The 67,654-nt window shown below is 50.7% G+C and overlaps 14 protein-coding genes across 14 annotated transcripts in view; 6 read left to right on the top strand and 8 right to left on the bottom strand.

Annotated features, from left to right (window-relative positions):
- ENH_00004040 (protein kinase (incomplete catalytic triad), putative) overlaps positions 1-8,229 on the top strand; it is a gene marked incomplete at both ends in the record, with an annotated part of 11,887 nt that extends 3,658 nt beyond the window's left edge. The window contains 14 exons of the mRNA XM_013578345.1: positions 111-518; positions 730-931; positions 1,064-1,296; positions 1,533-1,658; positions 1,996-2,120; positions 2,364-2,480; positions 2,754-3,261; positions 4,016-4,157; positions 4,586-4,932; positions 5,107-5,543; positions 5,997-6,141; positions 6,293-6,646; positions 6,754-7,542; positions 7,744-8,229. Of these exons, the coding sequence (XP_013433799.1) occupies positions 111-518; positions 730-931; positions 1,064-1,296; positions 1,533-1,658; positions 1,996-2,120; positions 2,364-2,480; positions 2,754-3,261; positions 4,016-4,157; positions 4,586-4,932; positions 5,107-5,543; positions 5,997-6,141; positions 6,293-6,646; positions 6,754-7,542; positions 7,744-8,229 (4,419 nt within the window). The remainder of the gene's footprint in view (positions 1-110; positions 519-729; positions 932-1,063; positions 1,297-1,532; positions 1,659-1,995; positions 2,121-2,363; positions 2,481-2,753; positions 3,262-4,015; positions 4,158-4,585; positions 4,933-5,106; positions 5,544-5,996; positions 6,142-6,292; positions 6,647-6,753; positions 7,543-7,743) is intronic.
- Positions 8,230-9,263: 1,034 nt separating this feature from the next.
- Positions 9,264-12,763, bottom strand: ENH_00004030 (hypothetical protein, conserved; the record flags this gene model as incomplete). The annotated part of the gene is made up of 8 exons (XM_013578344.1): positions 9,264-10,499; positions 10,801-10,854; positions 11,113-11,211; positions 11,530-11,597; positions 11,769-11,847; positions 12,012-12,083; positions 12,382-12,449; positions 12,670-12,763. The coding sequence occupies 8 exons, from the start codon at positions 12,761-12,763 to the stop codon at positions 9,264-9,266; spliced, it is 1,770 nt and encodes a 589-aa protein (XP_013433798.1).
- A 1,125-nt stretch (positions 12,764-13,888) lies between these two features.
- Positions 13,889-15,379, top strand: ENH_00004020 (hypothetical protein, conserved; the record flags this gene model as incomplete). Its single annotated transcript, XM_013578343.1, has 1 exon — positions 13,889-15,379. The coding sequence occupies one exon, from the start codon at positions 13,889-13,891 to the stop codon at positions 15,377-15,379; it is 1,491 nt and encodes a 496-aa protein (XP_013433797.1).
- A 1,482-nt stretch (positions 15,380-16,861) lies between these two features.
- Positions 16,862-17,893, bottom strand: ENH_00004010 (WD-repeat protein, putative; the record flags this gene model as incomplete). Its single annotated transcript, XM_013578342.1, has 1 exon — positions 16,862-17,893. One exon carries the CDS (start codon positions 17,891-17,893, stop codon positions 16,862-16,864), a length of 1,032 nt encoding a protein of 343 aa, XP_013433796.1.
- A 4,769-nt stretch (positions 17,894-22,662) lies between these two features.
- Positions 22,663-23,958, bottom strand: ENH_00004000 (hypothetical protein, conserved; the record flags this gene model as incomplete). Its single annotated transcript, XM_013578341.1, has 1 exon — positions 22,663-23,958. The coding sequence occupies one exon, from the start codon at positions 23,956-23,958 to the stop codon at positions 22,663-22,665; it is 1,296 nt and encodes a 431-aa protein (XP_013433795.1).
- Positions 23,959-32,230: 8,272 nt separating this feature from the next.
- On the top strand, positions 32,231-38,524 carry ENH_00003990 (RRM domain-containing protein, putative; the record flags this gene model as incomplete). The annotated part of the gene is made up of 9 exons (XM_013578340.1): positions 32,231-32,782; positions 32,971-33,083; positions 33,313-33,724; positions 34,085-34,155; positions 34,295-34,426; positions 34,651-34,734; positions 34,958-35,105; positions 35,370-35,389; positions 35,659-38,524. The coding sequence occupies 9 exons, from the start codon at positions 32,231-32,233 to the stop codon at positions 38,522-38,524; spliced, it is 4,398 nt and encodes a 1,465-aa protein (XP_013433794.1).
- Positions 38,525-41,070: 2,546 nt separating this feature from the next.
- Positions 41,071-41,568, top strand: ENH_00003980 (hypothetical protein, conserved; the record flags this gene model as incomplete). The annotated part of the gene is made up of 1 exon (XM_013578339.1): positions 41,071-41,568. The coding sequence occupies one exon, from the start codon at positions 41,071-41,073 to the stop codon at positions 41,566-41,568; it is 498 nt and encodes a 165-aa protein (XP_013433793.1).
- Positions 41,569-43,327: 1,759 nt separating this feature from the next.
- On the bottom strand, positions 43,328-43,901 carry ENH_00003970 (hypothetical protein, conserved; the record flags this gene model as incomplete). The annotated part of the gene is made up of 3 exons (XM_013578338.1): positions 43,328-43,459; positions 43,626-43,720; positions 43,880-43,901. 3 exons carry the CDS (start codon positions 43,899-43,901, stop codon positions 43,328-43,330), a joined length of 249 nt encoding a protein of 82 aa, XP_013433792.1.
- Positions 43,902-44,147: 246 nt separating this feature from the next.
- Positions 44,148-46,280, bottom strand: ENH_00003960 (hypothetical protein, conserved; the record flags this gene model as incomplete). Its single annotated transcript, XM_013578337.1, has 4 exons — positions 44,148-44,308; positions 45,001-45,063; positions 45,397-45,538; positions 45,708-46,280. 4 exons carry the CDS (start codon positions 46,278-46,280, stop codon positions 44,148-44,150), a joined length of 939 nt encoding a protein of 312 aa, XP_013433791.1.
- A 2,015-nt stretch (positions 46,281-48,295) lies between these two features.
- On the bottom strand, positions 48,296-50,557 carry ENH_00003950 (hypothetical protein, conserved; the record flags this gene model as incomplete). The annotated part of the gene is made up of 3 exons (XM_013578336.1): positions 48,296-48,829; positions 49,135-49,235; positions 49,510-50,557. 3 exons carry the CDS (start codon positions 50,555-50,557, stop codon positions 48,296-48,298), a joined length of 1,683 nt encoding a protein of 560 aa, XP_013433790.1.
- Positions 50,558-51,554: 997 nt separating this feature from the next.
- On the top strand, positions 51,555-53,379 carry ENH_00003940 (zinc finger (C3HC4 RING finger) protein, putative; the record flags this gene model as incomplete). The annotated part of the gene is made up of 2 exons (XM_013578335.1): positions 51,555-51,990; positions 52,112-53,379. The coding sequence occupies 2 exons, from the start codon at positions 51,555-51,557 to the stop codon at positions 53,377-53,379; spliced, it is 1,704 nt and encodes a 567-aa protein (XP_013433789.1).
- A 551-nt stretch (positions 53,380-53,930) lies between these two features.
- Positions 53,931-57,237, bottom strand: ENH_00003930 (GE19232, related; the record flags this gene model as incomplete). The annotated part of the gene is made up of 8 exons (XM_013578334.1): positions 53,931-54,100; positions 54,228-54,519; positions 54,707-55,020; positions 55,105-55,285; positions 55,662-56,006; positions 56,376-56,521; positions 56,706-56,786; positions 57,087-57,237. 8 exons carry the CDS (start codon positions 57,235-57,237, stop codon positions 53,931-53,933), a joined length of 1,680 nt encoding a protein of 559 aa, XP_013433788.1.
- Positions 57,238-59,888: 2,651 nt separating this feature from the next.
- Positions 59,889-62,727, bottom strand: ENH_00003920 (actin-like family protein ARP4a, putative; the record flags this gene model as incomplete). The annotated part of the gene is made up of 4 exons (XM_013578333.1): positions 59,889-60,109; positions 60,295-60,466; positions 60,733-60,964; positions 61,841-62,727. 4 exons carry the CDS (start codon positions 62,725-62,727, stop codon positions 59,889-59,891), a joined length of 1,512 nt encoding a protein of 503 aa, XP_013433787.1.
- Positions 62,728-63,835: 1,108 nt separating this feature from the next.
- On the top strand, positions 63,836-66,415 carry ENH_00003910 (hypothetical protein, conserved; the record flags this gene model as incomplete). Its single annotated transcript, XM_013578332.1, has 10 exons — positions 63,836-63,982; positions 64,156-64,230; positions 64,334-64,450; positions 64,688-65,014; positions 65,189-65,267; positions 65,407-65,520; positions 65,675-65,784; positions 65,928-65,993; positions 66,180-66,218; positions 66,356-66,415. The coding sequence occupies 10 exons, from the start codon at positions 63,836-63,838 to the stop codon at positions 66,413-66,415; spliced, it is 1,134 nt and encodes a 377-aa protein (XP_013433786.1).
- Positions 66,416-67,654: the final 1,239 nt, after the last annotated feature.

Raw genomic sequence — 67,654 nt, 5'->3', positions numbered from 1 at the left:
GGTATGTGCAGGTGCTGTCCTCACAAGCACACAAGCGCAGCTGTTTGGTTCGTCATATGATTGACAGCAGGCTTTACGTAATCAAAGAATTTTTCTTTTGCATCCCGCAGTCACTGCTGCAGCGCGCCAGTCAGGGAGTCGATGAGCTGCAACAGCAGTTGCAGCAGCGCGACCCTTCCCTGCAACTGCAGCAACAGGAGCAGCAGCCACAACACGAGAAGCAGCAGCAGCTGCAACAACATCCAAAGAAAAAAAAAGGCAAGAAAAAGCACAAAATGCAGTACACGAGAGTTTACGACGATGTGCCGCAGCAGCAGCAGCAGCTTCAGCAGGAGCAAAGGCAGCAGCAGCAGGTGTTACAGAAACAGCAGCAGCTGATGCATCAGCAGGACCAGAAACAACAAGAAGAGCAGCAGCAACAGGAGCATCAGGAGTGGCGCATGACAGGGTTGAACATCGTGGCGGACGCTGAGAGAGTACTTCATGAGGTTGCGATGCTCTGCACATTAGAGCACCCCGTTAGTTTTCGGCTCAATTTCAATCATTGCTGCTCGCACAGCACTTGCTGATAGTGTTCGTCGTAGTGATATTGCAGCTCTTGCTGTCAAAAAGCATGAAAACTTCACGCAGCAGCTGACTGCACGAGCAGGGGTGATGTGGTTGCGTTGGCAGGAACATTTGAACATGGCGCCCCCTGTTTTTTGCGCTATTTTCGTTTCGCCTGTGCAGTTCTTGATGCGCTACCACCAGTGCTGGTCGCAGCTGGTGCAGAAAACGTCAAGACTTACAACAAGTCAGTCATCACCAGCTCCCTCTCAGGGGTTTCCCCATCATACAGTCGCTGCCTCTCCTGCTGGCCTTTCTGCTGCCTACGCGGCTTCTACTGCTGTTGCGGCTGCCGGCGCGGAAGAGAAGCCGGCGAGTGATAAAGGTGAGGCTCTCACCTTTATCTAGCTGTGACGTAGTGCAACTGGGTCACAGCTAGACGACACTTGCAGGAGCAGAGAGTGTGCTAGCCTGGCTCAAGCTGAACCTGCATTTGCTCCTGTGGTTTTTGCTGTAGCTACCACTGCCGCAGGGCAGACCAGTTGTAGAAGGTCGTCAAGCGTTGTGGAAAGGGCAAAAGACGGGATACCGAGAGGAGAAGGAGCACCAGCAGCTGTAGCATTACCTAGTGAAGAGCAGGCGCAGCTATCGGTGTTCGTTCAGATGGAATATTTCGAATTGACTCTTCAAAGATTCATACGGGAGGGAAGGACCCTTCGTATCTCAGATGTTTGGAGACTTTTCATGCAGGTATCCGCCAATACTGCTTCTGTTGCGAATACCGTTGCTGCTGCGGTTCCTGCTTATAGGGCTGTCGCCACTTCTTTCGCTTGCTGTCCGCTAAGCATTCACCTACGCACAGCTGTTACTATTGCGGCTTTCGGCGGTGTAGCTGCTGTTGCTGTTCCTGATGCAAACGTGCCTGACGCTGTATTGCTGCACTTCATGATGTGAACTTGTAAGAGATTTGTGTCTTGCTGCTGCAGCTGCTGGAGGCAATGGTTTGTGTACATCGCGCTGGGGCTTGCCACAGGGCGCTACATCCTTCAAACGTTTTTCTGGTTGATGGTCCAGAGGGCCTTATTTTGAAGGCAAGTGAGGTGTTAATACGCGTAGGGGTCTCCTGGTTCACTGATCCAGTATTACCGCCCCATTCTGCTTTGTTCGGATCTCCGTTGTGAATTTTCGTGCTTCTTTGTTTTCTCTCTCCCGCGGGTGATTCCCTGGCTAACCGCAGAAGCGGGCTGAGCGACCTTCGCCCACTCGCTGAGGCGCCATGCTGAGTGTGTGAGATCTAACCGGAGGCAAACTGGTAGAGGCGTACTTCGGCACTAGTTTTTTCGCAGACAGCTTTCTGTTGCCGTGGATGTTTCGGTTTTTGCGAGTCATGGGATTGGAGGGTCATGGCACTTCAGCATTCCATGGCCTTAAGTGATTCGTCTGTTGCAGGTAGGGGATTTTGGGCTGAGGGAACTGCTCCTGCCAACTGCTGACAATCCGTTTTTGGCGTTTGTAGCCCCTGAAGTGCGCAGAGGAGAGACTTTCAGTGACAAGGCAGATATGTATTCTATTGGGTCAGTTCTGTTGTTGCCTCTGCTGCAGCGGCATCTTGTGTTGTGTGCTGGTGCTTCAACATGGTGATGGCGGAGCCTGTTGCTGCTGCTGTTGACTATGGCATCAAAAGTTGTTGGGGTTATTAGGAAGCCTCCGTGGTGCAGCCGTGCACGTCCAATGCCACCGCGTAAAGGCTGCTGTTGATTCTAGTGCTGTGACATATCGGCGAATGGACTGAGCGGGTCTGAGTGTATTTGACGCAGGATGCTCTTTTTGGAGCTGTGGTTGCTTTGTCCGGTTATGGCGCGGCTTAGCAATCGAGAAGCCATACGCACGAACTTCAACGGCTGCATGCCGCCGCGGGCCGTCAAAATCGCCAAGTTAGCTGTTGTAGCTTTTCCTGCTACTGCTGTAAATGCAACCATTTTTTCTTCTTGCTGGTGTTTCGGTTACTACTCCTAATGCTTTTCTTGCAGTGCTTCTGGCGTTGTAATTTCCGATGTCTTGCTGTTGGTGTGATATTGCTGCTGCCGTTGCGCTCGAGTGCAGCTACACTTGAGTTGACGGCAGCTGCGCTTCCAGCTTCGACAATGCATTGGCCTCTCCGAGCACGCAACTCCGCCGTGCTGTTGCTGCTGCTGTTACTTGTGCAGCTTGCTGTTGCAGGAAGAACCGAATAAGAGGCCATCGTCTTTGCAGCTGCTGCAGTCTGGCACGCTGCCACCTGCGGTGGATGCGGGACTCTTCGAGGCGTTCTTGCTGCGTGTGGGCGGCTGCTCCACGGCGGAGGATGAAGACGCGGCTGCTGCTTCAGCTCTCACAACTACAGTAGCGAGTTCAACATTGGCTGCAACATCTTCTGGATCCGCTCCCTTGCCGACAGGGCAACAGCAGCAGCAGCAGAACACGCATCAGGGACGAGGGCACCCAACTGCTCCCGCAGATTGTCTCGCAGCAATCGGAGCTGCAGGTGGGACGGCAGCGGGAACAGGCTCAGCCGCACCGGCGTTTTCTGGTCGGGTGCTCCAGCAACATCGAGAGCAGCGACAAAGCAGCAGTAGCACTATGAACGCACGTGTTCAGCTGACACGTGAGGTGCTAAACGTCCTTTTCGCGCGTCCTCTTGATCCCCGCAGCCGGAGGGCCTTCGTTGACGCCTTAGTGCGTGTGCTTTGGTTGCTGTGCAGTAGCAGCAGTTACAGACGTTGCTATTATCGCCTTTGCCTCTTTGCTGCTGCTCCATTGAAGCCCGCATTGTAGTACTTTCACTTATCCAATGCCTTTGCAGTTGTCTTAGTGTGGCTGTATGATGTTTTGGTAGAGCTATGCCCCCAACTGTATGCCTTCCCCACTGAAATTGATTAGTGTATCTAAGCGAACGCCTGTCTAGGCTGATCATGCCGTTCGTATGCGCTGAGTGTAGATTGCATGCATTTATTTGCGTGCCTATATATGCATTGAACTCAAACAGTGATTGCGGTACATGGGCAAAGACTCATCACGCAACCATTCGCACTCTCACATGCACGCACGTGCCATTACTGGAATCACATCTACGAACACCGTGAGGCAACCACAAACGCGCAGAAATACGTGCAGTGGTAACGTTTGCTCTGCAAGTTCACTACTGCAGGCGTGCTTGCGTGAATTTCCAAGACCGCGACCTCTCTAGAAATATCGAGAGGCAATGGGTTCTAACGAGTGCATGTTGCCTTCGTTTCGCTCCGTACACCATTCGTTGCATGCATAAATGCATTGGCCCGAAGTGGTCTCAGCCTTAATGTCATGCTGAGCTGCACTTCACTCTGAGGCCTTCTAGAGTTGTTCTCATCTGAAGTTGCCGTCACCGTTGAGCCGAAGCAGCAAGCGAAGAGAGCTGGTTTTGGAGTGTCCTTCTTTTCTCCTTCTGCCGCAGCAACAGGAGGAACTTGCGCAGAACGATGGCAATGACGGCCTTAGGGGTCTGCTCTGCAGTGCAGCACTTCAGCACTTTGGCGCCCACGGAGCCGCGCACCAATCGCTGCCTCTTTTCTGCCCTGCAGTGGATCTTACAGCAGGTCAGCTCCATCAGTGCACGAATGAACACTTGGCTGTTTACGTGCGTGGGCATGCTGCTGTCTGCGTGCCTTTGCACGCATGCAAAACGTATTGTAGTATCCTCCTAGTTATATCTGGATAGTAAAGCGTTGCTCTATGTTTTCGTGAGCTCTAGTCTTCTATCAGGCTACGGCTTTCTGTATGTTCGTGTTATCAGCTCTTTGGTTCCTCTAGTCTGCGTCTGTCTATGTGCTGCCCGTGTTTTTTTGTGGACATTTTTGCTGTCTCTCTTTGCCCTGCCTGTGGTTTCCTTCCTCATTGCATCTCACTTCCAGTTTGACTCGTACTGTTATTTTACTGTTCAGCAGAATTCCTTTCTTATGCGTGCATTCAAAGTCTGCTCTCACACCTCTTTTGCGGCTTACTGCTGATTTCAATATGCTTTCAGCCACAACAGGAGTCGTTGCTCTAACCGCTTCGAATCTGCTACTGTCACCAACAGTCCATTTATCCTCGGCGTTTGCTGCGCTAGATGCTGCCGCAGCTTCTGTGTTTCCTCCGTGCTGCAGCAGCCTGCAGCTGCAGCAACCCCCTGCTGCAGCAGCCGCTGTCGCGGCCGCCGCTGCAGCAACGCGGGCGTTGCCCGGCACTGCTGAATGGCATCAATTTGTGATGTCAGCTGCAATAGCAGCTACGGCGAATGCAGCGGCAGCCAGTGTTCAGCCCCAACAACGAATGCTTCTAGATGGAGAAGTTTTCAAAAGGTTTTGTGTTGGGCCTGCGTATGCACTGGAGGTGAGCTGCACACCAAGCCAACAGACAAGCCTTAACAAGAAGGCGCAACCGTAGAGATCATGCAGGCAGTCGTATTCTTCTATGTGTGCTTCCACTTCTATTTGTACTGCTGCTGCTACAATTTTCGTGAGGTTGCTCCGCTGCTCGTTGTTCCTTGCGTGTTTGCGGCGTTAGCAGCAACAAGGGGAGAGTGGACGGGGCCCATTCGGCCAAGTGCTACCGCAGCTAGCTTGCTGCTTCCAAATTCTTTATCCCCTGAAACAGCAGCAACAGCAACAGCAACAACAACAGAAGCATGTACTGCAGCATCTCCTGCTTCCAGCCAGCTGCCAGACGGGCTGTTACATGAGCACCAGCGGCCCCAGAAGCCCTTCAACTAGTTTCTCGGGCGATAATATGCAGCAAGATCAACAAAGAGGGATGAGCCAGCAGGTGCTGCAGCAAATGCTGAACGTCTTGTCTTACGAGGACCAGCAGCTTGTTTTTGCTGAGGGAGAGCTGCTTCTTGTTGCAGTGACTTCGCTGCACAACCTACTGGTCACTGCTGGAATTCCGCCTTCTTGTGGAACTTTGGAGTTTGCACTGCCGCAGCTCGTGCGCCCGCTGCTCCAGTGAGCACGTTTCTAGTGTTGCTACTTTTGATTCAGCAGCAGCTGCTGTTGGTGGCTCGGCCAGGAGCTGCGGCTTCTGATACTGCTTCTTAGCTAAGATAGGAATGCTTGCCAATAGATCGCAGCTGTTGCCCCTGCGATTGCTGGTCCCGCCACTTTCGTGTAGTGTATCTAAACTTGTGATGGCAGCAGTTGTCGTTGTCACTGCAGCAGCAGTAGCCCCGTAGTTTGATGATATTCCTCTACGCCTGCTTGAGGGAAGCACATCAGGAGCTCGTGCTAGTGTGGGAGCTGCGGTTGGTGCTGAAACTTAGTGTGGAGGGGCTTACCGGATAAAACTGCCTCATCGGCGGTGCTACTGATGCACTGCTCATTCGGCTATCCTTGTGGTGCCATTTCTTCAGGTTTTGTTGTACAGAAGGCTCATTGCTGCTATTGGTGCGTGCTATGCAGGCTTTTCTTCCGTATACCTCGTTCCGACGTGGAAGAGGCAGTTGTAGAGCTACTACAACTGTGTCAGAAAGACCCTCAGAGACACGTGACCCAGAGACCGCAGCAGGCTTGTGTTTCACATTCAGACTGTAGCAAAGTTCTTTATGTAGGTCTCCATTTCGCGCCATGAAACACATGTGGCAGCATGTCGCCGCACTATGTTGTTGAGGCTACTGCTTTTTGCCGTACTGCTGCTGCTGCTGTTGCGCCTGCATCTGCCAGTCTTGTGTTCGCCCTTGCGTACCTTTTGCTCACAGCAATTTTCTAATTTGGAAGTTGAGGAGCTTGATGTTGCTGCAGAGCAGCTGCAGCAGTTACTGGAGTTCTCGGGAGACGCTTTCGAGCTGCTGCTGTTGCTGCAAAACATTCGCAACCGCCTTACAGCGGCAAACACGCAGGTGCAGCAACAGCAACAGGGAGAGCTGCGACAGTGCCGACCGCTCATTTGCGAAACGGAACCCGAAGTTGCGGCAGTTGCAGAGGCAGAAAGGGAGCTCAGCCACGCACTGCATCTTTCGCTCTTGCTACAAGCAGCAGTAGACACCTCAGCAGGCCGCTGCCTCTTTATGCGATTTCTCCTGCCCCCAGAAAGCCCAAATTACGATGTTGGGGTAAGATTTGCTGCTGCGGGTCGTGCAATTGCGTTCTGCGCATTCCACTGGCCCACACGGCTGCTGCTACTACTGCCTTTGTTGCCGCTGCTGTTTGTGCGCCGCAGCGGCTCGTTTTTGGGGTGTTTTTAAATGCCTCGTTCTTGAGAGCATCTTTACCTGCTGTTGGTTTGTTGAATCCCGACGAATGCCCGAGTCCCTCACAGAAACAGCAGCACGAGCATCAGGCATTGCAGACGCAAATGCTATCACCACTCCAGTTTGTGAGGGTAGGTGGCGGTGGATATATCAAGCTTTTCCCACAGATAAACCAAGACCCTGCAGTTGCCGCTGCCAACTGCAGCACAGCCGCAGCGGTGTGCGGATCCGGTGCTGCCGATCCCAGCGATGGGCTCACTGCAGCATCTGCAACCTGCGTAGCTGCCCCAGCAAAATCAACAACTGCAAAAGAACCGATTAGAGGAACCATACTGCGCAATTGTGAGCCTCATGAGAATTTTTTAACGTTGTCTTTTGACCTTGACTTGGAAACCGTCATTTCCTTAGTGGCGAATGCGGATGCGGCAGCTGTTGTAGCCGCAGCCGTTGCTGCATTGCAACAGGAGCAAGGACAAACTGACGCGGCGAGCATATCAGGGTATCTTACACGTTCAGTCACATCCGTCGGTGACGCGACTCATGTGGAGGATGAAACTGTCGAGCAAGCTGGAAGTGAGCTTGGATGTGTTGCTTCGCTCCAGCAGCAGCCGGCCCAGCAGACCATGTCATTGCAGTATTCACCGATACGGCATATTCGCCACAGCAGACAACCCTGGGTCATACTCACGACTGCCAGCAGCCGCCTCATCCCTTTGGGTGTTGCAATGGCTAACCGCCTCATACGACGAGGCGTTGTAGTAAGATTGACACTCTCGAATACTCTCCAAGCGCTGTCTTTGCAGCTGACTTCCGTTACGTCGATTTCCTGCCTTCACTGCAATGCTGTTGTCGCCACGGTTGTTAATAGCAGCCCTCCCGCGTGTCTGTAGCTACAGTTCCTAGCACCGTTTGAGGGTTTGCTACTCGCCTCACAGTTGCGGCTGCCGTTGCGAGCTCAGGCAGTGATGCGGATACAGCCTGTCATCGAGGTGTCGCGTTTCCAGGAAGCGCTGAGGCGCCACCCCAGCGTGAAATACCATGTGGTAATACAGCAGCAGCAAAAGACAGGCGGCGGCAGAAAGTATCAGCAGCTGCTGAGACAGCAGCTACTGCTGCAGCAAGCGCACCACCAACAGCATGAACTGCTCCAGCAGTCGTGGCAGTCTACAGAAGATAACCCTTTTTGGCATAGCTTAAACAGCAGTCAGTACATTCCACTGGCTGCCTGCAGTAACGAAAGAAGCTCCTGTGGAGCTTCCCTGCTCGACACTGCTGTTGCTGCGGCGTCGATGGCGCCCGTAATCTTTAGTCTTACACACCTGCAGAAGTCACCTACCGTTTCAGCGGGGGACAGCAGCAGCAGCAGGCGCAAGGCCAAACCGGTCCGCCACTTGACAGCCCAGACGCTCATTTCCGTGCTCGTCAATGCAGCGCCAAGGCGCTGAGGACAGATGCAGCAACAACAGCTGCTGTGTGTCCCTTTTCCAATGTGTAGCTCCCATCCTTTCAATAGCTGTGGAGCACGTCTGCTGCAAACGACGCAGCTGTTGTGACTTTTAGTAGATATTTTTCATGTCGGCTAGTTACTTGGAAAGCAAGACTGGCCTGCTACTGAATTGGGTGTCTGCTAGCGAAATAGGTACCTATAAAAGAATGAGACTAGCCACAGGATCCTTGATGCCCTCCTGCAACGAGCGGCAAAAGCCTCTCAGGCTGCCCTTCCGGCTGCCCACTTATTTTCAAAATCCCAGAAATTAGAGCTGTCCCAAACACACAGTCTCTCTAGCTCGCAAAACTGGCGCGAGAAACAGCAATGGCAGCAGCTACAGCTCATCAGCGACACTGAAGAGCAGGCGCGGCCTCCACGAGAAAGGTTATACCTGTGGCAATGTTAAACAATTGCTGTCTCACCAAGCGCTTTGGCCCACAATGAGTTTGTCCCTGTTGCCGGCCATAGGTGGTACCGAGATGGGTCCTTTCCAGCTACCTGAGAATAAGTATCCTAAAGGTATTCTTTGCGGAACCCTACGGGGTCCGCAGGCCGCAGTGACACAATCTGCAGGGTTTTGCAGCGAGACATATGAGACGACACCGGGAAAGAGTAAAAAACTGAGAGGCAACAGCTGCCCAAACAGCGACAAAGCAGCAGAAACACCACTGGCGTCGCAGCGTATCACCAAACAAAATGCACTAAGGGATACGCTTGCTTCTAGAGTTTCGTATGTGCAGATCGGCTTCCAAAGGTGACTTTATCTGCACACAAAACCGCAGCTACTGCTCTACTGGACCCTGCATTCGGTGCGGCAAAGGCTTTTCGTGGAGAAAATTTGTGCATGGCTACTGTGAGGTCACATTCGTTCCGTGCTACTGTGTGGCTATGCATTATGCAGCTACGGTGAGGGCAGCAGTTTCTGCTACTCCAGGCTGGAGCAGCTGCCGTTGCGTGGGTCGCGGCATCCCGCCAATTTCTAACGCATTGTCATTCGCCAAGCGAGTCCCGGTGCTCCATCTGCGTTTGAACTGCTTGAAACTTTTCCTGCTGCGGTTGCTGCTGTACAGGCACCTGGAGATGCTGCCCTTCTTTCATGGTCGTTTGCTGCTGCTTCAGCGGATGAGGCGGAGATTGCTGCTGCTGCAGAGTATTAAACTCTTGCTGATATCCAAGAAGAAGTTGTTGTTGAGCTGGAAGCTGTTGCTCCACAGGAAGCTGCAGTTGCTCCGTTGGAGGCTGCCGCAGCTGCACCGGATATTGTTGCTCTTCCGCAGGAGCCGGCGGCTGTTGCGAACCAATTTGCGGCTGATGCGAAGAAAGTTGCAGCTGCTCCGAAAGAAGCTGCTGTTGAACAGAAGGCTCCAGTTGATGCGGACTATGCTGCGACTGCTGTGCGCTTTGTTGCTGCTGCTCCGTAGGAGGATGCTGCGGCAGCACGTCAGGGGGCTGCTGCTCCCCTCCTGTTCCACGCTGCTGCGTAGGAGGCTCCGGCTGATGCAACGCAGACTGTTGCTCTTTCTCAGTACGTTGCTGCTCCGTAGGCGGCTTGTCACGCTCTGTAGGTAGCGATTGCCGCAACAGAGCATGCTGTTGCTGCATATCTGGCGCATGCTGCTGCGTAGGTAGTTGCTGCTGCAGCGCAAGTGATTGCTGCTCCACTGTAAGAGGCCGATACGTAGAAAGTTGTTGTTCCCCAGGAACATGCTCCTGCTGCTGCACTGGTGGCTCTACGCCTTGCTCCTGCAAAGGAAATTGCGGCAGCTGTTGTTTCTGCTGCTGAAATACTTCGGGTCCCATTTCCGATGGCCTTTGCGGTATCTGCGGCTGTTGTTGCTGAGCGTGCTGCATTTGCTGCAGCTGTTGCTCTTGCTCGCGCCTCTCGCGAGCGAGCCTCTGCAGAATGTTGAATTTGTCTCTGCCTGTTAGGGGGGGCGGATGTGATTGATGCGGCTGCTCTTGCTGCTGCTGTTCTTGTCGCCCTGTTGTAGCAGCATCATCTGGTACGGAAAGCACTCCCGGTACAGTCTGCCTCTCACTAAGTTCCCCAGTAAGCGCAGCAGGATTTTCCGCCGCTGCTATTGAAACACTCTCAGTCTTGTTGCTACTGCTGCCGCAAAGGCCCAGACGCAACAGTGCCCGCGACAGCATCAAGTACAGCATGCAGCAGCAAATGCACACGGCGAGACACAGCAGCACCCAGTGACGCTGGCGAGCTGCCCTCAGCTGAGCAGGGGCACAAGTACCACAGAGCCGCAGTAGTGCTGCTCATCAGCTATTTGCTCGCAACTAAAACAGGTGTGCGGCTCTAGAGCCACTACTGTATTTCATAAACAGTGCTGAAACATCAGGAGCACAGGACAATTCAGCACGTGGTGCGTATGGAAGAGGAAAAACCACAGCTCGATACCGCAAAAAAGTACTGGCATGCATAAATAATAGACGCTACCACGAACAGACGCTCGATAGCGAAGACAGAGACCAACACAGGCAAACAGCAGCAGACAAAAGCACTGTTCCTGCGTACCATGCGAGAAATAGATGCCCTTCCTTCGGCCAAAGACAGACCCCAATGAGACGCCTAAAGCAGGAGTCACAACAGCACCACGCCCAGGATATGTGAAAGCTCACCCGGGGTGGCAGCGCTAGAAGTACTGAAGGAAGAAACAAAGAATGACAAGAAGTGGAAAGAAACGGGTGAGAAGAGGGAGAAACATAGCACAAATCTATGCGGCAAGGCAATCAGAAAAAGAAAGAGCCTGAGTAAGACAGGAACGGCAAAAAAGCAAGACCCACAGATCCTCCGAGACACACATTACGAGCACACTTGGCCCCTCACATGACTGCGTGTCCTCATAATGCTCTGCCTTTGGGCGGCCAACGTGGCTGAAACATAGCTTCCGACTTGCTCAGTTTCCAACGCCAGCATGTGGGCACGCTGAAGCATCAGCAGAAGCAGAAGAACCCCAGCAGAAGAAGTAGGAAAAGCTACGTCCTGGCAACGGCAAATAGTGATGTCCGTTCATCTGTCTGTGCCCGTCTCTGTTTGTCTCCTGCTCTCGGAGCTTCCATTTGTCCGTATTTCTGTCCGCAGCTCATTACTATTTATCAGCTCTCGCCTTCACCAGCTTGCTCCCCAGCTGAACCTCCAAAGGACTCCAAAGGAGTAATGGTTGTTAGCGTTTCTGCGATTGTCTTCATCTCTGTGGTTCTCTATCACTCGATTCATGCAGACCTCTCTCATGTTTGTTTTTACCTCTAGTTGTTTGCAGCCTTCATTCATCTTCGCCTCCGCCCCCGAGAGGCGCTCGTTTCGGGCTCCCCCTAAAGGCACAAACCTTCGAACCGCACAAGTAAGCGCTGAAGGCAAAGCAGATACTTTAAACTGTACAGCTTGAGACAAAGCATGACGCAGGTCCGGCACTAGTGCCGGCGTCATCTGCATTCGCGTCACGAGCAACGCTACCAACGCCAGAAATGGAAGTGCTAACATACTGCTGGACGAAAGAGTGCGCCTTTCTGCGGCGTCGACCTCAGCTGTCAAAGTACGCAGCTGCTGGCGCAGCTCGGCAAGCTGCAAAGGTACCCAGTGTACAAGTGTGAATCCTCACAGCTAGGCTGGTTCCTCTCGCGGTTAGGAAGGGAAGACAAGGCAAATTTGTCAGCACTGCAGCATAAGCAACTGCTGCTAGTAGCGGTGCTTGTGCAGAACAGGGTCACAGTTGATGCTGTACTCACAATTCGAGAGGCATGAGGATCCTGGGCACTCAATGGCGTTTCAAAACGCGCCTCCAGCTCCAAGTGACGCAGCTGAGACGCAAGAATACTGTAAAGGCCAGCGAACCATTTTCGTGCGCTCACTTAAGGCCCAGAGCTCTCCTTTTTTGTAAATACACGACTGATCAAACTGCCATCCTTCTTAAGGGAGTGCTTAATTCGCACAAGTTCCAGACAACTCTCTTAGAAAAAGAAAACACGCACCGGGACATGAACAAAACACACAGGAAAAGCAGGTGGAGACAAAAGCGAAAACGACAAGCAAGCGAGCGAAGACGCAGCTGATGACGAATCACACACAGAGAGTGACGCCAGGCTACGCCGATCTTACAGATTCCGTGAAAAGGTTCGCGTCCCGCCGGCAATCAGCCAAGAGACCCTCTAAAACGGAAGCCTCGTCTGAAGTACAGCAGCGGCAGCAACAACATTGAACGGCTTCTCTTCAACATGTTGAGCATCGCAAGCTGCCGAAAACGAAACGGAACAACACGAGCGCGCAGCAGCAGTGTCCCAAACAGCGGCAGAATCTGGACAGAAAATAGCTAATACAAGCAAGCCAACCGCAGAGCCAGTTTCAAGGCGAAGCAACTACAGGCGCAGAAGGGGCTATCAGCCCTACCCCCTTTGTATCCTTTGATTGCATCTACAGATTTGCTTAGACGGCGACAAGCTTCCCTACATTCCAACTCCAATTCGCCAATATGACTTTCCATGGCCTCCCGATATTTATTCTACTGCTTGATGCTATAGAAGCTGCTGCTGGCAGTGGTAGTGCGTTTCTTGAAGGCTGTGGGTGCTATGGGTTCGCCAGGGCTCGCGTTGCCCTTGCTGTTCCTGTCCCTAGTTGTTTTCTCTTTCACACATCCACTGCAGTTGGCGCCCTTAATGCATTGCAGCGCCAATTGCTGCTGTGCTCCTTGCCGCTTGCTTCGCCTTCCTTTATGTTATGTCTTCTATTTATCTTTCCTGTCAATGTATGATCCGTCACCAGGAGGAATTGCCAGTGGAACTGGTGCTGCTCTGTCTAAAAGTTCCTGTAATCCCAAACACTTCCCCTCGGAACACTGCTGTTCTTCAAGGAAACGAAGGCAGAAGCACCAAAAGTAGCTGCTGGTACACGTGGACTACAACTAGTTGTTCGGCTGCAACGGTAATGGCAATAGTAGAGACAAACAGCTGTTTTAGCGTGAGCCCAAATGTGAATACGCGCTACTGATTAGAATTTTGTTTCATATTACGGCAAACTCGATGCTGCAGTAAGTTCGAGACCCCCAGCAGCAGCAGGAGCTGGGCGCTGCGCAAAGTTGCAGGCTCGGCTGTTACAATGTTGGGGCAGCGGTGCATTCATGTACACCTCAGACATTATCCGCGTGTGCACAAAAACGTGAAATTACAACGATACGCGGAGCACCGAGGTGAAATTATAGCGATGAACTCTCTGTGTGTACATAGCCGTGCTGCTATTTTTATACTCCCTGCTGCCGACAGGTCACGTGCAGTACCTGAGGCTGCAGCAGATTAACCATTCTCGTGGTGGAGCTACCTTTTAGTTTTTGTGCTGAAGAATTTCTTCGTCTCGGAACCAGAATCAGCAGCTGGAGCGAGACCACAGCAGCTGAAGCAGTAGTATGGTCGGTGGAGACACGAACGTCACCTCCGACCGGATGTACTGCTCTTGCGGTGCCTGCTGCGAAGCCCTCTCCCCCCTTATAAGCAGCAGTAGTATCAGAAAAACCGCGACAGCAGGACATGCTGGGGCTACTGGCCGTCTAGGGACAAACAGCTGCTGCCACCGGTACTGCTACTCCCTTCACCTCTGCTGACTAGAGAAGGCCCTCATGGGCAGAATTATGGGCTACAGAGGCAGTGCTGGAGTTGCGGCTGCCGTTGCAACAATACGCATGCCAGGAACTGCCCCTATTGCGGCAGAAACAACACTGGGTTCGAGTCAGCTGCAACGTGAGGTGCTAAAGGAGCTGCAGCGTCAGCGGCTGCTGCAGAAGGCACGCACGTACGAGCCTCTGTTCCTTTCGAAACAGTGTGAGGGCAGCAAAAGCTGGTGGCCCGTAGCTGCTGCTGCGAGGCCGCACGCCAAACGCCGGGTATGGGAGTGGTTTAAAGTTTATCTGAGGGGGTGCCAACAGCAGCAGCGGCTCCCACTGAATTTTGGGGGACTTCCTAAAAGTATACAATCCTGCGTCGCCAGTAGCTGGTGTAAAGGAAGCAGTGTGTGGCGGCTCCTGTGGACCGGTTTTGTTGCAGCAGCTACAGCAGCAGCAGCAGCAATGACAGCCGTATCTGTAGGTGAAAGCCTTGTGCAGGGTCGAACCGTTGCCGCAGCAGCCACGGAGAGGAGCCTGAAAAGTTGGCTTGCTTCGAGTTTGCTGCAGTGCAGCAGCAGCACCCTATCATTTTGGGGGGTCTGCACAGCTGGGTCTCGAATTCAACAGGCACTGGGCGTCTCCTGCTCCTCCCTCCTATCTAAGCCTTTGGGTCTTCTCACGCTTGCTGTGGCTTCGAATGCAGCAGCAGCAGCTGCTGCTGCTACATCTTTTACATGCGGCAGGCTGCAGCAGCTGCATGCACGGGCGAATAGCAGTCATCAAGGGTGGCTTGAGACGGCAAAGGAACTGCAGCAGGAATGTCGCGGAAAGTGGGGTGCTTTGCTTCTGCAGCATCACCCCCGATCCACGTCTACTGCTGTCGCTACCTGCAGCGGCAACCGCAAGAGCCTGTTGAGGCTTGTAGTGGCAGAGACACTAGAAGGTTTATTGTTGTACTACTTATTGGGTGGCCGCCTCTTTCGCCTCTCTCCATCCAGCTTAGTTGCTCCTGGGGCCTTCTCACAGCATGCCCTGTCTCTGGCAGCGTCTACGATGTATGCATCCGAGACAGAAAGGCGCCTGATTAAGAGGTTGGGCCTGCGCTTTGGCTGCCACACCTGTGGAACACGGTCCAGCAGAACTCGCTGGGTAGCGGATCACCAGCCCCCTACCGCTCAAGTTCTTCGCTATGAAGAGACGCTTTCGGGAAGGATTATCGGTACGCTACGTCGGCTACTAGGGGGGCCGAAGTATTGGCCGCAGCGCCTCTATCCGCAGTGCGAGAGCTGCAGCCTGAAGCAGGCTGTAGCTGTTAGGAAGCAGACTACTGCTGCCGTTGCTTCAGGGGCAGCAGGGGCGCCACTGACAGTAATGGCTGCTTCAGCAAAGCTCAGAGACAGAAATATGCTGGCACAGCAGCAACTTGTCTACAGGTGGAAGAGCATCAGGCTGTGGCACCTCACAGGGGGCATTCTGACTCTCATTCGCTGTGTTGATGCGTTGTAACATAATACACTCCAAATGCACTACTAACTCCTTTGTGCAGCTGCCGTGAGCGTTCCAGGTGAAGTGAAATTCGTGTGAAGACAGCACAGCACACTAGCTACTTGGGAGGAGAAAGGAGCAGCTGCATCACCCAGGCTCTGGTTTAACGCCTGTGCGCCGCTGTTGTGATGCAACGGTCATCTCACGCTTTTGTGAGAGCCCGTGTAGCAGACACTCTAGGTACTCAACAACCCACTGGTCTGGGGGAAAAGCAGTTCTCTACAATTTGCTGCCCCAAGTTGGACCCTCAATCCGGAAGAGTATCTACGTTGAAGTTTTGTTATTCTATAAAGAGAAAATTGGCCCCCTTGCAATGTGTTAACATCAGCCCGAAATTACCGTATCACTGAGGCGGTTACAAGCAAGCAGTTCACCTTTCTTGGCTCGACGAATCCCTTCTCGGTTCTTGGCTCCATTAACGCGTCAGGGTAGTTCCGTACTAGTTGTGGACTGCAGTTACACTTGTAGTACTTCACCGCGCCTCGCCTACAGTGTACGTGGCGCGCCCCTTTGTTATTCAATGTGTTACATCAAATCTTCACTTTCCACGAAGACCCGTGGCCGCACTAATCTTTGGAAGCCGTGGACCAACTACCCTTTTCATATTGCGGAAGTCTCCATTCACCTTACATAGAGAAATTCTATGATCTCGTGCAGAATTGTAGGCTGCGCAGCTATCAAACGTTGCAAGATCAGCTTGGTGGACACTTCGAAACTACTTTTGGTGCACACTCGTGCTGTTACTTCATGTATCCCCTGTTGAATATTATCTGCTGATGGAGCCTCAACAGCGCAAAATGCCGCCTTCTCCAATCAAGAGCCCCGATTCCCTGACTGGAAGAATACAGAAACAATAAGGGTTTCGGCATTTCATCCATTCGGTGGTTGTGCAGATAATACTCTCCCCATACTATAGGCCCGCCCTTTATCTCCCCTGCAGCCTTGTCTCGAGGAAAAAGTCATGAAGACACTTCGAAACTACTAAATTTCGCATGAAGTGCACGAGCGCTGCTTCGAGGGCAAATGGCCATGGTTGTCAAGCTCTTTGATGCTGACTCTACTTTCGGGCCACAAGAAAGACCCGTAGGCGAAATGCTTGTTAAACTGGAATGGCTCATCGTGTGCCTCATGCGCCGCTGCACCAGCACATATTTTCAGCAGCATCCTGGTTCCACTGCCAGTGCATTCATGAGCTGCCTTCACTCTCAAAACTCTCACCAAAACTTTGTGCGCAAAGTTCCTGCGATTTGTTATGCTTCTTGCACTTCCCAGTGGCTTCAGCGCGGTAATTTGAACTGCCATCAGCAGTACCCTTGCACCGCTTTCCTTAGGAGCACTCATCTAAAATTTATGAGACTAGAAAGTTCCCATCAGCCAGAAAGACCAGTGTTGCGTGATAATCCATCTATCTAAAGACACCTAGCGACCTTGTGATAATCCCGCTTAGTCACTGCCGTTGTTGCTCCTGCTGCAGGGCGCTGCAGCACAAGCCTCTGCTTCCAAAGTGCCTGCAACGGCCTCTATATCTGTAGATGAAGCGGAGGCAGCATGAGAAGGGGCTGCAGCTCGCGATGCTTCCGCATCAAGAAGTTGCTGCTGCCTGGTGTACGCAGTAGCAGTTCCAGGGTTGCCCAATGAGTCTGCAACAGTAGGTGCGAAAGCAGCTACACTGTCAGTATCTACTGGTGGCACTGCATGGATTTTCTGTTGTAAGAGCTCGAGTGAAGCTGCTTCGGCTTGCTTGTATCGCAGCAGCTCGCGCAGGTATCCCTCAATCTCCAAGGCCTTTGATGCAGCTTCCTGTTGCGCTTGTTGCACAGCCTGCTGCTGTTGCTGCTGCTGCTGAACTAGAAGCAAACAAGTCCTGCGCGCTGCCGCTGTTTGGGCCTCCTTCTCTGCCACCTCCTCCTCCTTTTCCCTCAGTAACTGCTGCTGCTGCAGTAAATCTCGGTCTTTCTCCGCGAGAAGCTGCTGCTGCTGCTGCACCTTCTGCTGCAATAGTAAAAGCTCGGCCTCCATGTGCCGTTGGTGCTTTTCATACTGCCGCTGTGTTGCTGCTGCTGCCGCCTGTATAGCTCTGACCTGCTGCCTCAATGCTGCTGTGTCTTGGGTTGTCTGCAGTAGCAGCCGTTGATCTGTCGGCAGAGAGCCAGTTCTTGCAGTGGATATTGCTCCCCCATGTGCTGCAGCAGCAGCTCGGACAGCCAAGACAGAAGCATGGCTCGCCAGTAACCGGCGATTCTCCTCAAGCGCTGCAGCATGAGCTGTGCATACAGCAGCGAACCACTCATGCTGCAGCAAATGTTTAATCCGTGCCCGCCGAAGGAAAACTTGGCGCCAGAGGGGATACTTTTTCCTCAAGGTTGCAGTCTCCTTCACTTTCATGTCCTTGCCCAAATCAGTCTCTGTTGATGCTGCTGCTGCATCTGCTGCTGAGGCAACCGCCGCATCAGAAGTAGTTTCAAACGTATCCATTGCTGATTCCGGGACTTGCTAACGATGACGGTGCTGCTGCCAAATCAGGCCAGTATCTCGGCGGCTGTAGGTGGTAAAGGAGCTTCTTCTGCTGAGCTGCCAGTCTTGAAGCAAAGCACAGTTGAACGTAGCTGGAGCTCTTATAGCGGCTTCGAAGTGAAATGTTTTTCTTCATAGAGTTGCCCCTGTTGTCACCGATACTGTTGACATGCCTCTTTTGCTATTTCCACTGGTGTAACTGATCTTCACACTGCCGATGCTGATCTTCGTTTTGCTCCTCCTACACTCGTTGCGTCCTCCTACACTCGTTGCGGTTTCAGTTTGTTTTCGTTATTGCCTCTGTAGTTCTTGCTTTTCTTGTGCCAGTGGCTGCCCCTGATAGCGTTGTTGCACTCGTGCTGACGATATGTTCGGCAGGGTTGCTGTTGAGAGTTAACTTGCAAAACTACGGTTGAGAAGAGTTGCTGCGCAAAGAAGTTGCCTACTGCCGTAGCGTTACCATTGCGACGGCTTCAGCTAGTGCTCCGTCATATGAGAGTGCTGTTCATACTGGTGCCACTCTGCTGTCAGATTGATCCCTGCCATATCCACAGCATTGTACACGCTTCCCACGATAATCATCAAACAGTTTGGAAGTGCCATTGATGTCTTTGCCATGCAGCAATAAAAGCGTTTCCGCGAATCCGGACACTGATTGGAGACTGAAAATAGCGATCCACTACGCGTATAGCTGACGAGAATCCATGGAGCCCTGCTGTTCGGTTTTTTTACTTGCTGGAGCTGTCGATGTCTCCAGGTCTGCGATTACTCTCAATTTACCTCTTACATATCTTCCATGCATTTTTTTCTCCCTAGTTCATTTGCAGGACTTAGAAAGCCGCTGGACGGTCGCCCTGGCCCCACATGTCCAGCGGCCCATGGGCGTGGATTGTCATCAGTGTACTACAGCCCCATATTGCCGATAACGCTCAATTTAATTAAGCTAAGACAGCTTTTAAGTTGATACTTACAGAATTAGAGACCTCGCTGTCGACGCAGTTCAAGGGCTACTGTGAAAGATCCCTCCCTGAGTAACCCCGGCTGTTTCCCATGAGCGGTAGTGGATCTAAAATTGTGCTTGTAGAGGGGTAACTCAGCTGTTCAACTTAGCTTTTGTGTCATTCATACATTCTAGTCGTGTACGTTAGCGAAAGGGCAAGAATGTAGGCCGGAAGGAAGTTGACACCAAGAGGCCCTGCGAGGACTCCAGTAGACCCCCTACTTCCAGTGGCGCAATCCCTGAGAGGATGGCAGCGCAGAGGCATGAGCAGAATTGATAACAGAGAAGCAGGAAACCAAAAACTCAAGGCTTACGGAAGAATTCTGAAAGATCAACCCGTCTCGTGCGCTTAGTACTGTGGGAAAAGTAGCGCTGCTCGCACTCATAACAGCGTCTCCTGACGACTTCTGCTAGAGAAGAAAAGGGCACGAACACAAGCGCAAGAAGTACGGCAAACACCCCGTGAATTAGCCTTTAAAAGTAGAAGAGTAAAACGCACGACAAGCCGACTACGGGGCTCGAACCCGCGACCACCAGCTTAAAAGGCTGGCGCTCTACCGACTGAGCTAAATCGGCACGATTAGGATGGAATGCTGTGAAGCACCTATCTGCTGTAACGAGTGTTGCCCAAAGTGTCTGCACAACACTTACTTAGATTGCATGTCAATGAAAGTGTAGGAGATAGCTGTATAGTCGGTTTTTCCATTGACTAGCTGTGCCGATTTAGCTCAGTCGGTAGAGCGCCAGCCTTTTAAGCTGGTGGTCGCGGGTTCGAGCCCCGTAGTCGGCTGGTTAACCTGGAGAGGGTTTTTTTTGGCGTTTATCGTTTAGTCATGGTAGAAATGTGGTTTGCCCATGTCGGCATATATGGTAGACTGGGCCGTGGTGCCAACTTACTTCCAATCACCTACATGGTTCGCCCCATTGCTCAGATTGTTACTAATGTATATAAGAATATGCAACGCAAGTGTTAACAAGCAAACTGAAGCGCACGCCACTGCTTCTCTTCGAGTATGCCATGCCTCCAAAGTCTTGCCTGGTTCTTCGCAATAGGCACCTTCCGTTGTTCTACTGTTAGTAGTAAGCAGAACCACATCACTAACCCAGGCTCTTCAGCAAGAACTGGAAATCACTGCGAGACTAAATAGTCGGATTGGTACCACGAAACTAAGAAGGCTTACTACATAAAGCCCCGCTAGTCCTTAGTAAGTAGGAAAGCTGATAACAGACTAATGCTTCTGGTCTGATAAAAAACGCGGGAACCGCTGCTTCAAAGTCCAGGATAAAACGAAGCTGAGGTGATGCTTCACGTAAGGTGATCGTTTTTCGTTGTTCCGGATGCTGATAGAAAAGCACGAATATGTTGTGCGATGTAATCGAAGTAATGGGGGCCAGCAATGAAGAAGCCAATTTAGTCTGCCGCTTGCCGTTGTGCCTTATGTTTTCTTTGCTTGTATCCTACTTCCACGGCAACTGGGGGGTGGCGGGACGCGCTAACGATTCCCTGCACGCGCTAACGATTCCCTGCACCACTCTTCCCCAGCCGCAGCAAGTCCCTTTCCAGTAAGTCCCAGTTGGATGCCTACAAATCGGTGCGACGCACTTCTAATGTCACGACAGCAAGTTCCTGTCTCCATTCTAAGTGCTTCCCCCCGAATGAGTTGTTATTCTGTCCTTGCTGAGCCGTTGCGTGTGAAGACGCTCATGAAGCACAGAGGAAGTAGAATTGAAACCCTGCACGCGTCGGAATCCTGATATTTTGATTTTGCGAGGAACTCGTAGACGCAAGCATGAAAGAATAGCTCGCCACTTTCACCTTTTCGATGTTGAGGTATTTCTTCCCCCTCCTCACCTCTCAGTGAAACTTTTCATGAGGTGCCCTTTGGGGAGCCCCTGGTCCCTCGAGTTCCCTTCAAGCCGCCCATAAACCAGATCCGGAGCTGCACGCCGGTGCATATGAATGCTGGTTTACGGTGACTACTTGTGCGTACTTACTTACTAATAGGTCCCTGGTGATGTGTATCAATTCTTTGAACCGCCTCTGCAACCGTACTCTGCTTTTCCCATACTGTCACCTCTACGCATCTTGCTTTTACGTCGTTCTTCAGACGTTTCGCTCTTAGTCTCTCAAAACGTGATTCTCACAGTTCCAATCACTGCTATGTTACCTTGCCGATACATAATGGTCCACCCCTTGTTTTGCTCGATTTTCGAAGCAAGAGTCGAAGCCAGAGTTTATGCGCTTTCCATCATATCATTGAGCGATCCTGCAAAGCTCAGAAAGACCGCATTATTCTCTAATTCTTCTGCTATCTGTCCCACTCTTCTAAAAGCAAAGAGTCGTAGAATTACAATTATTGGTAGAGGTGTAAGCCAAAGACTACCCATGTATGCAGAATTTCACACCAGCTCCCAGGATATTCACTCTACTAGATCAACTATCGATAGCCGTTCTACTAAATCAGCCAGGACGATCCCGTAACTCACGCAGCGTTGATCTTCACTTTCCCCTTGATAACTGCACGTTGGTTTACTCACAATATGCCCACAATTGTTCTTTGAAGGCACTACGCCCGTCGCCCGAAAGTTGATTTGCTTTGCTGTCTATAAATATTGGACATCTTCATCATTTGTAATCGATACAAGTGGGGGTCTCTCCATAGGGACTCGGGTATCAGTGATTCCCTGAGGCGCTGTTGCCGATCGCTCCGTAGGACCCTCTACAGTGACAATGCTTCCACGTGCACCTCAGACGTCAACTTGTCAACCAGAACACGAGTCTCCTGAACTTATTATCCATCAGCATCCTGAACCATCTGGCGCCACTGTCTCATAACAGTAAACGTAGGCCTAATGGATGACAGCAGAATACCTCCCTCGCGAGTATTAAGAAATAGAAAAATGGCATTGACTCCGTAGACCTGCAGCTTCAGATGGTCAGTGAAGTCTGAGCTCCCAACGAACGCTGGGTCCTTCTCAGCCCTGAATACACCTTACCACTATTGAAACAAAACGCAAGCGCATCAATCCGCACTGGCGGTACAAAACCTCATAGCACGCCACAAAAAAGCAACAGCATATCTACTGCGCCAAATTTTTGCTAATGGAAAGACAAGAGCAGCAAATTGGGATCACAAGAGACTCAACCGGATCCCTCCAAAGCTCACTTAATTCTACTTAAGTAGAGGTCGGTACCCATTGGCTTCACCGTTTCTTAAACATTATGAAGCGGAAAGAAATCACGCGATGCCAATCCGCGCACCACCACTGCGACATAAAAAGCTTCATGTAGGATGACGCCACGGGGCACCCAGTACTACTGTACTAGCTTTCAGAGTCCCTCGGCATTTGTAAGTGAAATCCAGCGATGAAGCAGCCCCTATGGGCATCCAATATCGTGCCCCAGTTGCCTCAACAGCACTGCACGCTGGTGTCACCTTCCCTTACCGGGCTGTGTCCTTGAGAGCTGTGGCTTCGGGAAGCAGCAGGTAGACGCCACTCCGTAGCTCGTTCAAAGCTATCCGCAGTGGCCTAATGTCTAACTATTAAACACTGCCTTAGGCATAACTGCTGCCGCAGCGAAGTCTCACCATAGTCCCACACTACTGCTGCTCAGCAACGAATGTCATTCATTGAAGATGCACCGAATTAAATTCACACAAATTTCACACAGTCAATATTCCAATCAAAGCGCAAAGGCGCTTGTCAAAATGCAGAAGCCTCGGGTGTCCTAAAGCAGGGCACACGTCAACTGGACGATGCCATCTACACATGGATTCTTCTTTTCTTGGATCCTTTCCAGATACCGAAGCTTCGCGTCTTCTTCCAAAAGACTCAACTGAATTATACCACTTTTCAAGTTCCACTTTTGCGCCCAGCCTTCAACGGCATTCGACCCGAAGATGTGCAATCTGGCAGCTGCCCTGTTGAGGGGCTCATCAAGGACAGAAGCCGAGAAAATTGAGTGGTCGATATGTGCGACTGTCACTCCAGAACGTGTTGAGTAAGCACAGCTAGCAATAATGTTTCGTACATTTAAATCGCTAGAAGATTCCAACACCTCCGCCAGTGCAACGCCTGCCAGTCGCCGTGCCAAGGACTTCGGAATCCTCTCATTTCCATTTGATTCAATAGAAACGACACTGCGTGGCCATGGAAGCATTTCAAAAAACTCATCAAAACTTATTTCATCCTGGTCTTCCTGTAGGGTCTGCAATGTTGGTAGAGGGGGCGATGCGATGCCTAGCAACAATGAACCAACTTGAAACTCTGAGCAGACCTGCTCGAGTTTGCACAAGAACTCGATGCGATCAGTGGCTGCTTTCAATATGGAGTCCACGAACCGCAATTCCTTCAAAAAGTCCTGGATTAATTGGGGGGCCACCTGCTCAGGCCACGCTTTGGCAACAGCCGCAGCTGTCCTCAGATAGAACATCATGGGCTCGTCTGAAAACAAGCTATCGTCAGTACTTGGCATATAATTGTGTATGAATGCATCCCTTACCCTTGAGGATGCTGAATCCCAAGCTGCTCTCAGCCTATTAACTACGCATTCTAGGCCTTTTAACTTTGCCTCCACTTGTCTCTCCGCTAGTGACATCACGTTATGGAGAGGATCCATATATTGCTCCGGATACTTCTTTTCCTTCTTTGCTTCTTCGCTTGCAGCAAAAGTGTTTGCACGCACCGTGAAGTCACGCACGTTAGTTATTTGGGAGCGGTGCTCAGTCCCATGGGGTGCAGGCTCACCGGGGGAGAATGCCACTTCAGCACCCTGTCGTGGTTTCAAAAACTTGCTGGAAGCAGGAGAGAGCCAGAACATATTGGCCAAAAAAACTGCCAGTAGAGCACTAATGAGTGCAGCTTGCCGCTTCGCGGTGCCCCTTCTCCTGGATGCTAGATGGATGTTATTCACTGGGGCAGGGCTCCAATTCAGTGCCGTTTCTTTGCGTGCACCGGGGCAACTGGAGAAGGTGGCAGCAGCTGCTTCACGACTACAAGGATGTTCAGTACATTGATGCTGCATTTTTACGTCGATCCTGGAGTCGTGTGCGCGTGGGCAGGCGGCAGCCACATGACGTCCTCCGACATTCCTGTGCGGCACTTTGAAGCGTTCTTCAGTCGCCTAGCGACCTTGAAAATTGCGAATACTCCGCAAAAAAACAAAAATGTCTTAACTCCCACGCATTTACAGGCTCTGCTTCTCTATGTGCATCGTTTCACATGACACGAAGAAGAAGGGCATGTCGTTTGAACTCCTTGATTGCCGGACGACGAGCAAAGCAACCATCACGATTGAAAACGTCGCGGCTTTGCTGTACTACTGACGTTAAATGCAAAATAAGGAAAATGAAAAATTACAGTGGTTTTGTACGTAAGGGCAAGAGCATGAAAAAGAATGCGTCTCGGTTCCTGCCGATGCTCGAGATGTGCAACTGGAATTGACAATCGGCAGATCAGAGCGCACTATCTCCTCGTGTGGAATGCACAAGCCTTTTTGTGATTCTCTTTTCGTTAGAGATACGGAGTAAATTACTCAAGAGCAGCAGAGGGCACAAGTTCTTGGGTTTCGATGGTGTGGGGCTTCTATCATTGGCCAGCTGCCACCCTGTTGGTCCACCCCCTGACATCTCTTTCCGTCGTCTCTACTCATAAGCGCCGTACTTGCATTTAAGAATTTTTTTTTGAAAAAGCGTGTGCCCTTATTTTTGCAGCTTTGTAGTCGTGCAGCTTCATAATTCCATATGCATGGAGCGGCAGCTCATGACAGTGCACGGCCTGTACCACTCAAAATAGGCTAGAGCTGACTTCAGTGGTATGTTGCAAGCCCGCCACCTCAGCACAGCACTTCTGTGGTGCAATGTGCAAAAAGTAAATATTGGGGGGGTTTAAAAATTTTCCATTCGGTCTTAGCTCCGGTTTCATGTTTGGTGTGGTTCAAACCATTCCAATCCTGTCACAACAGTATGTACTGAAAACGTCTTGAGTCAGTTTCAGTGGCTAAAGGAGCATTAAAGTTATGCCTATGCATGCAGAGGACTGGGGCACTACTGACTGCGCCTAGACGCATGGGGCGTATAAGGAGAGCGAACGTGTCGTCGTAGGGGAGACCACCGTAGCAGCTCAAAATGAGTAGCTCATATGCGCCACTGTTGTGCAAAAATATTCTGGAGGATTTAGCACATTATAAATTGGCCAAACAGACCAAGAGGATACTTAATGCTGCACGCTGGAGACGTTCTCAATGGCCGAGGGTTGCATTGGGCATGCTGACCCCGATGCATGCCGATATCAGAGCAACCCGCTCATCGCATTTGCATTGAGTGCGCCACTACTGCTTTTGAAGTCGGAAACGGCAGGCATATTGGTGCTCATGGGCGGAGATTACGAGTTCCTTGGAGTAACGTGGTTCTACAGCGCAGCCACACGGAGCCACAGAAGCTCTGTTCAACTCCCACGGAAACACTGTCCGAGTTTCACTTAAAAACAGATAAGAATCAGCACATTTTATTCACTTCGAATGGACGTAGCTGCTCCTTTGAAATCGTTGGTCCACAATCTGCTGTTCTCTAAGTCGCCTTGACGCTGTGCTGGCCTCTTTCTACACACAGGAACGCTCTTATTTTTTCGCACGCCATGCTCTTGTTGCATCTGGTAATGAAGGAAAACACGTAGGGCCTTTTATCAGACCCTACCAGCATAAGTGGTGCGACTGTTTGGCGTTTGGACCATTGCGGGCGAAAAATTGTAAGAAGCGGTAGTTCCGCGCCCATCTTCAATAATTTGCACGTTTTCCCCACCATTTTGCGTCTCTTTTTATTTGTGTCCAACAACGATTACTTTTTTGTAAGGGCATATTTTCCCGCATTTGAGTGCTTTTGTACATGGGGAACGCTCCTTTGCGTTTTAATTCCCTGCGCGTATGGCTGTTTGCAGCTCACTTCTAGGCACTGGCCGAAGCCCAGAGCGTTCCAAATCTGTGATCCTGCGAAAATGAAGGGCTTTCATCTAAATTAACCCTAAGACTTTCACCCTCCAGCACTCCAAGTTTTGTATCATTGTAGTGCTGCACGCTACACCAGTGGCGTGTAGCCGCTGCGATTTAGCTTGCAACTCTATCAGTGAAGCTACTCGCCCATGGCATAGAAACCTCTGAAGTGCAACAGATAAGCTAGTAGTGGCTAGTGAAACATAGTCTGGTGTCGCAAAAGCAGGAGGGCTGGCGAGCAATGAGAGCCAAAACTAGAGCCCTAGGAAAACCCGTTTGCGGCTAGAAAACGAGTCTGTGCCATGGTCCAGACGTGGCTAGATGATGTCTCCAAAAAGCAAGTGCATAGGCATCATAAAGCCAAATAAACGCTTTTTGATGGGCGCTTAAAACGGCAAATTAACGAGGCCTGCTGTGTTTCGTTGTGTCTATATTACAGCTGTAATGCATCGACAGATGGCCTTTCTTGGTCAACAAGCGCGATTAAGCGCGTAACGCGCTGTTTTCGTCTCTCTGCCTAAAGTAGTAGTATTAACTTTAATGCTTTGCATTGTTTATGTCTCGAAATATAAAATTCTGCTTCTAAAGAGAGAGGAAATGCTTTCAGAGAACGTTTGGGCGAGGAGACATGGCGCCGCAGCCTGCAGGGCCAACCGACTCACGGTAACGAAGATCTGAGGGAGGCACTAAAGAAAAACTGTGGCTGTGTTGCAGCCTGAGAATTCCGAGAAGGCCTCGACCTGTGAAGGGACAAACGCAAAAATATGTGTGGCTGCGGAACACTGCGGAGCTTCTGAGTCTCAAAGAATCTAATTTTTAGCTTTTTGTAGCTCGATACATAGATATTTGAGTGAGAGCTTAGTTATATGTATCTCTCTGGCAAGTCTAAGCTCTGAGGCAGACAGCTTCTAAAGAAACAATTTGGCGGGCTCCCCCAGCTTTCGTTTTGAAGCACACAAAGCAGAAGCGTAGTCTTGGAGCGCATATGTCATATTACTTGAGGCGTTTCTGTTAAGGGGCCTGCCAACGGAAAGATAGTTGTGTGTGGTCTTGCGGCACTAAGCTTCTGAGACAGCTCAGAAGTTGCAGAATCTGTAAGTCTAAGTGTCGCAGATGCAGTAAGCACTCTTATGGCGGCGTTCTGCTTTGGTCAGGAATACTTTTTGGTATAGTTTGGAGGCAAGCTAGCCCTCCATCTAGCAACATGGCTGGACGGCCTAGTGAGAAACTGTGAAGCAGCAAAGAAGACTTCCCCTGTGGTACATCGAACGATCACCAAACTTGCAGTGAGCGTAGTAGCCGTACACTACAATGAGGATCTTGGAGACAAAATTCCCAAGCAGGGTTTCTATGTCACGCAGTGGGTTATAGCACGTTTAGGCAGTCTGGTTGTCGAGCTCGTGGCGGCACATGCTGCAGGCTTAAAAGGGACGGCAGCAAAAACTGAGACAATAGCAGAAATGGAGCCCTTTCGCAGTGAGAATATGAGAAAGAGCCAGAGCACCGCGAGAACGATAAAAAGTGAAACACTGACGCAGCACTCAATCTCTAAATTTCTTGCAACCAGAAAGAGCACATTTGCCAAGTGTGAACGTTATTAATACCTAATCAAGGTAAATTCATTGCGCAAAATGTCGTGCGCGCACTACCTAATCAAAAGCCAGTTATGGAAGACCTGACATTGAGAACTAATTAAGGACAACGGGTGTAAAGTCAAAATTAGAAGCGTGCAGTTGTTGACTATCCCTCCTGGGAGAGCAGTGAGAGGTGATCTTACTACTTCGCAGGAGAACCACATAATCACGGCCTGCGAGAAGCAAGGAGAAGCTTAGTGATTTTAGCGGGAAAAAGGAACCGAAGAACAGCAGAATTTACAGGGAATGGCTCCATAGCTTCTGGTACGCGACGGGCTACAGGATTCCAGCACGCGAAAGGCAACTGCAAGAGGGTTGCAACCGAAGCCAGCTCCTGCAAGATCCACCCAAGAGCCCGCAGCTAGCTGAGGAGTTTACTGAGCCGATAATTGCACTGTTGCTGTACTTTTGAGTCATGAACGTCATGGCTGAGACTGAAAATACACGCGCGTCCGTAGAACATGACAATCTTAGCGCTATATGTGACCCATTCTTGAATTGTCACCTTTGCACTAGTGTGGTGGCTATGTAGACTCACACTTGGTGCGCGGTTCTGCTGACTTTGGCCTCACAAAAAGAACAGCATCTCCTAATAACGTTAACGAAGCACGCTTCGCAGCCCAGCGCCTTGCTGGGGTCTGTTTAACTAAGCCGAGCTCCACAGCAGGTGTAACCCGCTCTATTCCCAGCGAACTTTCCCGGGATCTCGCTTAGCTTGCTGTAGAAGAGCAGGGTATGTTTGAAAAACAAGGGGCTAGGGACAAAACATGAAGGGCTGTGCGGAAGTTTGGGGTCATAATTGGTTTTGTGGGGAAAAACTCTTTTCTAGCTGTTACTTTATGTTACTTCAGAAAGCTGGACACTTGAGTTTCATACAGTGAACCTCAAAACGCCGCACTCCTCGGCGTGTTCCGCAAATGTGACTTGCTGCTTGAGTCAGCGGAGAAACAAGACGGCTTCACTGGCTGCTTTTTTATTATAAGTGGATCTGCACCTGTCATCTCAGCAACTAGGTCTTGATCTACGGTAAGCCTCCAGCGTGCCGCAGCCAGGGGTATAATACGTACCATGACGAAGTAGTTCAGAAGTGGCTTTCAAGGCCATATGACTCAGAATATATAGGTTAACAAAATGTATGGAAATGAAAGCTATGCAAAACGAATCAAGACAAATGCGATGAAGCCCAGTACGCTCTGCAGCTAGGCCCAAGGTTTGGAGCTTACAGGAGCCATTGAAACTGCACTGCGCAGAATGCCTAGTTAGAGGGAGAAACAATGAGACAAGGTAGGTGTGCCCCTTATATTTCAGGCTACAACAATTTTGCTCTAGTCATTTCTTTGCCTAAACAGGGTCTCTAGTGAGTAATGGTCGGCACGAGCCAATGTAACTGGGCCAGGAGAGGCCCTTAAGAAACCCTTTTAATCTCTAAATGGTGTCTCTAGTGACTAGAGATAGGTACGGACCTGCGTAGCCGGAAAACAGGAAAGACGTGTAAGAGCCAGGCTCGACTTAGCTCATAACAGCACCTACATACATTTTGTCACTTTTGCAAAGGTTAGCAGGTCCGATCGCGCAAAGTTAGTCAATTTTCATTTCTTTAGATCCCCGTAGTGCACAGTGCTGCACCTATTAGGAGATCAGCGGCTACTACTGATGATGGACAGGGGACTTCGCTGCGGGGGAAAAGCGGCTCCAGAGCCTTACATGAGGCAACAATCATTTTACCTGGGATAATGCGCAGAAGGGCATTATTCCATAGCTTGAGAATCGCCTTTTAGTGGTACTTGAACGGCTTGGCCGTATCCAAGTGTTTGCTACAGACTGTGGTGCGGGTGCCCAAGTTTTGGATACAGTTTCACAGCAGGGGGGCCCGCGCAGTTATAAATGCCACGAGTTACGAGCCATCCCATTTCGCTCGGTGAAGAGAAACGGCACGCATTGAAACTGAAGGTCTTCGCACTAAATTGATTCTTGGGTGTGTTTTCTGTAATATATAGGAAGCACGAAGAGAGCTATGATCCGTTCACAGCACAGATCACTGCTTCAGTTTGGTACTAGGTGAGGAAATCTGGGCATCTTCATTAATAGACTCTACGCTTTTACGCTGCTGCTCCGAGGACTCAGTAGTGTTTGAAAAAGTCAAACCAACAAACAGGAACGTTCTCAGGCCGCTGGAAAGGCCATTCGCACAACGTCATGTTTGGCCCTTCCCTTGTGGCTTTCTTGGTTAAGTGCAGCTCTATTAGGGCTGGCGTTCTAGTGCATTTATCGTCAACATGACGACGAAAGCCTGTGCCCAATCATGGCGTTCAATTATCGCGGGAATGCCATCATGGATGAAGGAGACTGAACATTTACCACGGTCTCTCTCAAAGCAAGTAAATCCCGCCACCACGCGACTCAAGAATCAAGAACGTTCAGTTCGTTTTATATGGGACTCCTGCATTAAGAAAGTGCCTACATCTTGTACCATGTGAATTTCGAAAGTAATGCCGTGTGTTGAAACTTGTAGTGTGTGAATTTCGAAAATAATGGCGTATGGTGCCTGTCCCGCCAATCATAATACGTGGAGCACTCTGTCTGGCAATGGCAGCAGAGGCAGAGTTGCGAGATACTTGAGGGACGTGCACGCCGACAAAAGTGCTACATGTCAACATTTAGATGTTTGAGGAGCAATGACCTCTACCAAAGTGAAGTCATTGTTCCTTAGTGGCACCTGCCAACTAACTTGGGGGAATTTTCCTTACCAACAATAGTAGTGATAATAGCTATGGCCAGGGCAGGTAAGCTTTAACACAAGAGAAGCCCGAAACAATGCAGCGAGCTGAATTTAAGACCTGCGGATTCCTGTCCAACTGTTGCTCGTGCTCAGGGGCGCAATGCAATTGTTGCCCTTGGAGAGCCTTGGGCCTGGCCACAGTAAGGGCTACTACAGCTTTAATCCCTGCTGAGCATATATTTTTCATGAGTTCAGCATTTGCACCTAGGCCTATAATGGGGTGAACTTTTGTTGAAATTCTTTCAATGTTTTGAAAGTGTGTCTATGCCGTGCCGTTGAGGAGTCTACCGGCTACCAAGACGAATAGGTGCAAACATCGCAGCTTCCACTCTTCTCTTTCATCATAGTGTGGAATTTAGGTTGATGATCCATGAAAATACCAATTTCTATGAATATATCTTTGATTAATGCTGCCTATGGTGAGTGCCGTCCCCAGTTGAGCCGCTGCTGTAGGTTGAAGCGCCGCAGGGACAATCATAATATTTTTGGTACAGACAAAGCCTGGGCTCAACAGGGATTACGCTGAGGTGTAATCAAGCACTGGAAAATACGCTGGAACTTAAACTGTGTGCAGTGCTATCGTGCACATATGCAAGGAACTGGACTGCGGTGCGACACCTAGGGTCCATTGGATGATTATGGATTGGAAGTTCTCCAACGTTTGCTGTGGCTTAATATGTGAGGACGCTGGAGAGTAGGTTCTAACACAACAGTAACAATTTGTGAGTGAGGCAGGCGTTCTGCTATAAGTAGTTACGGTGAGGTTTAAGACTCTCTATGGCGGTACCTATTGGCATCTTCACTAAATTAATACGGCGTGAAATGATGCTAATATACCAATGCCAGCTCTGGCCCGGTAACAGCGTGTGAACGTATTTAAAGTTCACCGGCGGGTCTGGCCCGTTGCCTCTTGCACTCACCAACTGTCATGACGCTCAGCAGCGGCCGCCGCTGCCACATTTCTTGGGTTCTGCCACAAGGGCGCTAAAGGGCTTGATTCTCATATGCATCTTCATTTATAGTTCCATTTACCCACGGAAATCGCATCCCCGCTTCCGCACGCCCCCCACTCCCTAGATGTCTGTCGAACCAACACCAGGACAAGGCAGCAGCTGGGGCTGCGCGTCTTCCTGATAGTTCCATTACCCAGAGTTGCAGATTATTCATTTGTTGCTGTTTCGTGGAGTGGGTTTCTATGGACTTGCTTGGTGGACGAGCAACCGGAACCTGCCGTCGGCCGAGGACTGTATTTGCGGCTGCGCCGCGTCGCATGCGCATTCTTTTCAACACTAGCGAGCCATTCCTTTCCGCATATGCATTCGACCTGCACTTTATCTTCCACATTAGCTACAGCTGGGACGTGGGGAGGCTTCTACGGGGTGAATCAGGAGACTCCTTCAGTTACTGCCGCGGCAAATTGGGACAGGTGTCTCATCCACCGTAGTAGCGGGAAAGAAACACAGTAAAAGACCTTCAGAAGACAGAAGTGCTGCCGATCTGGGGCGGTGAGTGGGGTGCTTGTTGGTCAGCAGAGCGTCGCTTGAGCCCGCGGAGCATTTCGTATCGTTGCGTACCATTGTGCGTAGGTCACTGTATACTGCTGGCTTCCTGTCTGGTTGCCCGTCCTTATTTGAGGCTATTAAGCGCGTATATTTAGCAGGCCTGCCGACAGGGGGAGAAAGCGCCATCGTTTCGTTGATGCAGAGACGGCGACGGGGTCCGTTTTTGCGAGGCGCCAGTCTTCCTGGAGGTAGTCCAATTGTCTCCAACAGCATGAGCGAATTCTGTATTCAGCGGTGCGGGAACTGAGGGTTTGCACCTATTGCAGCCGTCAGTTGCTTGCATCTCGCGTCTTTAAACATAGAAACTACATGAAATTGCAAGGGAGGGTGTAGCCATGCCCTCACATCAGAGAGAGGCGAGGACTCGCGCTTCTGATGCGCAAAAACGCGATGGCTCCGGTGTCCGCATTTCTGTGGGTTCGGGGCAGTCGCAGGACGCAAGTTCTTTAAGGGGCAGCGTGGCTCGCAGCCACAGTATAGAACCGTGGGACACCGCAGAAGCTGGCCGCAGTAAGCGGGCAACTGCAGCGGCAGCTCCAGTGTCGGCGTCAGGAAGTGCTGCTGACAGCAGTAGCAGGCGTGACAGCAGGAAAAATCGGCATGGAGCTGCCGTTGGTGCGTCGGCAGTTGATGCAAGCAGCAGCAGTAGCAGCTTCAGTTCGGCAGCAAACCACCCGGGCGAGCCACCTCGGCGGGGTGGGTCTGGGACGCATGGCAGCATAAAGCCGCAGCATGTGGGCGGGTCTGTTGGCCAGCGCCGCAGTAGCAACGCCAGCCTGGGGTCAAATCGCTCTGACGACCCAGAGGAGGAGGCCACTTGCCCGTTATGCCTTGAGACCCTTGACGAAACGGACAGGGGTCTGTTTCCGTGTGAATGCGGCTACCAGGTGTGTACCGGGCCCATAAGGTCCTGAGAACTAATTATTTACGAAGGGGAAACAGGCACTTCAGGGCCAGCTAGTGGAGGATATTGATTTCAGGCCATACGTGTGACCAAGTGGGACTTCGGAGATATCAAGACCCATTGATTTGTTCATTGCCGATGCTTTTGTCCTTTGCTTCTGCCATATTGCAGGTGTGTCTCTGGTGTCTGCATCATATCCGGGATCACTTGGCTAACAAGTGCCCGGCTTGCCGTCGAGACTATGATGAAAAGAAGTTTAAGTACGACCAGACGAGGGTTTTAGAGTGAGCTTCAGCACAGCTGCCAGGAGGATTAGAAAGGCATACACGTATCCACACACGAAGCACTTCCGCTTTGCGAATTGTGGGCGATAGGTAGCTCTGTGCACACGTGTGAAACGGGCTGTGAATTTCTGAAGAGCCTGTCCGATGCATGAATAATCATTTTTCGCCCTAAATACCTAACTCTTCCAGTCTCTTCCGGTCTGCTAGCACATCGGCTGGACGCTTTCAGTCGTGTTATGCCTGAGGGGAAAATGAGATTGGCGTGGTTGAACAGGCTGACAAAGCAAATCGGTCGCAAATCAAGAGAGAAGGTATGCGGGGCGCCCGACCCGACGAGAAGTGGTAGCAGCGGTGGTGGTGGCGGTGGCGGCAGCAGCAGCAGCTGCAACAGCAGCACCCGAACGGTCTGTGCCGTTGGACAAGCTAGGGGAGGAACAGCCAGAAGCGGTTCTACGTCCTCATACAGTTGTAGCGGGAGAGTCACCTCAGTTCAGCAACATCCAGCAGGGGCTGATCGTCGAGGCTCAAGGGAGGCAGCAACGCCAGCACCTGCACAAGCAGCGGCTCTCAAGGACGTCCGGGTTATCCAGCGTTGTTTGGTGTATGTAATTGGTATTCCACCCTCAATTGCGAAGAAGGAGGTCAGTTTTGAAGGTTTTCCGTGTTTGAGTTTAGGGTTTGGAGTTGCAAGCTTACAGATGTTGTCCTGCGGAGGCCTGTGGCAGTATGCTTGTCTTGGTGAGGCGTATCCACGCAGTCCACCAAAGACGACTAGTCGGTAATTTGAGGCCACTGTGCAACCGACCGAGGGATTGTGTGTCCGTTTGTGTGGCTCTTTTACCGTTGGTGACGTGGATTACGGCCCGTTTGTCTTGACATTTCCGCTGGTGTACATAGACAGGTAACGTATGGAGGAAGCTTTGGGGGGATGCATGGGGCTGGTTTCTTCATTTTTCGCTCATGAAAACCAGTTCCAGGTTTCCCCTGGGATTTCTTTGCAGATTCTGCGCCGACAAGAGTTTTTCGGGCAGTACGGCAAGGTCCTCCAGATTGTCGTCAATAAGAACCAGGGGTGACTTCTTGCTGCTATTTCTTCTGCTGATTTTTCCGCTGTGGCTGTCTGGGCAGTTTCTTCGTGAAGTAGTGCTCCATTGGGCTGGGTTTTTTCTCGCCGAGAGAGTTGATGGATCTCGGTGCAGATTTGTTCGCAGCCATTGGGGAGGACCATCTTTTGCGGTCTACGTCACATACTCAACAAGCAAAGAAGCTGTGGCGGCTATCCAAGGCGTTGACGGCGCGGTCTACGAAGGGCGAACTCTTAAGGCTTCCTTTGGCACCACCAAGTACTTGAGGCAAAACCTTTAATGAAAACAGAGTTACAGTTAGCTCTATTTCGTTGTCTTATGTTAGCATTTGTTGAATGGTTGCTGTGCTACTTTGGTTAACACGTATTGTGGCACAGTGCTGCCTGCTTGCAGTCTTGCGATTTTGCATTTTTTACCTGGAAGCGGTTGTTTTGTTGGTTTAGGCACCTTTGTTTTTGGATTCTGCATGGAATGAACTTTAGGTACTGTTCGCACTTCCTTAAGGGTGTCAAATGCCAAAACCCGGATTGCTCCTATCTGCACCAGCTCGGATCAGGCAAAGATAGGTTAGTTGCTTTTACCAGTAGTTTTCTGCTGCCACTCTCTCTCCGATTTGATCTTCGCTGCTCCTCCAGCTGAATATCTTGGAGGATTCCGCAGTCGTGAAATCGTTACAGCAATTGCTACGTGCTATTGGAGCAGTGATAGGCCTGAAGCTATATTTTCACGCTGCAATCATTAGCACAAACAGGCGAAGGTTCCTGAAGATGCTTTTTGCATCTGCTGCAGTTTCACAAAAGAGGCTATGATCAGTGCGAAACACCAATTCTTGGACCTGACGTTCCCAAGCAATTCGGAAAGGAAGCAAACGGGAAGTCTGTTTGGAAAAATTTTGGACTCGGGGAACCGCGGTGGCATGCAGAGGGAAGAGAAGGAGGTGGGTAGCATGCCCATGTTTGCTTAGCTTGTGAATATGCGTGCACTCCAGTGGCGTTTTTGGCATATCTTATGGGTGACTAGTGCGTGCGTACGTAGGATGCGTCTGTGATTAGTGCACATTTCTCTTCATGCGATTTCTCAATATACGGACTTCCGTGTAGCACAACCTGCACTGTCCCATTCGTGGGCTTGGCGTTCGTTTGTAAATGCATGCAAGGAGCGGCTCACTAAGTCCCACTTTATTTGTCTGTTTTTCTTTCAGGGACAAGTGGACGCAGAAATGTAGGCCTCTTCATCACGTGCTTCGTCCTTTGATGGGACCTCTCTTTACTGCTCGCCTTTACTGCTCGCCTAAATTCATCTTTATGTCCTTTGTCGCCCTGCAATCACTTCTTTCCCCAGCTTTGTGGTGTGACGTAACGTGGCAATAGGCTTTGGCCCTTTTTGCTGCGGGTTTGCATGCTGCCGCCTACAGTTTCCAAACTCGCGGCCTTTTTGGTAACGGCGGTTTTCATTCTAGGTTATATCTCTAGTTGTTTGTGGTTCTTCAGGAATGAGGCAGGAAAGGGGGATTGCATCGAAGACGAGGATTCCGATGAATCTCCATCTTCGCCGCAGGCTGCAGGAAGGGGAGGAAGCACAAATACAGCAGCAACAGTGCCTTCGTCTAGTGTCGCTGCTGTGACTAGTGTGCATTCCATCGGAGCAGCACAGCTGACCTCAGCAGCAGCTGAAGGAGAAGATACAGGCGTCTGCGGAGGATCTAAGTCCAGGTCGAAGCCACTGTCTAGCTCCTGTAACACATGGGCGTCAGTTGCAGCAGGAAGCGTGAAGCCAAGCTCTGTAGCGACAACAGCAGCAGCAACAGTAGCAGCGTCAGCATCTGCCCAGGAGAGCATTCCTGTCTGTAGTGGCGGTACCGACAAGATGCGGCAGCTTAAGCACCAAAGTGAGCACCTTGATGAGTCGGAAGACACAGAACATGCAAAAGAAGAGGACACCAAGCGACTCACTATTGGCGGCTTGCCAGGCAGCCTTACTGGGAGCGTGGACAATGCCTTGCCGGATGCGTGTGACTTCCACGCGATGAATGAACAAGAAGTTGCTGCAGCTGGCACGGAGTCTTTGCCACCAGTTTGTGACGAATCCAAAGTTTCTGAAGCAGAAACGGAAAACTCCGCAGCGGAGGAGAAGGGAAGTGCACATGCAGCCTCGTCGGAGCGACCCTCAGGTGCTGGTATCGTGAGGCAGCAGCAAGAGGAACAGCAACACCGAGAGGAAGAAGAAGACGTAACTCAGCATGCTGCATGCTGGCCAGCACTAAAAGGGACGCTGCAGGCAATGGGTACCGAGTTTCGAGGGGCCCCTCTCCAGTCCATTGGGGAACCGGCACTGTCGGCCTCTTCTGCTACAGCTGGTGCTGATGAATGCCCGCAGCAACTACAAACGCTGCTCCCAGCGCAGCAGCAGCAGCGCCTCTTGCACCAAATGGAGCAGAATCAGAGACGATTGGCAACTCTGCAGTTCGAAAGTAGCGCATCTCAGTTGGTCAGCAGTGAATCAGCTGCTTCGTTCCCAGCGGAACAGTTTATGCAACAGCAGCAGCGTTTGCTACGCCTCTGTGCGCCGGGTTGCATGGCTCAAGCAGCAGATCAGGTAGAGCCTGGAGGAGGCAGGTTTGGCCCGCCTCCGGGCCTTGAGGCGTTGGGTGGACCCAACAGTAAGAAAGGGTTCAATGCAAGAGGCAGCAGCAGTAGTAGTAGCAGTAGCAGTGGCAGCAGGTTTCACGTAGGCAGCGGAGGAGTTGATTTCTCTGGAGATATTCTAGGACAGCTGGTGCCAAATGATGGCGTTGCTAGTGTGCCGTTTACTGGGCTTACAGTTCAAGGCGCCTCATCAGGCAAGAGCAGCAGCAGCAGCAGCAGCAGCAGCAGCACATCTCGCTTTGCATTCGCGTCAAAAGCAGCCGACGATGACGATGCACTATTTGAAATTCCGGGAGTTGAGGACTGTGTACAGTGGTTTACGACCCCCAGTAGAGCCTCGGCCGCTGAAGAGCAGACGCTGGCAGACACGCAACAGCACCACCAGCAACAGCTGGGATCTCTTCTCTCAAGTAGAGAATTGCCGCCTCTGTTAAATACAGGAGGTGGAAGCGAGCAGCTCTCTGTGCTGACTGATGGTAGCTGGACGCAGCAGCAGCAGCACAAAGATTTTGTTTTAGGGCCTGGAGTGGGCCTTGCTTCGCTGACTGCAGCTCATCAGCGGCAGCAGCACCAGCAGCGTCACCCCTCCGATTGGTGGCGAAATTTTCAGCTGCCTCCAGGCATGGTGATGCAAAATAAAGCTGACTTGGGGACTGGCGGTGGTGCCCCTGCCGCGGCTACTGCAATGGATCGCCTCGAGACGCTAAATGCCGGTAGAGGAGGGTGGAACACCGGTAACTCTTGTTTTCTTGGGCATGAACAGCAACAACAGCAGCAACATGTGTTGCAGCAGGAACATCTCCAGCAATTACTTCGCCAGCAACAACATATGGTTGTGCATCAATACCAACAGCCACAGCCCAGGGTGCGTACAGCAACGAACCCTGCAGAGCAACAGACCCACCAGCAGTCTCAACTGATGCTGCAGCAACAACAGCAGCAGGAGCAGGAGCGTCAGTTTACTTTACTGCAACAATTGGTGCCCCCCCACACACTTAGTTGCGTTGGCTCGGAAGATCCAAAAGAAACGGTGAAGCTTCTTCTGTCTCTCATGCCGAACACCCTGAGCCAGGCCCAGCGAATGCCTCCACCGCAGCAACAACAGGTTCTTCGGTATGGAGACAACAGTAATGCCGCCTTTCCTCTTAATACTCCAGTGAGTCGGAACACGGATGCGTTGGCCCGAATGCTATCGGGAAGAGGGGGTGCCACTCCGGTCCTCCCTAGAACCCAAGTAGGTACAACTTCTGGCTCTTTGGGTCGAAACGTGGTAGATGATGCCCCCGATAACAGTTGGGGGGATGCTGTCGCTAATGCAGCCGCCCCTGAAAGTGGCCGCGGCCGATCTGCCCCGCGCAAACGGTCTGGCTCTGTCGCTGACGTGGAAGAAAGAGGCGGCGGGCCTACCCGTGGGTTTTACTCCCAGCTTGGCTCACATGTTTCGGATTTCCAGCAAATTCCATCGAGTCTGGATGCCCGAGGAGGGACTTCTGGGCTTTCAGGAATGCCTGGGCGTCTCGGGCCATCAGGGGCCCCAGCAGCTACAGTAAGCCCCTCTGATGGAGAGACCCTGCCATCAGTCGGCATTGCAACCTCTCTTTCATCAGGAAATGATTTGCTTCCATTTTTGCAAAGACGGCGGATGCAACAGATACAACAGCAGCAGCTGCAGCAACTCCAGAGAGCCCTTGAGTCCCAGCGCCTGGAATGACCAGGGGCAGGAGGCCCCTGCCATACTAGACAGAATCTTGAGAGCAAGACGGAGTCAGAGGGCCGGGGTTCGGAGTTCGGGTCAGGTGCTGCTTGTGTTTCTTTTCTGTGCCGCTTTCGGTTGTTTGCGAGTTTTGTTTGTCAATGCACGGATGCATCGAGCTCGCTGGGACTCTCCTGCGTTGCCCGCGGTCGGCGCAACTAGGTGGACCCGCAGCTGACTGGCTACGTGTCTTCGGCCTTGGGGAGACAGCGTGAGGCTTGGGAGCTTCTCTCAGACAGTGATCAGAGGCGCTGAGATTCGTGTCTCGCACCTCAGATGTCACAATGCGAGGGCTGTTAGTGCAGCAGTTCTGTCCCGTATTGCTTTAGGGGGTGACGCGCACTCACCCCCGGAAACAGAACATGAGTTTCCCCAAAAGACCAGACCTTTCTTCTAACGTATCTGCCGATATTTGGGATAGTCGCGTGTATATGTATGAGTTGTGCATCTGAGTCCTTTGTGTTCTTTGACGCACGGGTTGTGCCTGTAAACTAGACCTCCAAGCCCGACCCTTCAATTCAGAAGAGAAGCCTTTTTCATGCTGCTGCAAAGCGTCAAAATAGGAAGGGTCGCCTTCTTGCAGCCAAGAGTTGATTGTCTTATCAACAGGGAAAGCGCATGAGTGAGTGCTTACAAGGGACCCGTGAAGTGCTTTATCACGAGGCCTAAATGCTGCTTCGGAAGGGCACCCAACATGGGTGGCCGCAACCTTGCCGTCCGTCAAGAACTAGTGTGCAAAGTGCAGTGAACACCACCTCTGTAGGATCAGTGCATCTATTTGCGCTGAAGTACATGCCACTACTTTGGGAGACTCAATAGCGAGCTTGAGCAGTAAAAGTTCTATGGTGTTCACAACGCTGTTGCTGACATCGTCCGAAGAGACCGGTACCACCGCTAAGAGCGCGTGCCAGCATCTCCATGTGCCAAAAACACCGAGAAATTGTCAGCAGAAATGGAATGCAGATATGAAGCCAGCAAGCGTAATGCAGGTATGAAGCCAGCAAGCGTGGCTAGAGACCTCGAGCGGTTAGTGCAAGCAGGCTCCACTCATTGTGGTGTAGCCCGCAACGATGGATTCATGGAGCAAGTAGGCGTTGAACTATGCAAGCCCACCGTGCTCGCTTCGTTGTTTTATAAAATTAATATGTTTGGTAGGGAATACTCCATAGGTAGTAGTGTAGAGACCCCGTATACCATACATACAACGCGTCTAAAAATTCGGACGGAATCACAGGTAATAACGGAGTTTTCCCCTCTTCTGCAGACTTTGCAAAGGGAACTGTGGCGACCCTGCATTTTAGTGCAGACGCGGAGGCTGGTTTCAACATGAGACTCAGCAGGATTCTTGTTGTTTCTTGCCGTGAAAAAAAATCCAGAGAATGGACTGTTTATTGTGCACGTCCCATCCAGGTGACACTGGTTTAACGCCGGCAGCCATGACGGCAGCAACTACAATTTACTACGGAGTATTTGTCCAGCACCTTTAAATTTATCCGAATTGAGAAAGTTTGTTGAGATGCTGTGAGGCAACGACTGATTTTACTCCCTCCAGCTGCCGAGCGGAACAGGACCACGTTTGAATAGGCACATTGACCATGTGAAACCAACCCTCTCTAAGAAGATTCGTGATTAGTGGCGGCTCTGTTTTCGTAATAGAATGTATGTCTTTCTAAAACAAGTGTGACTGAACGTATCACTTCCTGAAGTAGGGCGAAGCCGAAATTCGTGCAGAGTATACGCGTCTAGAGGTGCTCCCAAGGAGACGCAATTTCCTACACTTGTGCTACTGTCATTCAGCACAAAATTCGGTTCGTACTAGTTGGTTGTAAATTTACAGCATGGCATGCTGTTCCAAGCCTAAGAGAAAGAAACGCAGCTCTTCAAGACTGAAACCCTGCAGGTCTTTTCCGTGGGGAATGAAAGCGCACCATCAGTTTTGTTACGTGTACGAAAGGTCCAAATGGCTGTATAGCTTACTAAGAGAGGAAAATTCTTCAGCGTAAGCTAATATTCAACGTTTTCGACTGTGTTGACGAAGTGAGGGCGAGGGCGACGGACACTGGCAGACCTGCAATGAATGCTCTTGGACAGATCACCGTGGCTGCAAGGAAGCAAAATCGCTGCAACAAAGCTGCTCCGTATATTTATGGAACGCATCATTTTAAATATGCAGAACTAAGGAAAATGAAGGGCTCATGAGTGCAAGAGAACACGAGCGTGCAAGAAGCCCGAGGTCACTTGATCACCGTACCAAATCGCCCAGCCATGGTCAGGCAAACCAAGAAGGAACACACCAGGAATTGCTTCAAGCAGCGGCTTCACAAATCATTAAAAACCATTTTCTATCGGACACCTTTAGTTTTTTAGTAGGACTGATGGCTAGATGAATTGGCTTTCCGTGTGCAGCAGTAGGTAGGCTTCCTCTGGCGGTCTGCTGTAACGCTTCTCAGTCCCTTCGACAAAATACTTATTCGCATCGCGGCCTCTTCCATTTTCCTCCAATTATGGATTTGCTTTTGCGCCTATTTGCATTCGTTGCAGCCCTAATATTTGACTCCAGTGCTTCGACACGGTACCAGTTTGGCTTCATCCGTGTTGCTTGCATAGCGGTTGACGCCATTACACCGTTTTTTATTGCAGGGGAAGCTGCAAAACCGAGAGGAAGAATGTCTGATCAAAACTTCAGCACTCCTCGTTCTGACGAGAGGGCATCTCACAAAGAGGGGCAGCACTCGTTTTCCGCCCACCAGCCTGCCGACCACTCTACTGAAGCCCAGACAACGTGGCAGCAATCTCTGGAGCCACCAGCAACCCACCCACCATCTAATATGGAGGCGGCAGACTCCTCTCCTGGCAGCTTAGGAGGGGTTTCCAATGAATCAATCCTCAATGACCTGAGGAAGCATGGCACTCAAATGACAAAAGAAGAACGAAAGCAAGCAGAGGAGATTTTAAAGACCAAGTACGGAGCTATCGACACTCAGGAGAAAGGAGGAACATAACGGTGAAGCACCACTAATGAAAGTGACAAATGGTCGGTCACAAGCTGTCGTCACCCTAAGAGCCGTCAACGGACGCTGCAAGGCACCCTCCATTCTGCATTATCATCGCATGCTCTCTGTATCAACTTAAGGCTTGGTTCGTAAGTACAGAAATGTTCTTTCGCCAACCCAGAATGTTTTACATGGGGCTACTTCGATTCTGAAGTAGTCGGTCCATGGCGTAGTAACTCGAAATTTGGCGGAAGAGTGTTAATGACATCACTGTGGGTCTGGAAACAAGCCGCATTAGTACAGGTATATGAGTCAAGGCAGTTCCGCTCCAGCCAGTAGCGCTCCAGCTAGAGACGTTTGGAAACAAAGTGCTCTATAAAAATTACATTGGATTACCCCATCAGTCACACTACCAGCCATATAGGGTGCACGTATCCAGTCCTATAGCTGTATAGGCTCATTGCCAAGCTTCCACGCCATTGCTCATGCTGGCGACTGAAAAACGTGCCACTTGGGAGCATTGCCCTTCCCCTGGGAGTAGAGGCAAGCGTTGAAAATGCAGTTCTTTCGCGCTGCTCAGGGAGCTTCTCTTCGTCTCAGACGAACATATGCGTAGCAATCCTTCACACTTTTCCTAGTTTTAGGATTGGGACTGATCGAACGTTTCCCCGAGAGGCGGAGAAAGAGCGAAGAGCTCATTCTTTGCACGGAGAAGGGCTTGATCTATGGAATGTTAGGATGGTGCGTAAATGACTATGGGCATGGGCGCTGCGTCATCATTTCCTAGATGTGTCGCTAGAACCGGAGTTCCTGTTCCCAGCATCAGATATATTGGGCACCTTCATACACCTGTGTGTGTAGACTACGCCTCACTGCCTCACAGCTGACTGAAGTTCCCTACTGCCGAAGCTCAAAGTCAGTGTACGAAGTATTACTGAGTCTGATATGCACCTGATCACCAGCTGGCATCTTCGCCGCTGACACCGCCATGGCTCTTTCTCACTATTGCCGAAGCTGTCACCCACCGTACAGAGTATTTTGTTCCAGGTAATATGGTGTACTTTTGGTCCAAGCTTAGGGCTGCACAATCGGAGCTTTTTCGCGGCAGATCCCTCCATTCAGCTATCATTGGTTGTGGCATCCCCAGATTGGTGTGAAGGACGAAGGGGACTGCTCCCATTCGTTTGAACTTGGCACGCATGCGATGGAAATGCCTTTGGATGTCTGAAATGTTCCCACGGTTGTTTTCGAGCTACCAGCCGTCTTGTTCAATTCTACCACGTTGCCAGAGCTATTGAGAGCAATGCCGCGCGCCGTCAGCAGCTGTAGCCGGCGTCGTCCTCACAAGTGCGATCGTAATATCGTTTTACGCTTGTGGCAATCGTCGAAATCTTAAAATCCTGGAGAGCCGGCAACTTCAACCTATGGCCTTGCTCAACCCTCAGCTTGTCAAGAAAATGTAGGGATCGGCAGAAAAAGCTCTACGTACGATGACATTGTTGGCACAAACAATAGCTCTATCGTTGTCACCAAATCAACTTTCTCCGGCGAGTCTTCGTCTGTCTTGTTTGACGTCACTCTTTTAGGTGATATTTTACTTTACTTCCTGCCTGAGCTGGCTATATGGCTCATTAGTCGACAAGCGTAAGTTGCGCAAAGCCACTCACGTAATGGCTGTTGTCTTCGGAATCCCTGTCCTTTAAAAACGTCAGCCGCTGATTGTGCTTCTGCAGCTGCATTGCCCTTAAAATTGTGAAAGGGCGTCGCTCTAATCCCTGTCTGGCGGGACTAAGCGAGAACCTGGGGGCTGCAATCCAAACGCTTCCTTGCACTCTCTTCGAAATTTGTTTAAGTTGAGCTCCTGCAGCAGACGGCCAGTGGGTGCGAGGAAAACGCTGTCCTGTGGAATAAACAAACAAAACCATGCATGCACGAATGCATATACGCACAAATAGCCACATGTGCTGATGCCGCAACAAATTAAATTAATTTAGGGGCAACGAAAACGAAGACGCAGCGTGTGTTGCTCCGCAGGCGCTGTCTTGGTACGCTACAAAGGGACTCACTTGCGTGTCCTCGTCAACCGCGGAAGGCCTTCGCTTCACCACTATATACTTGAGAGATTCGCACTCAGATATCAGGCCTACCAACGAATCGAGTTCTGTGAGGCCATCGACCGCAGAATCCAAAACACAACTCAACTTTCAAAGGATCACAGCACACTAATCCACATAAAAGTAGGGGACATGAGCGAAGGAATTCGCTGCAAGTGTAGACTGCCAACTTCACTGATGTATGCAGCCGCTGAAAACAGCTATACGGGAATCTGTGTGTCTCCCCATTGCATACTCTGTGGCAGCTCTCTACATTGAACCGCCTTCAGCAGTGAAGCATCTGTGACGCATAAAGCATAAACACACTAGATCAGATTATCAATTTTATTAAGCCTTCTGAATAGATGGCCCTTCTAGTTTGGTCCATTCGCACAACTGAGAGATGCGAATGATGATAATTTCTAGGCTTAGTTGCTACCGAAGGGAACAAAGTAGACTGCCGCATTGCATTCCGACGCTACGGAGACACAGCAACTAAAAGCAACTACATGTGACCCCACCATCAAAGTCTCGCAGAAGATCTTGACGGCCTACACTCCACAGACTAGACTTTAACGTCCGTAAGGGCAGTTCCGCTTGTAAGCACAAAAATTGCGTGCTCAGAAAAAGCAAAAACCCGCGAAGCTCCTCTTCGCCTGCGTTCCAAAAAAAAACAGAAATATACCTATTACGCAAACACAACGAAAGGAGTACTATTTCTGCAGTTGATCGCTGGACGCCTTTTCTGCTGCAGCACGACTGCGCCATTAAGCATAAGCACTGCTGCAAGACAGCGTTGTCACACTTCGAGAGTTACTCGGCAGCTACAACATAACTACCTTCAGACGCTGCCTGACTCCGTTAAACGCAAAACAATTGCAATGAGGACAAAAAGTGTTGTTCTGCTGTGCGTTTACGTCCATACTCTGCCCCTCCTTTCTGTACGCGGAGCTAGCCTCCACCAGAGACTGCTTTCCACACCCACTGTACGCAGCTAGTGTCTCAGTGATCCTATCCTTGTGTACTGCTGGCATACGAGACACCTTACGGCAACTACGGCAACTACCCGCATGATAGGCACTGAACCACTTGACAAAATGCTGTGCGGTCGTGAGGCACATCCAGAATCAAGTTGAACTATGTGCTTTGCGTAGCTAAAGGCTTACGCGTGGAACGGATACACCGAAGATGAGGAGTAAGATTAAGGTCTTGACGAAAAACGACGTATTTGACCCCTGTTCGCAAGAATGCCGGAAAGAAAACATACGAAGTACTGCTCAACTACGTCGGATGAACAGATAGCACCGACCTGTCTTCGTAGAGGTGGAAATGAAAAAGTTGTGTTCACCTTTGGTTAGAAAGGACAGGAGGTGAAGGCCGAAACACGATGCAGCTATTCCTGCCGTGCGATCTGCGTAGCAAGCAAACGACCAGCCCAGAGGCTCTCACGCCATACCGCTCCGTACTTTGCTTTGTACAATCGTTGCAAGTTCTTCAGGCCACAGAAGCAACAGAAACATGTATGCGGCTGTGTGTACGTAGTTTTGGATGCTCGTCCCGAGTTTATGCACATTTTCTTCAGTTATGCTGTGGCGATTTAGTCGACCTGCAATATGCCGGCAGCCAGCATTTTCCCTAAAATCTATAGAATTGCAATGCATTCAACCAGTCTGTGAAGAGGGCCCTGGGCCAATGGGTGGATATAAATACATTCCGTGAGCAACATAAGAGGTGGACTGCTCACTAAGGATAAGTGCTGTGAGGTTTCTCTTGCGAAGAAGCATAGGAGAGGCCATCCAACACCGTCTCAAGTCATCAAGTCGAACTGGCGATGGCCCAGAAAGCAACAGAATAGCTGTGGTACGCGTCGCATATAGAGCTATATCCTGCAGAGGAGCACGCCACAGCACAAAGACGGCTCCATGCTTTCCAAGTCCTCCGGCTTGTGCTTGCTGAATGAAACTGAGCCAGCGCTTTGGTGCACAAGCCCCGGCATACAGGTTCGGCATAGCCACTTAGATACAGTGCCGACGCAGGCGCTATTGGAGCACTGACCTGTTCCTGCACTTGCGAATCTTGCTGGGTCTCTGCTCTGTTTCGTTCACTCTCCACGTGTGGCTTGTGACGGAATGTGGTTTTGTCGACATCAAAAGCCACGCCATCCACTGGCTGGCTGGTTTGTGGCCCTTCATTTGTTGTCGAAGTCTGACCTACATGAGGGCAGTCAGCTGGAGCGTAATCATCTGGATATAATGCGTCCCCTTGGCGGCCACTTTGGACCTCTTTGAGTCTCTGCAATAGAATGGCGGGGGATAAAGAAGCTGCCTCCTCCTCATGCTCTAATATTACTTGCAGACAGCGCTCAGAAACTGCCTCCGCTTCACATGCAAATGACGACGAGGAGGAATAGCCGCCGAAATGCTGCTGTTCGACTCGCAGTGGTGATGTACTTCCAGAGAATTGCAGATATTCTGCTTCGTCACAGTGGATCGCCCTTGCCTCGCCTTCTGGTGGCTCGGCTCCCGTGTCCTGGCTCTCGAGAGATCCACTCCTGTTCACCGCACCCGTTAGCTGTAAGTCCGAGAGAATAGGCTCCGAACTTTTCCCCTGGTTTCCCTTACGCAACATAGTTCAGCCTTCTTGCCGGTTATCACCTCCACCTGTGTGCATTGCCTGCGTCTTGAAAGATTCAGGTCAATAAGAAATTCTGCGCCAGGAAGAACCTATGAATCTAGAAACCGGAGAAAGATTGCCAGATTCGCACCTTTTCCCTAATTATGAAGACGAAGCGGTTCGGAAAAAAATGTTCTGGAGCTCTTGTTACACCCCTTTAGGGCACCGCAACTGATTTCGAGTAATGCCAGTAGAAGAAAGAAGAACAGAAGCTAATACAGCTTTCTGTTATGTTGCAAGACAAAAGGCTCTCATCAGCATACCAAATTGAGTCTTCTCGGTGATAAGCATCATCAAAAATAACAAACGAGGGTGAAAAGAGCCGACTACGGGGCTCGAACCCGCGACCACCAGCTTAAAAGGCTGGCGCTCTACCGACTGAGCTAAATCGGCTGTGATGTCCACTGTTCTGTCACGGGCAATTATTCTTTCAGTAACCTTTCAAGACAATAGCTGAGAATCACGGTACAATAAACTTCATGTGATCATATTGATGCCTTATGAAATGTTCAGGTCAGTTATCTGCAACAGGGTAGAACTGCGTGAACAGGACTGGTCCCAATGTGTGTTGTCTTGCTAATAATGAAATCAAAGTCACACTGATTATTCCGGTTGGGCTGCGTATTTGCTGTGAGTTATTGGGCTGTATGCCAGAGTGCATAAGAGAAACCATCTCATACTTGCTCATTTTGCCGCCGATCACAGGCAGACGATAACTGCGTACTCTTGCAGTACTGTCACGCAGCGACCGAAATGCATCCATGTCTTTTCAATTCTGATAGAGAATCGGCATTTCGCCCTATATGCGCATTGCGTAACAAGCACAGAGACCCCTAAACTGCTTAGTAGTGCAGCTGCCGACCGGACAGAAAGCCCGATATGTATTACACGCCATCGCGCAAGCAAACAAACTCAGCGTCCTGAGAGTAAGGTGTAGATTTTCTCCTGTAGCAAAATCTGTGTTTTTGACTCACTCAGGAATCTGCCCGCGAAGTTGCAGTGGCGTCTAAGCCTTCTAATGCAACGCGCAATGTCGAAAGAGTCTCCGCGCAATCGTTCTTTCAGGTTCAACAGTCAAGGACGGTACACCATTATACAAGCAAAACCAAGTCACTATGTACCTTCATGTTACTACGGGTGAGGAAGCCAAATTCCAAAAGCGGTACGTAGTCAAGAGCCGACTACGGGGCTCGAACCCGCGACCACCAGCTTAAAAGGCTGGCGCTCTACCGACTGAGCTAAATCGGCACGGGGAGAACATCCTCAGAGACTTCCAAGTAACAATGTTTTATACGGAAGAATGTGTGGAACCTTCTGGAGATTTTCCTGCAAGCCTCTGTGTGTACGGTGCACGTTGCTTCCTACATACAATCTCATCTGCCCGTTGCTTGTAAGGTTGTTTGTGAAGTTGTTTAACTGAAACTGGGCCGCGGACGTGTCAGGCAGGTGGACTCGTGGGTGTTGCATTTGCTCTCAGAGAACCTATCTCTGGGCTCCTGTTCATGCTCACTTCTGCGCAGCATTGATCAGCTCTTTCAACCCCTGACCACAATGTTTGAAAAACGACTTTCCCATGTGCCCCCAATCCCACAGTGGGAAGTCTTGCATTGCATACGCCCCAGTGCAGCTTGCATGAACAGAAAAGCGTGCTTTTAAGGCGCAGCTGATGCGGGGCAGCGTCAACAATCTGCGGACTGCCAACAGTGCCGCGGTGTTGCTGGCGGTGAACAACTGTTCTAAGGGAAATGCACCGCTACGCTGAAGCGTGTCCTCACGAGACAGGCGACGACGCCTGGGGTTTGCCGATGCAGTGCTGCGGCCAAAAGTCTGTTACATGAAGAGTGTCATGACTTTACTTCCGGTGAGCTCAAAAACAGAACTAAGTAAGAAAAACAACGGTGCCTGCATGCTTGTAGCAGGCAACAGCCTCTGCAACTTCTCGAAGCGCCTCACTCCTGTACTTAAAAGCATCATGTGCTTAGAGGCAAAATATTTGGGGATGAAGGAGTGAAGGCCGGGCGGCTGCCGAATCCGGCATCATGCTGCTGCGCTCGTAGCGTTGATTGTGGTGTCAAACTTTGACAGTCCTCTGTATGCGGAGATGCAACTGGCCTCTGCCTCGCTACTAAGGGATCGAGTGGCGAGATATGCCCGTGGGAAGGATCAACCATCGGCGCATCCTGGGATGTCGTCTGCACAGGAGGCGGGTTTAGCGCTGAAGGCTGCTGCCCCGAAGCGGTGTTGCCGCCTTGGGGCGAAACAGGCACCACGTCGTGTCCTTGGGTTGGTGCAGATAAATATCTATCCTCTGGGAACGCAAGCTTCAATGCCTCCAATTGCCTGTAATTCTCCAGTGCCTCTCTGCACCTTAGAGCTTTTCGTGGATTGGATCGAAGGCCAACTAAGAGGTCTTCCGCTAAAAGCTGAGGCTGAGAAAGGCGGGATCCCCGTGGCCGCCGCATCCCCTCTTGCTGCTGTCGTCGATGTTCTACGCCTTTCTCCACCTGTCAATGCAACCAGAATTTGGCGGACCATACACCAAACACATAGTTCAAACACACAATGAAAGTCTGAAAGCTCGTGCCCTTTCTTCCTGCCTCAGTAGGGTTGCAGTACCACAGCCACAAGTGCGAGTCTCTGAATCCTTCAACTGGAAGCGCGTACAATCCACATGCTTGAGTAGACATTTGTATTGTTTATAAACAAATACAAGGGCACTAAGATTGTGCATGTACTGCTGTAGAGACTTCTAAACCTCTCAATGAAACTAAAAACGCTCGCAGTGGCTATTGATTACTACCAGTCTTACGAGGTCATCGACAAAGTCCAGAGCTAGCTGAACTGTCAACTCCAGTGCCTCTGCCGCCACCGCCATATCTGGACTTAAAAATGCCTCCATGATGGCTGCAACTGAAAACATGAAGACAAAGGGCCAGCCACGCCGGCAGCGTGCACAAGAATAGGGAGGACTCCGCGCGAGCCATGGGCCGCATAAACTTTGCAACCGGAAAAAAGACATGTGCCTCCTTCCATGCCCAGTATGCTGCGGTGAAAGTCTCTAGGCTCCCCATGCCAACACTGCCGCTATGCCACACAGCTCGCGTCGAGCCCTCAAGCGCTCACATTAAGCCCTGTGTGGTTGACCGTAGACACTCATAACATTCTGACTATATCTTTGCCCTACCGTCTTCAGTGAAATCTAGAAGGTCGTGGACAGAAAAACCTTCGTCTGTCGCCCGTGCTGCCCCGTGCAAGTCAGCCTCCTGGTCTGCTGTCTCTGCCGCTTCCATGACCTCCCTGACAAGGTCGGCAACAGTCGAGGAACTACCAGGACGCGCAGCAATCTGCACTGCCTCCATAGGGGCCGCTGCAAGAATGATAGTTGATGGTGAGGGGGCGCTCTTTGGTATCCCATGGGGGTTCACCCGCCCGGGGAATGGACGTTGAGATAGAGGCTGAGCACCCATCAGGCCAGGACCGGCTGCGGTGCTGTTGATGCCGGTACTTTTAGGGGTTCCCATGTGTGGCAGAGAAGCTGTGTCCGTGTGCTGCGCATGTTGTTGCTGCAGCAACGGATTCTGTCCGTGCAGATGCTGCAACTGCTGCTGCTGCAATTGCTGCGATTGCAACTGCTGATGGGTCAGCTGTGGTGGCTGCTGCAGTGACCCTTGTTGCTGGTGGTGACTGAGCTGTTGCTGCCCGGCATAGAGCTGCTGCTGCTTTTGCAGGAAATGGCGCTGCGAGCTTGGCAGCGTGTGCTGTTGCTGTAATTGGAGCTGCTGCTGGTGCTGCAGATGCTGCTGCAACTGCATTGATGGCTGCTGCGTTAGTTGCTGCTGTATAGGTGGGCGTTGTATATACTGCTGCTGCTGCAGATGCTGCATCGGCATAGGCTGTGAAGGAAGTGAGAAGGAATGAGGAGAAATTCCATGAAGAGAGCTCAAACGTGCTTGCTGCTGCTGCTGCAGCATGTGTTGCTGCAGCTGTTGCTGCAACTGAGGTTGCTGCTGCTGCTGCTGAGCAAGCAGTTGCTGGGGATGTTGGAGCACGGATTGTTGTAATGGCACGTGTTGACCTTGAGGTGAAAGCACTGTATGCTGCTGCTGCGTCATCGCTTGCTGCAGCACCTGCTGTCCCATTTGCTGCTGTGCTGATTGTTGCCGTTGCTGCAACAGCAGCATCTGCTGCTGCTGCTGTTGAGACGGGCCCTTCACCGGCGGTGTCGAATTCATATTCAAATTCGTTCAACGAAACTTTTAGCGGCTCAGTAGTTGTCGAAAGACATGCGCACAACAACGATAAAAGGAAATAGTTCCGAAATGGCCTAAAGAGGAGGCTTCACACACAGAGAGCCGCAGATGGGCCCGAAAGGCCTTTCAACGAAGAGATAACATCAAGTGAGCAGAGAAGAGGATGCCCAAAACAACATTGGAGGCCGGTGGCCACAAAAGCGGTTTTCTCGACGATGCCGTGCCGTAAGAGCCTGAGCAAGAAGATGGGCTCAGCAAATCCTGAGATCCGAACAAATGAAAGCAGAAACTCTGCAACTTAGGTGGATCTACAACTGGAAAGCAACATCTTTCTCTCAGGTTTTCTCTGGGCACACCAAGAAAGTTAGTAGGGCAGGCGAGAACATTTGTAGCTTCTAATGGAGCAAAAGGAAGCGGAAGTCTCCCATGTGCAGCTTCGTTGAAGAGGTCTCTGTATAGTCATTTGATCAAGTGTTTCTCCATAAGGGTAGTCACAGACAGAAGGACCTGGGGCCCTGAGAGGGGGCCCTTAAGGTATGCTGACACAGCCCCAAAAGATTGTGGTTGGCTGAAAAGCGTAGCAAGCCAATATTGCGTTCTTCTAAATCAAAAAATACTATTCGAAATCTAGTTCGTGGGGCAAGTTGTGGGACCAATTATGATGCAAGGTCTACTGAAGACTGTAGCCGGTGACATGAACACCTACGTGAACTCTCTCCTTTTCCCCGTGCCTCGTTTGAAACAGAACTCGTTCGTACTGTTTTCTTTGTAGGATATTGGTACATTAGGAGCATATTGCTTCTCTTCAGCATATCAAATGGCCTTTTGCCTTAGCTTCCAGGTCCCGTTGCAGCGCTACCAATAGTGCGCCAGAGGACAAATTACTTCTGGTCCCTGATTTCCGCGAAAGCTTTTCCCTGGCATTGAGGCGGAAGCGCTAAGTGAGGTTCGCAGCATCGTGCGCTAAGGGATCTACCCGATGCAGCGCTCGCCGCGGCCCTCGCGAACTTCTGGAGCTCCTGAAGCATCCAATCCTGCGCTTCTTCCGGAGACGCCTACGACTACGCCCTTCGCCACTGATGCCTCCCGTCGCCCCAAGCGGACGAGGGCTGTGAGCGTTCAGAGAACTCCTACGCTTCCAGCTGTCGAGTCGGAGGAAGACAGCGACAGCGAGCAGTGTGTAACGTTTGAAGGGGATGAAGGACTTGATGTTTCCTTTCCCTTGAAGGCAATAGAGAAGAACTTCCGCTGTTCCCTCTGCAGCGGCTACTTCAGAGATGCTGTCACCATCAAGGAATGCTTACATACCTTTTGTCGTTGGTGTTTGTATGACTACGTGGACAGGGGAGAGACAGAGGAGGTCTGCTGCCCTTACTGCGAAAGAAATATGCAGCTTTTGACTCCGCACAGAGATGGTGAGGCCACGCAGAAAGACCACTTGGTTGCTCACTACGGAGGTGCACTGCTTACATGGTGTAGTGTTACGGGCTTGAAGTCTTCGGTACTTTGTTGCTGTGCAATATGTTATTTGTCTAGGAGCAGGCAAAGACTGCAGACACTACATGCCTCGCGTGACAGCAGCTTGCGTTGCCGGTGCTGGGGGCGTGTTAGGCGGCAGTAATAGCAGCGGCGCCACAGCGTCAGCGCCAGCAGCAAACGCGGCAGTTTTGTTTGATCGCACAATGCAAAACGTTGTCGACAAGCTCTTTCCTCATTTTGCATATCAGGAGCGGCTGGAAGAGGAGGAGCTGCAGCGGTATATGCAGCTGCACCAACATAAGCAGCTGCCTCCTGAATACCTCACAGGCTGTCTCACACTGGGACCATTCAGGCGAGAGGCCGTGTCACACAGGAGAGCTCGTCTCGAAGCTAGAGCTGCAGCAGAAGAGGCACTCGGCTACCTGCACCTCAAATCCTCAATGCCACTGGAATCGAAACACGAGCATCAGCAAGCGTTGCACTATCAGCAACAGCAAAAAAACATCGACGCGCCACGAAGCTTAATACAGAAGGACCAACGCGGTGTAGTACAGAAGGAGCGAGAGGGACTGCGCAGCAGCAGCAGGAGAGGTGAACAGCAGAAACTGCAGCAGCAGCAGCAGTCGCTAGACGAATTTGTAGACCAGCTGTTAGGGTCGCCTGCATTCTTTGACGACCAGCAGACAACAGCCATTGCGCTCTTACCAGACACTTATCAGGGCCAATTGATGGAAGTGCGCGTGCAGCACCAAGCATCACAGTCCTGCCAGTGCTCAGGGGAAGGTGCACTAATGGGCGAAAGCCGTCGTCAGGATGCCCATGGCTTGCCGCTTCCACTGAAACTGCCGCTAATTGATCGCCCTTACTTGCGCGTGCCGAGCCGGATGTCGATCCAGCTTGTTCTGAGGTATCTTGCCTTGCAGCTGCAGCCTCTACTGTTCACAAAGGGTCCTACGGGAATTCTATCTAATATCGACCGTCTTCCAGTGCTTGGAGATGCGTACAAAGAAGGCGTTAGTGACGTAACAGGGTCCCCTGAAGACCCATTGGACCTAGAGGTGGCCCTAGAGCTGACCTTAGAGGGGCGCGTGCTCGGAAAGAGTCACTCAATAGATTTTGTGCGCAAGGCCAGACGCCTTAACTGCGCAGGCAAGTGCCTACTGCTACAGTACAGGTATTCCGCCCAAACAGAAGCTAGAGTCATCGCCTACCACGTGAATGCGGTCGAGCGAGGCTGTGTAACACCGCAAGAAGATTCATTTGTGGGAAGGGGAACAGGTGGGGCCAGAGGTCCGCCTTCAGCTATCGCGTCAGCCATTTCGTAAGTCATGAATCGTACTGTTTCAGCCTAATGGTCACCGTGTACTAACAGCTCGAACAGCCTGCCACTGCGAGCCTGCTTTCCGGGATTTTGGGTTTACAGTGGCCACATTGTCTGCATGGCCCACCTCAAGTTCTCAAGACGGGAGCATTCTTCCTACTCTACGCTGAGACTGAGACCACTGGGTGTCGCATCGCCGTCAGCGGGCAGCCATATGCCCTTTTGCTCGCGTCTGCTCATACCTAGACCAACCTTTCGCTCCTGTGAAAGCCTGTTTACTTGCCTCTCTGCTAGCTAAAAGATGGCTGTATGGGTCTATGACACGTTTCAGCCCATGTGTACATGCGCTGAATCAGCGTATCACTGAGTCAGCATATCACGTGGGCGAACGTATACAGCACCCAATTAGTAGCTAGTGAAGATGGCAACGCCCAGCAGCCCAGTACACTGAAGCTTCAGTTCCATTGATGAACAAGTCCTTCAAAGTAGGCCCACCAGCACACTGCTTGGAAACTTGCCAAGTGCAATTAATGCGTGGGCTGCATCCAGCTCGTCTCAAACGGTTTCAGTTGTCGACGACTCCGCAGCAGCAAGTCGCTGCTGCATCTGCGCCACTGTCCTCTGAGCCCAGCTTATGCTCTCTAAGACTGTTTTCTGCAGCTGGTTAACCGCCTCGTCTGCTTTCCTCACCCAGGTTTGCAGTTCCTCCTGCTGCTTCTCCAACACTGCACAAGGAACGCAGCCAGACCAGCTATTGGTTGTACGGCAATGCCACGTTTTTGTGGAATATGCTCCATCGTTTCTCTCTAGTAGAAAGCACGGAGGAGGTGCAGAAGATAAGTGCAAAGTTACCGGAAAGACGAACAGCGACGCCGCCTGCTTCTTGATGAATCCCCTTGAGCAACTTCAGCCTTTGTAACACGGACGGAAGCACTGCTGCCGGAGCTTTAAACCTTTCGCATATGTCATACAGTTCTTCAACTCGCTGCCAGTCGCTGGAAGGTGAATGGCTCCTAGGAAGCCCCTTTCCAGGCTCCTCCCCCGCTGGTAAAGCTGCGCTGGTGGAGACTGCCGAGACACCCTCCGCAGCCATGTCCAGTTCGTGGCGTCTCTGTTGCAGCGCGTGCAACTCTAGCAGCAATCCCTGAACGCAGTCCAGCCACAAAACTCCATGCAGTTTTTCCTGAAAACTGCAATTTTGAGTGCGTCCTACTCTGGCTACTTCACATAACTGAAATTCCACTGTATATCCACCGTCCCCGGCATGCCCTTGGATCTCCCTGCAACTGCGGTTGTGAGCTTCCTGGTCCTGTGATTCCACTTCTCCACACCTGAACTCGTTTCTGTAGGCTCTCAATCTTCTGGTTGTCCAGCAGCTTGATGCGCTGCTGCATTTCATTAACTGCTTCAAACAGATCTGCATGTGGAAGCAGACTCATCTTATGGAGGCCAATCTTGTTCTCTACAAGAGCCAGGCGTCTTTCTAGGGTCGTAATGCGGCTCTGCTCCATCATGGGAGACAATGACGGCACGCAGTACACTTCGTAAGCGGTAGTGAGGGATCCCTTCGCTCCGTCGTCAGCGCCGGCGCCAGATGCTTCCTTGTGTGAGTCCGTCACCGCAGCCGCTGCAGCCGTGACATCCTCTACTACACAGGAGCTTTCGAGCTCTAGCTGTGGAAAGTAAACTAGATTGGCTCAGTCGTCAACGAGTGCTGTGCGTGACTTACGTGGAATGCTACTGGGGAGAGTTGATGTCCCTCGTGCTTCGTTGTCCAGCGTCTGTTGCAGGTGAGCTGAAGCAGCAGAAAGATGCTGCTGCAAAAGCGCTGCTCCAGAACGCATGCCGCTTACAGGCTCAATGTGCGATACTAGCGCCTCCGTCCTTTTGTCGCTGAGAATGCTCGATACCTTAGGGTGCATCAGTGAACAACCAGAACATGGAAACTTGGGCTAAGTTGTACATCTATTTGGAGCAAAAATATTAGATGTGAAGTAATACTTTTGGGGGAACAGCGTTTGAAAGACAAGGCACAGCTACCAAAAACGAGCTTTTTAGGTTCACTGTGGTGTATCGCCATGTATAACATGAACTGACGGCAGGCCCGTGGGAGAGTGAAAATGGTATATGCGGGCCCAGAGCACAGGATGGGTCCAATAGATGCCATTCGTTTTGCGGACAAAGCCATTAAAGATTAGGAGGAAGACCCAGATAGGGGTAACTGGCTACTCCTGAGGAGTGGAAGATTTCATGCTCCCTGGCACGTCCGATCTGGGAGGGGCATACCTGCATGCGTAGCTTCTTTAGCTCTTCAATGAGCGCTAGAGGATCACGTCCAAAAAAGAGCGCCTCCTGCGCGGCGGGTGGGAGGCGACGTGCCTGGTAATGCACTTGCAGGGTTCCCAAATGCTTCGAGTGTTCTGATTCGTCTTTCGGCTCTCCTGGAGTCGGCACCCTCTGGCTGGATGCAGATTCTGCTTCTGATTGTTCGGAGATTGGCACCCTCTCCTCGACAAGAAAAGACGACACAAAATCCAGCATATCCTCCACCTCACCCTGTAGGCGCTTAAGCCTCCCTATTGGAGTTTCGAAGGAAGAGCCATCCGGAAACTCGGATACAGACGAAGACATCTGGACAAATCATAAGTTAAACCCGACGCATGAAACAGCGCACGATTGCCATTACGCTCGACAGCAATTATCCTCGAATCGTTACACAAGAACTAATGCACTGTCCCCTCGTGTGCATACAGTTTGTACGCGCACAACTGCAGCTCTGGCTGAGACGTCCCCACGGAAACTCCTCTACAGGTTGCGGGAAACAAAAAACAAGCTGAAAAAGAAACACTGCCTTCGGTTTTACACCACCCTAAAAGGGACACTGCGGCACACCCTCTACCAGAAAACAAAGAAATGAACGTGAGTAGGTTGAGGAACGCCAGTTCCACAGCGAGTGCCTCGACAGCAAGAGAAGAAGAAGAAAATGTTTCCATTACTCACAGATTCAGATTCGCTTATCCGGCCGCACTTCAGGGCGTTGCACAGCGTCCGTTGCCCTCTAACTTCCAAAGTGCCCGAGTCCGAAGCCCCCCAACCCCTACGCGCCGCAAAGCCATTTCGAAATATGGTGCTCTTGTACGTCTTCCCTGAAGCGGAAAAAAGCATGTCCTACCGTCAATATACAGGCACGCTTCTGCTGACGGTTCCTCTTGTTTCACGAAAGTGTCAGTTAATGGATCAGTACACCTGGCGTTCAATCGCATGAAATTGTGTCGCCTCGCAGTGGCTGGCCATGGATTCATGGTCAAAAGCAATAAAGGCACCGTTTACCTCTGAAAAATTCGTATGCAGTCGCTGGGCTAACTTCTGTGTCATCAATTTCCTTGGCACCTCGCGTCAGTCGATAAGCGTCTGCAAACAGAGAGAGCTAGAAAGAAGAGTTTCCGTTTCCCGGACCACTGAAAATTGTACCAAGAAAGTGGATGTAAGGCTCTGCTACACTGGCCGCTAACTGCATTTTGATGAAATTTGCAGTGGTCTGAGAGACGGTAACTCTTCTCAGGAAGCAGATAACAGCGAAAGCGGCACAGAAAGATCGCGGGCATTTGTTCTTTTCCTGTATATGCGGGAAAGCTGCACTGATCCAGTAAGCCAGACGACATCTGTCGATGTGGGCTAAAAAGTCCGTGAGTCGGGAGCTAAATTCCTTACCTCTATCGAAACCGTCGTTGGACGAGCCTGCATGTAATACTACAGAACCCGGATCCGGCGTATACTCATAAACTTCCTTACCACCCGTCCCATTAGCGCCCAGCAACAGTTCGGCGCTTCTTGAAGAATCAGCTGAAGGCTGGTCATTCATCCTGTAGAACTGCAATCAGAAATGCTTGGAATGCGCCCTACACTTAAGAGGAAGACGTTAGCATTTGGCCCAACGTCCGTGCATACAACTCCTCCTAGCACAGCACGAACAACAAGAGATGTACTAAATTCCCTCCGCACTCCCTTTGATCTTGATGTTGTACAGCTAACAACTGGAAGCGGCGGGGCTCAATACCCTTCTTGCCCGCCTCTTGCAGGCTAGGCAATGGAACACAGAAGCACATATAAATTATTTGCAGCCCAGGCAGTGCAGTAGTATGAACGCCTAACCCACAGCTAGCACATCGGCACAGCTGCAATGTCAGGATTTGTCCCTTCTATGAAGTTTCGTCTGTAGGAAGTTCTTCGTATCTCAACAGTGGCGACGGGACCATTGAGTGTAGTAGGCAACTTTGCGCCGTCAAACGGTCTTCGCTCCATCAGTTACGCGGGTAAACCACTGAAAGTAACCATACTATGGTACACTGTGGAGTTTAAGCAATGAGTATATTCAAGATCGCCAGCATAAATAATCGAGAGTACCGTCGAACGCATGTCAAGCGCGTGACAGGTAAGCGTGCCGGTGAGCACCGCAGTCAGCTCACATCAGAAGGTGTGATACGGAGACGAAACCTTGGCTGCAAAAACTTCACTTAAGCGAAACTAACCTCACTAATAGCTCGTTGATTCGAGCCATCGCATAGTACCCAAGAAAAAAGGAGTTCATGTGTTGGGACGGCGCGAGGACATGTGTCTGGCCTCAGGGAAAGTATTCCCACGTGGCTTCAAAGAGAGAACTGCAGAGTCAATTCTTTTTTTTTGAAGCTTTTGGCTTTATTTGAGACATTACAATACTTTATCAACGGGTTAAACGGCAGCTTTCCCTGGAAGGCACCAAGATTGTCGCCAGGAATCATCATGGTCTTCTTTTTCGTTAAGTATCAACAGTAAGTAGTTCAAAATAGACGCTTAACGAGTAGAGAGTGAAAGTATTCACAGCCCGTGAATGGATGCGAGGCTGCTGCCATGCTGGAGGCTGTTCTGCCGAAAAAACGGCGACGACGAGTTGAGGGGAACACGTTGAGGCCCATGCTTGGGAGCCTATGAGAACCGCCACCGAAGAATAAAGCTGTTATTATTATACTTTCATCTGTGTGGACCTGTCACTACTGCATGTTGAGTCGCAGGGTTGAAGAAGAGTAAACCGTGATAAGGACAAAGAAGAGTAAACCGCGGTAAGGACAACTCATCGAGCTCGCCAATAAATATGGTGCGATTCGTGCCATGCCAGTAACGAACACATTACGTATGGCTACGACGAGTTTATACAGAGAGTGCGAGTAAAGCTTGTCTCTCGTGTCAAGCTAAGGGCGCTGCCATAGCAGTCTATGTTGGTACCCTTCCACTGAAAGAACAGATACGGCAAGTTGCGGCAAGTTGCGGACTTCCAGTATACGGCATTGTGCGTTGATGCCCTTGATATGCGTGGAAAGTACATTGGTTCCACAGAGAAGTGGACGTTGTTGTTTACTACAAAGTGCCTTATGCGGGCGGTTGCTATAGGCGTGATCTGGTGCCCAACCCGATAGATGACCTGTCGCAGAGCGCTGTTACCTGTGCATTATGGGCGCAGTTGTCATGCCAACGTGCACAGGCTGTAGAATAGGACAGGAAAAGGACAGAGGTGCGAACTGCAATGGACTACCTGCTTGTACAATGCAAGGCCACCCACAAGCACTCTTTCACGGCGTATCAGAATAGAACAGAACTGAGCCATGTCGTAAATTAAGAATGGGACAGCTCAGAACGAATCGTCTTGAATATAAGTAATAACAATGAGAAACACCGACTCCGCAACAGTGCGCCTCTCCAATACTGTAAGCTGCGCGCTGGATTCTCAGCTGCATGCGCTTTGTCGGCATCGCAGCCCAACTAAATTCCTGGTCGTTCCACATGACTAAACTTATAAACTATTGCTTCTTAAGAATATGCATTCTGCAGTGGTGAAGGGGATATTTAAGTCGAGGCGGATCCAGCCTGGGCCCCACCTCTGCAGGCCTTCTGTTGCAGCTGCAAACGTGTCACGGCATGCGCAAGAATACAATGGAGCGTAGTGAGATAACAAGAGGCCCTGCCGAGCCACAGCGCAGAGAAATCAACCGAAGCAATCAGAAGTATACCTCCGCTGCCCAGCACCTGTCTCTCTGCAAGTGTCAGAGTTGGCGCTTAACAGCCACCACAGCGAGAGGAAGAAAGGGCTGTAGTGGGGCCGGCTGCTGTTCACTACAGGTACGCATCTCTTTTGCTTAGAAATAAGCGCCAACAGATCCCATTCTTACTACGACACCCTCTCTGCGCAATGCAATCAAGGCCGGTCATCTGCACTGTAGTCCCAGGAAACCTGCAAAATTCCACAGCTTGCATCTCGCGAATCCAAGGCGTCCTGCGCCTCGAAAAGTGAACATGCCCCTCACCATTTGCGCAGCTGCGGAACATCTGCCACTAAAGAACGGCTCAGCGTCGTTGAATCCCCGCGGCGCATACCGCATGAGCCATCGCTGTATGTGAACTGCCAAAACAAAAGCCCTCAAACTTGCATAAAACTGCAACAGCTGTAGAGTCCATGGGGGATTTACATCCACCTCATACACATCAGTAGCACTTTCGCTGGACAACGGCGGGGCCATGTTCTTCGTATTCTTCACGACTACACCACGCCGCCTGAAAGGAGCTGAGACTTGAAAGAATCGACCCGCCGACCCAAGTTGAATACCGGCGCTCTGACGACCCAGGAACCGCCAGTAGACGGACTTTCTGTCCCCCACATATTGCTGGATCTTCTACCAGCTCGCGGTTGACCCTTTCGACCATTCCTACATGCACACAGGCGAACAGTGAAACAGCGTTTTGACGTGTCCTGTTTTAACATCTGTGAGACAACAGCATGTGACACGTAGATACGATGTAGAACGCGTCCGGAGTGCCCACAGTCCTTTCCATCCAAAGGCAAGAAAAGGAGGAAATCAGTTTTCACATACAGGTAAGAGCGATTACTTACCAGGTATGCAAGAGCAGCCGCCTGTGAGAATTAAAGCGCTAAGGATGTCGCGATTACCATCAGTCTCAACCGCCTCTGCCACTTGTCGCACTGCATCAGGCAGCCCTGGAAAGCCACCGCCACCGCCAGGAACCGACGATACAAGTGCAGGGCAGAACAGTATCTCTGGGAGCTGCAACGTTGCACAGCTCAGCAGAGTTCTGGCTACTACAAAAGATAGCATGAAGCCACAAAAAGGCTGTCTACAAACTGACTACAACGCTCCGTAGCTTATCATTCCCAACAAAGGAAAGTAGGCTGGACGATTCCTTGATCCAAATGGATACTTTAAGTTGAGAGTCGTGTGCCGCAGGTGATATCAGTTGAACTACGATCATATCTTGCCTTCGTTGCAAGTTGTTCCGCCTCAAGGCGTGTGCCATCAGGCAGCTCCATGACCCCTCCTTCAACTCCGCTACCACCGGAGAGCAGCGCCGCGGCAGAGGCCCCTGTTGAGCACGGGAATATAAGCTGAGACGACCCGGAAGCCTCTGATGTTGCAACTCCACGTCTTTTGGTTTGTTGTTGAGGGCTTGGAAGTGCGATAGGTTTTTGAGCTAGGGCCACATCCCTTGGGTCATCCGCTACGCGGCACAAGCCTTCCTTTAGGAACGAAAGAGTCTGCATGCGGCTGTACAGCAAACAAACAGGACGACTCAACGAACCACGTCAGCGTCAAAAGTACTGTAGTTCAGCAATAAAACAAAAAAATGCAGCAATTCTCTGAAAACCCCGGCGCTCCCACTTCCAGTGTTTCGCACGTGTCGTGACCAACCAGTAAATGTGCTACAAGGGCGATGAGTAGACAAGTCACAGAGTGGACCATACAGCAACCGAAGTCTCACATCTTCGCATTTCACTACTCCTCAAAAAATTCCTTTTACGCCTAACAGACTCTAGTTTAATAGTTTTTTTAAACTAAAAACAAATATCAAGTTTTCCGTATAAAAATATATTAAAACCACCTACATACGCTTTATGGAAGAGCATGTGGCTACGGACCACAATAGTGTGGGTTCAATTCCTTCCTGGCTTTATTGACTTTGTTTAAATAAACACAAACGGAGTAGAGCAGTCTAGCTAGCTCATATTATGTTATTACTATTAGGGAAAATCCTAACATGAATATAATGAATCATTTGTATTTTAAATTCCATTAATAGTACATTATAGTACAGTGCGTGTTCAATTTAAAAGATAAACTAAAAAAATGATGAATATTTTAAAAATATTGGAATTAATTATACTATTAATATTTAAATTAGAAGTTAATTATAATTTTTAAAATAAAGTACGCCTTAACGCATTTCGAGGAGAACAGCTAGCTCCGAATTCGATAAGCATTTCACCGCTAATCTCATCTCTTCTGACGATTTTGCAATATCAACCAGTATAAGTTTTCCTCCTTTTTCCTTTATCTTCATTTTCAAAAAAAGATCTCCACAGTAAGAAGCTCCGCAACAGCGCTGCAATCCTAGTAGAGCCCCTTACATGCCGCTTCGCTCACCTCCAGTGCATGTACGAAGGATGAACGTTATCCCAGTCCCCAGGTTTGTCTAGTGAAACCTTCACCATTCTGCTCTGTGCCGAAAATCGCGCAAAGCTAGGGTGCACGGGAAAATTGTGCCCCACGAGAACTGCGCTGAGAAGCTGACTCATTGCATCGCCGCCTACTGGCCACTCCGTAACATGTTGGTCTAGTACGAAAGAGTCTGAAACGGGAGCAATTGATAGGCCAGAAGCCCCCATGTCGATGACCAAAGCGCTGCTTCTCCCCAATGCAACACATGCCAAAAGTGCGCGTTTCGCCGTGTACAAAGATCCTACTTGTAAACTTTCAAAAAGTATTTCTGCTATCTTTTCCCTGACCTCCCTGCTGTGTATGTTTGGCTCGGAAAGGAGCAGCGGCTGCTCTCGCAAGTCTGCCCCGATCCCGCATAGCTCCGTCAAACGTAAAGTACTCTCAGGGGAGCGTGTTGAACCATTGGAGTCTACACAGTTCGGATAAGCTTCGTCCCCTCTGCGACCGAAGCGGGCTGCGCGTGCTCCTGTGCAACTGAGAGCTACAAGATTCTCGAATGCTTCTTCGTGCAGGGTGTACACGGGATTAAAGTCCATCTTCCGCTTTCCAGTAGCCCCGCGCCAGCTGGGAAAGAGCGCAGGCACCACCTCCACACAATCGCGGCGCTGGGAGAAGTTCAGAGGGAAGATAATCTCGCGCGTTGTGTTACTCCGGCCGTGATTTTCTGCTGATAAACCCTCCTGAGGGCCGCGCAGCTGACGAACTCCTATGCATGAGTTCAGCAGTTGTGACGGGCTTCCTTCGCCTGCGTAGCCCACGCGCGTGCTTGACGCCCCAATGTCAATCACGAGGCTTGAGCTGATCAATTCCATCTTCCGAAGATCTAAGAAGGCGGAACCTCCTTCACACGAAAACCCAAGACACGTTAAGACGGGAGAGAGACTGTTCCACACGGGAAAATTTTCAAGTGGTAGCGGGGAACAGTAGAGGGGTACATGAGGGTGCAGCCAACGTCGGAGCCAAAACTAGAGTCTTTCTGGGAGTTGTTGTGGACCTTAATTTCTTTTTTCTTGCCTGTGCACCGACTTTATAGGTGGCCGAGTCCGAGTGTTTGGGCCTAAGGTAACAGCTGCCTCTGTTCCCATTTACGTGCTCCAGTGGACGAAGTGTCCATGGGATCCTCGGAAGTCACAGATGCTAGGAGGATTACCGCAAAACTATCAAATTTATGTGCTTTAATGCATTTGCAGCAGGCATTCCCAAGAAAGGTAAATATCTTCACTGCGCCGCCTCCGGGTCCCACCCCCCAATGAGTTTGCGTTCGCTCTATTGGCAGTGCATAACTCCCCAGCAGCATTCAGTTTCAAATGGCCTTCTTCACAGCTACTAAGATACTAAAAAATATGCATGCATGGTATTGAATTCTGTGTTCACTCCGTTTCCGCCTGTAACTCACTGGGGCCTTGAACGACTTGCATGCGGCTGTGCAGAAGCTTTGACTGCCATAAGCTGAGTTTTGCTTTTCTATTATTTCTGTTGCCTAATTGTTCTTTCGATGACTGAGATGCATGCTATTGTCTTAATCGCTATAACGTGCAACGGTCGCCGCTTACGTGCAGCAGCAGGCCCAGCACAACTTTCTGATTCTGATCCATGTATACACATTTCTTCCAGGTGTATCTCGTAGTAAGCTTGCGGTGCTGCTGTTGACGCAGTTTGCCAACTTTCAAGAGGCGTTGTGCGTGAAGATCACGCGTGCCTGTTGTAGAGCCAGGAAGCGTAATTATGGCTTCAGAGGACCACATGACGCAGCGCTAGTGGGTTCATTCCATGATCTTGCTGCTGCAGTGAAACAGTTTTGGGCCATAAAGAATGCATGAACTACGCGCTCGTATGGCAAAGACTGGAATAGTCTGTTGAACGGGAGCGCCAGCCTTCCTAGGTTGAGGAGTCTTTTCTGTCGGGAAGTGGTCTTGCAAGATGGGTCATTCGAGTGGAAGCAGCAGTGAAGTTGAGGGGGGGAACATAAGTAGAAGTAAAAAACGAAAGGCAAAAAAGGAGAGGAAAAAATCCAAAAAGAAGAGCCGCGAAAAGCACACAAAACGAGAAGAAGAGCATTCTCAAGTGGTATGCAGTATTATGCTGTTCCTTTCTCTGAGTGGTGGATATTATAGCCTTTAGTGAGAAATGCGTCACAACAACGTATAAGCCAAGTCAATAGGGTAGGTTCGGGGAAAGTTGCCGTATAGGGTTGTTGAGCATTTTCGCGTCTTAAAGGTATGTTCGCGTTGTGACCCTAGGACGCGATCGACAAAGAAGATGCTGATCGCCTTCTTATCTCTTTACTACGGTTGTCCCCTCAAATGGAAAAGGAGGTAAACAGAATTTGCTCGGGTGAAGATGCAGGTACTTTGTTGTGCTCGGGGAATTTTTTGATCATTGATTGAAACGATGGCGTCTCTGCCTGTTTGAATTCAGCTGTTGGATGTATTCGAGCAGCTAGACTCGTGGGGCATTGTGTATTTGCATGACCTTGGGGACCTACGTTTGAGGAAGAAGCTACGTCACCTTTTCCGAGCCCTATGTGTTGGCGAGGTGTGTCACCCGCTACCTCACCTCGCACAGAACCCACTGCGATTCTCTAATCTACAAGCGCCACACACGAAGAAATAATGTATACCGTCCGGAGCGTGGTGCTTTGACTCCGTATTTTAGGCGCACTGGACATGGCTGCCCTCATGAAGTGTAGTCAAAACAGTGCAGGGTAGCAGCAATACAGCAGCGTTTCTGTGAATTTTCAGGATGCTAGTAGTGCGTTGTGGCTCTTTCAAGGTCGAGGGTGAAAAGGGCAAAGGCTGGAGAAAGGCGCTGACTTATAAAAATTCGCTGTCCAAGCTCGTAAAGCGCCGCTGCAAGGAGCTGCGCTCACAGCTGGACATGTCGAGCTTTCCATCCGAACTTCAACAGCCCGAAGTTCATGAAAGTGAAGAAAATCCCGCTAAGGAACTAGCATTCGATGCAGAGAGGGCGGAACGCAAGGCCGAGGAAGCTGTGCAGCGTTGGCGAGGCGAACAGCCCCAAGATTCAGGTCTTTTACCAACGGAGTCTACTCAGGAAGAGCTTGCACACCAGTCAACGGTAGCTGGAGGAGCACCTAGAGTAAGTTTGCGAAATACAGTCTCCCAAACCCTTGAAAAGAGACGACTTTGGCATGATATTCAGATGCTGATGCTTTGCTTCAAATGGAGCGATTGCAGCAGCGGAGCAATCTGCTTTGTTGCTTAAGTGAGGTCAGACATATTGTGTGGCAGTAATTGCTTCTTCGTACTCCAGAGAGAGGAGTGGATGCTTGAAGCCCCAGCCTATCTCCGATGCCTTGCTACAGATGATAAACCTGCTGCAAAGCGAATGAGTAAGAACGTCCTTGTTCAAAACCACAGACATAATGCAGCGTGGCAACACTTCGCGTTCAGTCAAGACGCCTGTCATTTATGATCGTCTGGTGTTGTCTGATTACTGGATTGTACACGCTGCTTGCTGCTGTGGCCCAGAAATCTTGCAACAAAAGAAAAAAGATGACGAAGAAGCTGTACGGGTGAAGGCAGTGATGGATGAATGGAACAAATCCCGCAAATTGCAAAGCCTTCGGGAAATGCGAGAGCAAGGTTAACATGAGCCACTGTTTGCGTATAGTGACGATTTTACGTTGAAACTTACAGGAGATGACTTTAGCATTTGCTAATTGCAGAAGCGCATTGGCACAAATATCACATTGCGCACTAGAACGCAGAATGTTCCAAGGTTTTGTCTGGTGAACAGGGGACTTCGCGGAAGGCGAAGAAGCATATAAGCGTTGGAAACGAAGCATGGATGCGGCTCGAAACGTCTGGGGCAAGCGGGCGGCAGAGCAGGCGGTTGAACAGGAGTTTGTGCGTATGGAGCACCACGAAAACTGTCAAGGATCCCGGATACTTGCGTTTTGTCGGTTACAAGTAACGGTGATGAAAAAACCACAGGTTACGCTGGATTGGTGATGCTGTATCTCTGCGATGGTGGGTGCTTCATGCTGCAGCAGGACGATGCGAAGAAGGGTCAACCGTGGCAGCGTTTTGATAGAGACCGTGATCTTCAGGCAAGAGTCAACAGGCTCCACTTCGACACAGGCCACCGTTTCGTTTGCACTGTGCTGGTAGCTCAAAGTTTTTTAACTGCCTAGCAGCTTCTACATTTTGGGAAATTTTCAGGCAACTGAACATTTCACTCGTTCAGGCCTGAATCGTACTGCAGTACTCACTTGATTGCTAGCATCTCTTTTTATTTGCAGGTTACGCGACAAATTCCACGAGAAGACTATGAGAAACTGGTGCGTTAGACTTGCCAAAGCAGCGCTATCGACTGGATGCCGTATGCCGTCTTCTCAATGAGTGCTGCCCCTCTGCATGGGAGGAAACTCAGCGAATACTTGTTATGGAGTCTTTCTTTCTTGTGCTTTACTTGCAGCTTGAAGAGACAAAGCTGAGCGCACGCTTCAAATCGTCCTGGCAGACCTCATTCTTGTGAGGTTCGCAGCTGAAGTGCATGTACAAATTGGGTACATGCTTCACGTCATCGCGTCAGATATCAGTTTTGTGATGTTCGGCTAAAGCGCAAATACAGCACATTGTCGCGGAACAGAAACGACTACATACGCCGCAAATTTGGCTGTGCCAGCACTGGGACGTGCGCGTGCTCCACATTGGCTTTCAAATCAGTGTCAACGGCTCATTGCCTTGCTTGTCTTAAACCGGAAAGGCTGTAACCGTACGTGGTCACGTTATAGGCTGGTGCCTGCTTCAGCACATATGAGAGACATCTGAAGGTTAAGCACCGCCTTTCCAGACTTCTCTTATGTAGGCGACGTGAACAATCTAACAATTCAACGCGGGGCTAGTGCTGACAATGAAACGCGAGCCGCGTACCTTTATCCGTTTGACAGAGCAGCTACAGCGTCCGGCGTCCGTACCGATGGCACGTTTAGTCCAAAAGAATTGCAGGAATGTCGCGGGGCTAGGTTTGAGTACAGCTTATGAGCAATAGTCCTCCCCAGTCCGCGAAATGGTTGATCAGCAGCAATGGAACTTCCCAGACGTGCGGTGCCGCACAGTGTACTTGCCGCTTGTTGCAAGGAGCGGGATTCTAGTCAACTGACCACAATCCCGCTCATTGCAAAAAGTGGCTAGTACAAGGACGTGGTGTGCTGTACACCGTACAGCGCACTGCAGGTCAGTTGAGTCCGCAGACATTAGAAGCTGCTGCATGTAGATCCGCGTGCTCTGCCCTTCCAACATAGCGAGGCAATAAGGGCCCAATCCGTCTGTGCGCTGCTGGCGGCGACGCCGGAGCTGGGTGAGCACTCGTACCATCTCGCGCTGCATCTAAACTTCAAGCACCCATTGCACGAGGCTTTGCTTGCATTTGATGTGTCGTGTAGCACGGAAGAAGAGCCCATGAGCTATTGAAACTCATACAGCCTGTTGCAATCACTGAGGATAGCTTCTGTCTCTGCATGTGGGAGGCAGCACTGCATATCCTTACCTGAGTTTCAGCGAAAGGCGTGTGACCATATGTAGACGGTGGGCGCCAGTAAATTGCTAGGCAGGATGGGGACGTTCTGTGAGGAAGCACTGCGAAAAAGCACTTTCCCTACCTGATGGTGCCACGTGTCTGCGATCTGCTAAGCATAAGCAGTTTTTGGCTTGCGCTTGCGAGTCCTGGCACCGCGTCTGTGCAGAGAGGCGTTAAAAGAAACACTGCATTGGC

The sequence above is a fragment of the Eimeria necatrix genome, genomic scaffold (genome assembly GCF_000499385.1).
Source record: "Eimeria necatrix Houghton genomic scaffold, Enh_scaff110, whole genome shotgun sequence".
In the NCBI taxonomy this organism is placed as follows: domain Eukaryota; phylum Apicomplexa; class Conoidasida; order Eucoccidiorida; family Eimeriidae; genus Eimeria; species Eimeria necatrix.
This window is presented reverse-complemented; position numbering and strand designations above follow the sequence as displayed.